This window comes from Larus michahellis, chromosome 6 (genome assembly GCF_964199755.1).
Source record: "Larus michahellis chromosome 6, bLarMic1.1, whole genome shotgun sequence".
NCBI classification, from domain to species: domain Eukaryota; kingdom Metazoa; phylum Chordata; class Aves; order Charadriiformes; family Laridae; genus Larus; species Larus michahellis.
The window spans coordinates 27,681,799-27,742,746 of record NC_133901.1 but is presented as its reverse complement, the minus strand read 5'-3'; the positions used below and the strand labels follow the sequence as shown (position 1 = coordinate 27,742,746).

Here is a 60,948-nt window from a genome sequence, read left to right as displayed (position 1 = left end):
GGTAAGAAAGATTCAAATCGGGCATGAGGGCAAACTTTCTATTAATATTAGCAAGCACTGGTATTGCCAGGTGAATGCTCTATCGCCTGTGGTCTTTACGGACAGGTGAGGCACGCACCTCTCAGAAATGACGTAACTAGAGGTGATTCTGTCTGAGGGCGGATGGACAGATCTGCTGAACGCGCCTGGTTCCTCCTCTGCCTCCCACTTCCATGTGGTTCTGCCAGCAACCCCCCTCCACAATTCACAGAAGCCCATTTGGACACGCCGTGTGTTTTCCAGCTTTCAAGGCAGCGCTGCCACTCATTTCGTGCGCTTCAGCGCAACAACAGCTGGGAACTCGTCTGGGAATGGTATTTAAGCGGCCTGGAAGACCCTGGTACAACCAGAGCCCTCCACCCGGGGCTAGGCCTCACTGCCCTCTCCAGGCCGGGCCAGGCCAGGCCTTCCCGGGGATGCCCTGGGCCGGCACAGGGGTAAGGCGCTAAGGCCTATCCCTGCCGTCGCTGGGGTGTGAGGGGGAACACAAGGCCCGGCTGCGGAGCACCATAATTTTCCCGCCTCTCCGCCCCTCCGAGCCGGGCGCCCCTCCGAGGTGCTCGCTCAAAACCCGCCGCCGCCGCTCCCGGAACCTTTCCGCGGGGAGGCGTGGTTTCCAGCCGGGCCAGCCGTACCGGACCGCGGTGCCCGGAAGCGGCGGCAGCCCCGCAGCCGGCGGCCGCGGCGGCTCCACCTGCCCTTGCCCGCGCAGCCCGGGGCTCCAGGCCCGGCGGCGGAGCCCCGGCCAGCGGCCGCGGTGCGTGCGGCTCCTCCGGGCCCCTGCCGGCCGTTAGGATGTGGCGGACGCGGGCGGCGGCGGCTTGGTGAGCGGGGCGGGCCGTGGCAGGGGTCAGGGCGGGCGCTGCGGGCCGCCGGCGGGCCTGGCCCCTCAGGGGCGCGGCGGCTGTGAGGAGCGAGCGGCCGCCGGAGCCGCCACCCTCCTCCCGCTTCTTCCCGCTTCGGGGCCTCTGCACCCGGGGGCACCCGGGGGAAGGGGGCTGCCGGTGGGGGAGGCCGGAGCCGCACAGCGGGGTGAGGGGGAACAGCGTGTGTGTGAATAGCGCAGGGGCGAGCCCGAGGCCTGCTGGAGTGGGACTGCTGCTGCCCAGCGGGAGAATTCCCCGTCCTTCAGCTCCCCCGGGAAATTCCCCATCCTTCAGCTCCCCCGGGGTCTGGGCTGTGATGTGGAAGGGGGCTTTGTCTCCCACATTCCCGCCCAAGGTGTTTGAGCCACTTTCGTCTCCAGACCTTGGCCCTCCCAGCCAAATGTTGCAATTCTCCTGGTTTTCACCATTCTTACACACAATTCCAGACAGAAGCAGTGAAACTGAATGGCCGGTAATCCCATGATGTTCCTTGGAAGATTTGGGAGCAGCAGTAGGAAAATAAGCATTGTCTAATGCTGAATGAGAAAGAAAATACCACAGTGCTTTTGTTGGGTTACATTTGAAAGACTGCTTTGCAGTCATAGTTATTAAAAGTCTGTATAACCTGTCTTCACAGGAAATTTGTACCAGCTGAGGTGAGGATTTTTTGAACTCTTAAAACAGAGCAATATGTGTAAAATGTTAGCTATGACTTCCAGGTGGAATGCTTGACTACTGATAGTAATAGGCTACTTTTTCTTGTTTTACAAGGTATCTATAAATCTCAGTGCAATGCAAGATTAGTCAGGTTGCAGGACTGTAATCAGGCAGATTCTAATGGCAGAGCTACTCATGTCTGGAAGGCTTTGCAGAGGCTTTAAATTTGTAACTTATTAAATACTTCATGTAATAGCATTGTTTTGGCACCCTCTTCATTCTAACTGCACTTTTAATTGAAGATCATAAGGTGATTTTTTTTTTTTGTCAGTATTCATCAGGAGATTTTAGCAGAAGGAGGAGAGAAGGAAGGAGGAATGGAAGTTTTGGTAGATGGAGTAGTGGGGATTTTTTAAGGAATAAGTTTTTATATGTGCAATTAAAGCAAGTAGGGTTTGAAATAATGCGATAGCACTCAAAAAGCAATTGTTGTTGATCAAGTTCTTGCCATAACAATTTGTGGTGAAACTCAGTTTTACCTTCAATTTAAACACACAGAATGAATGCTGTGAAACTGTATTTTAAAAGCATAGTGACAGAGAAGAAAATGACATAATATTACAAAATGTCTTTAACCTCTGTGAAGACTAATAATGAGAAGTGACTGCCATAGTATATGCTACTACTTGGTCTCTGCTGAAAATATTAAATATATGTGTAATGGTAGTGACTGCAAAACAAAAGAAATAATGGCCCAGTCATCAGCTTGATTCATACAGGCTTACCACACTCTGATTTAAAATACTGCCTTCAGAAGCAGTTAAATAAAATGTTTCTAGTGTGGAGGCACTTTCACTTTTTATTGTTATGTAGCCACTTTTGTATTGGTCCCATCTGTGGTTAGTTTCTGACCCTCTTGTAATTCCATGTCAGAGAGGAGAAACTTGTTGCTACTTTAGGGATTATTCCACTCCTGCTTGTTATCCTCTTTCTAGATACTAGGTTTGTTACTGCAAAGGCACAGCCTTCTAGATAGTGTAGTAGAGTAGCAAAAGAGTATCCCTTAAAATCTTAGTGACTTTTATGAATGAGGACTTTCATAAGAGTCAGTGGAGTTCTGTTTTTTTTAAGCTTTCCATTATGCTAAAGGAAATTTCTAAACATAGATCATTGGGACAACTGGTGTTTTAAGAGAGGAAAACGTCTCAATTCTCATAATTCTGATTTTCAACTTATCTTCCAAAAGCTCAATTTCTGGGTCAAAAGTGCTTTTATAACAAAGACTTCCACTTATTTGGACATTAAGAATATGCCTGTCTTAGATAATGTCATCTCTAGTACATGGAAAATCTCAAGGCAAAGAATTATATAGATTATAGAGCACGTTATTAGAAAATGCTATAAATTTTCCATTTCACATGATTCACTTAATCTCTTTAAGATCTGATAATTTTAAATTATTTAGGATTATGGGATGAATAATTTGCCTTCTCGATGGTGTGAAGCACTTCCTTCTTTTGTATTTGTCCCCTTTGTAAGTAAATGCACTTCATAACATTGAGAACTCTGAAAAAAGCATCAAGGGACAAGCATTAATTTCAAGAACTGTAACTTCACTCATATTTTGCATCCAGTAAATTTTAATATTAACCATTCTGATATGATGGTGAGACTAAAAGTTACAAAAGAAAATGCTTTTTCCACAGCAGTTGTCTCTTCCCTGAACTAGCAAAGCCACCTCAAAACGTTGAAGCACACAAATAGCGTAATAGAAATTATACAAGGAGCTTTATTCCAACCTATGTGTTTGTTTTAATGTAGGCAAGATTGATGAGGTTCCTGTGTTTTAACATGTGCTTTTCATGGCTGGGCTCTGTTTTCTGAGTCAAATCTTTTCCCTCTTGCATAAATCTGAATTACTTTATTGAAGTCTTCAACAACCATGGTGCAGCCATCTCCATAAGTAATCTTGGCTACAAGTGACCTAAGACAAAACAATAGTGCTGTAATTCTGGAACTGGAGAATATTAAAGAAACTGAAAGATGTCATTTAGTACGTGTTTCAACTGCAACGGAGAATCTGCTTTGACAAAAAAGGACAGGTGTATTTTGCAAAGGAATTTTGTCTGTGTGTTGTTTTTTTTGAGTTTGAAAATCCTCTACAATCTTAGTGTTATCTAGAAGTTCATTTTGAATAACAAGATAGGCTGAACTGTCAAGTTTTCTTTTATGTTGCAAGTTGATCATAGTCTTCTGTGGATTCTTATCTCTTGTTTGCCCAAACTGTTTTTTACCACAGACATGTTACTTGCCTTAATCCAGTGTGGAAGTTAAATTTAGTTCATAACAGACTTCATAAATGGTATTTAAGGTTTTATTTCTGTAATCACGAGAAATGCTATATCCATTAACTATGTTTAGAGCTTTTTGTTTTCCTGGTACCATACCAATGATGTAATGTAACCAGCTAAAATGTAATGTGAATTGCTTCTAAAGAGGTTATTGAGTTAATGGTGTGTTGAGGAAATCTGTTGCTTAGAGTTTTTATTTCTTTCTTTTAGTGTCATCTGCCGGAGTCTAGCAAATAGCAGCTATGGAATAAAAAGAAAATCACCACTTCAAAACTTGCATCTTGTTTCCCGAAGTATACATCATCCCTACTACCCAAGTTCAAAATTTCAAAGACCTCCGTTAAGGATATCCGTTCAGCTGTTCTCTTCTCTTAATCGTCTTCCCCTACGCAAAACAAAACTTTTAAATGTAAAATATGGATACCAGTTCCACAGGAACTTTTGGCTAGCTAGACTAGCATCAAGGCTTCTCAAACTTCGCTATCTTATATTAGGATCTGCTGTAGGTGGTGGTTATACGGTGAAGAAGGTATTTGTCTTTGGAAGCTCTTTTATGCTTTTTGTCTTTGTTACTATATTCTTCAGAACAATATCCACAAAAATACAAGATATCATTTTTTGGTTAGCTAATGACAATAAAGATGAATGAATATGGAAAACACGTTGTTTAGAGAACTAGTATAGACTTTAAAAGGTCCAAGTAGCATCATTCATATCTAGAAGATGGTGGGTTACTACGTTTAATATGTAGGAATTATTTTTCAATAGATTGCTCATATGCTTCTCTACATACATTTCTTCTATTTCTACTTTTTTTTTTCCTTTTTGTATTAGACATATGATCAGTGGAAGGACATGATGCCAGATCTCGATGAATATAAATGGATTGTTCCTGACTTCATTTGGGAGCTTGATGAACATATTGACTTCGGTATCACAAAAGCTAAAATATTACTTTTATCTAAAGACTAGCATATGTAAAACTTAAACATAAAGGTGCAGGTTCGCAATGCCTCTCTCCAGTAGTATCATTGTAATGTAATTTGAGTGAACTTCTGACGTTAGTTTGGTGTGTGTCTTACCAAGGTGTTTGTATCAGTGTGTTTGTAGGAAGAAATTAAGCATTGTTTAGCATTGATATTCCATAATTCATCCTTTCATTTGAGAATGTTTTTGTTCCTTTCATATGGCCATGTAATTCCATTATTCAAAGGAGACTTGCAACATGATCGTGACTTACACAGGTTTTTGGTAGTATTATGAGCTAAGTTCTTTCTTTCTATATGAATGACACTTACTACAAGTAGAATTATAAATAGATAAGTTACAGACATGTATGAGTAAAAGGCCAATTGAAAATGCAGAATAGTGAACCTACCTATCTACAAAATTATTTTGAACATACAGAAGAAAAGAAAATGAAAAATATAGACTCTGTTTTCTTGAACCTTCTGGTTACAGTAGGTTTCTTGCATATTTTCAGCTCAAGGATAGAAATCTGAAAAACAAGCACCGAGTTACTTCTTATATGTGCAGGGTACTAAGGTAGTGTTCTTTTTTTAAAAAAAAAAAGTTTATGAAGATTTTACGACATGTATGAGCATTTCTTAGATAAATGCAGAGACTGAATAACTGAGGCAGATGTTTTCTTGTTTTTATTGCTAGTGGATGCTACTTTTTTATAGCACTTCAAAGCCAGAAAGTTTGTGGGGTTTTTTTGAAGGATTACAGAATTGGCTGGCTTATGAAATTAAAAAATAAGCTTTTCTTAAAATGTGCAAGAGGTGAGCATAGTTACACTGTCATGTAATTTTAAAACATCCTCTACAAGGTGTGTGAGAGAATAATGTGGTGAAATGCAGGAATAGATGTTAGACTATTTTAAAGTACCTGAGGCAACCAACTTATCAGGAAGTTCAAAGTCTAAAAAGCAATTGATTTTTCAGATCTGATAATCTTTCCCAACACTAATGGGGGGAGGTGCATGTGGAAAGAAACTTTGGAATTCTTTATTTAAAAAAAAAAAGGGAAAAAACCATGTCTTGAAACAGTTGCTAGGTTTTACAGCCTAAGCCGTTTTTGTTTACAAAAATAATAGGGAAAAAACCTTACTCATTAGCTGTTTTACTGTTTTCCTAGAAAAACTTATCAAAGCCCTTCCTGATGCAGATGACCTTGCCAAACTTCTGCCTGACTTTGACAAGATTGGAGAGAGCTTCACTTCACTGAAAGGATTTTTTTCTCCTGGTGAGAACAATTTTTCAGCTTAGTTTTGGTTTTGCAAACATAAACTATTACAAGATGAGGTTACAGGTATGTCCTTACACACTAAAAAAAAGTGGATCCTGAAAGTGCATGCCTTTTCATTGAATATCTCGTCTGAAAGTGTTATGGACATAGGTAAGTGTAATGTATTTTTAAAAGCAAGAATTCTAGTAGCAACTACAGAGAACCAAAATGCAAAATTGAATAGAAAACTAGAATTCTTGTACAACTCTAAACAAACAGATTGAAAGCTACATTGCTTCAGTGAGTCATAAAAGCTGTATGCGTCCAGCTGGAATTTGGAGAAGGTGAGAGTGATGCTGGACAGTAACAGTGCCACAGCTGTTACAGGAGAAAAGAGCTGGATTATTAAGGATGATGGCTCTTAATGTTGCAAGCATGTGAAATAGAGACTTATGATTAAGGTATTCTTTTGGGTTGAAAGGTATTTTCCACCTGGACACAACTCCAAAAGAACTTGCATGAAGATTTAGCTTAGGTAGGAGCTGTGTTTCAAAGGAGTAGGCAGGAATTCTAAATCCTTCACAGAAAAAAAAAAAAAAAAAGGGGGGGGGATGACTTGTAGATTCAGTGTGTCCAGGCAGTAGTAGCTTTAATGTTTTTCAGGTTTTGGGAGATTTAAATAAGACATTTCTGATCAGTGGGTTTTTTAAAACTAAAAATGCTTGATTTGATGATCATATCTGACTTGCTAATGAACACAGCTCAAAACTTCACCCAGTCATTCTTGTAATAAAGTGCAAGGTTATTCCTATTATACAACTTAATAATCAAGATCAATAGTGACAAGTAGATTACAATCTCCTATGTGTTTTGGCTGTTTAAAATTGTGGTGGTGCTGACTGGTATCGTGAAATGTCACCTATTATTTGTTATCATACTCACATGGGCATAGTTGCCATTTATGATTGTGTGGTCCTCCAAATGAGACAAAGATGCCTCATCTTTGTTTTGAATTTTGTTTTGTATTTATAATTTTTATTTCCCCTCTTCTGCTGATTTTTCACAGGTTACAATTTGGTTAGTGAAGTCTTAGGAGCTTCTGATCTACTTCTGTTGTTAGGTGTGTAAAAGCCCTTTTTACTGCCCTTAACCTGCCTCTTTAAAGCAAACTCTTCAAACACTACTATACTAAGAGGAGTGAATATCAATGTAAACACCACTATTTACAGCAATTTAATATTGAATTGCAAATACTTTCCAACTATTTTAAAAATACTTAGATCCTCCCCTGTGAGAATGAATAGATGAATGGTTGTTATTTCTCTGCCACAGTCCTTAGCAGATGCTTTTTATTTCAGGCATTTTACAGAAGCTTATTTTGAAAACCTATGTTATTACAATAGGAAAGAATGTTTTTTTTTCTCGTTACAATAATACCAATGGAGTTTGTGTTATTCTTTCATGTTTATCAGAAATAATTAATTTTACAATGTTTTTAAAACTTTAATAGTCTAACTAAAGCCACCTACTCCCTTGCTATATAACTAATCTGAGCCACAAACTAGACATAAAATTTTCAGATAAGTTTTAAACTGAATTTCTTTTTCAGTTTCTTAAGGTGAATCTTTTTCTAATAGGAACTTCAAAGATTATTGAATTAATAATTCATAGGAGTTGAAACTTTAATTTTATAGTAGGTGTAGTTTGAGAATTTTTAAGTGCCTTTTGTGTGTGATAATGAGTTTCTGTAATTATGTCCTAGGTTCTCCAGGAGAAACAGCATTCAGAGCTACTGACCAAGGATATGACAATGACAAACAGTACAAGAAGGTAATTACTCTTCTTGCAAAACTAAAAATGTCTTGACACCAGGTAATTTTTTTTTTAGAACTAGCTTCAATAGCTAGTTGTAGGTGTTTATTTGAAGCAGCTTGAATAGAATTTATCATTGAAAATTACTTGAGTATGCATTGTTGTTTTTAATATAGAAACAGTACAATGATAACAAACATTTTGGTGTAAGGAAAATACAAAGCAGTCATAAAACATTTTAGGAATTGCATTCTTAAGAAAATTGGTTTGTAATAAGAATGTAATTTTAGGTATCTTGGGTGCCTTTGCAGTTTTTTAGGGACGTGTTCTCAGTGGCACTTGAGCTTATAACTTATTACTGAAGTTGATTTAGGCTGGTTATTTTCAAGTATTTTTGCTTGCAACCTCATTTCTGTTGATATTTTCACAGCTGTGATTCTTACTTAAGGATCTACCATAATAAAGACTTTCCGCCTTAGTAAAGAATTTCTGTTTCTTAAATAGTCTGTCTTTTTACTTTCTTTACATAGAAAAAGCATACATCACGCTTTTGTTACTATCGTCTGGAAAAAAAGTTACTGTATTTTGATAACTAAAATTTTTAGCATGTTTTCCTTGAAGTAAAGATGGTAAAGTTTGATTTTTTTTTTTTGTTTTCGTGAGTAGTAGATCGCATTTATATTAAATTCCTAAATTGTAATGTTGCTCATTCTTTAAAGGCTCTTCATTTTTCCTGTGTATATTTTTAAAAATTATTTTTAAAAATGTTAGGAAAATAATATATATCGGTGAATTTGTAAATTTTTATATATTTATTTTTACAACTGAAAGTTTCTGAACTATAATCAGGTCTTTTACATAAAATGCATTTCTGTATATGCAGGCATGTATACGTTTATTCTACATTAATTCTGCATGGCAATATATAGTGAAACCTGTACAAAGCTCACTTTTTATAACTGTTGTTTTCCCTTTAGAACAGTGATGGATTTCTAAATGAGAATTAAGTTAGCTTTTTGTTTCCCCTTTGTCAGCAAACTGTCTATATTTGTTGTTTTATTTTCTCTTAAGTGATTGCTTAGCACAGGTTTCACTGTTTAAAACATAAAAAATACTTTACTATTGATTTGTGAAGAAGTGGCCATCTTAGTTTATTGTCTCTGATAAATAAATTAACAGATTTTTTTTTTTCTGAATACCAGTAATATCACTAATACTTATTATTCTGTTTTTTTCAGATGCAGTGACAACTGCATTTTTATGTTGCCAACAGAACTTTGGCTGTGGTACAGAAAATAACAGCCCATATTAAATCAATATGATTTAGAAAATTTAGTCTGGTGTACTAATGTTTGTTACTCCAATTATATCTGATATGTTACACTTAGAAAGTGTTGGTTTGCTAATTAATATGATCAATTTTGGTTGTAATATTTCAAAAGACACATGAATACCTAACAAAGCATAATCACTTAGTTTATTGGCAAGCAAAATTCATATTTTCAAGACAATGGGTTAGATGGCCTTTTTTTCATTCAATGCTTTCCACTGCCAACCAATACTAGTTTAAGAATTGTGATTGTATGGATGCAGAAGGTGCTGTAGCATGGTATTAAATGTGTCTGATGAGCTGTTTTTCTATGTTTCATTGTGGAAAAGACGAGTAACTGGCAAAGATATGTACAAATTCCTCACTTGGAGGAAAATGCTGTAGAATTGTTACTGGGCATGCTCCTCCCATTTAGAGATGGGTCTCTAAAAACTTCCTGTGGAATGAGTAAGAAACCAGTTAGTTTGCAAGATAACTTTGAGAGAGTGAACGTTGTCCCAAACACCGAATCGGGCTGTACTGCTTCTTGCCAGCTAATGCATTCATCTTACATCTCTCATTTAATGCAAAAGGTACAATTTGTTGAAAAGAGAATGAAATGAAAATTACCTGAGTGTTCAGATAAGTAATTTAAATAAATGGAGTTTAAATATGTTTCTACTTGTATAAAATAAGACATTTTATTCTTGGAGAAAGAGGAGAGAAGATATTTATAAAAGCTGTGGTGTAGTAAAATATTTTATTGTATTATATTTGTGGGACTAGGTCATGCTTGCACTTAAACCTTCTTAGAAGATTATCTTGCGCTATTGTCTGTCTCCAAAAAACTTTCCTGAAGAGTTTCATTTTCATATTAAAGCAAGCAAATTCCAATTTTTAGTGGTTATAGCTGTGATGAAGTAGGTGTGAAAAATGTAACTCAAGTATTGATTTGGGGTTTAGAAGCCAGATAAACAAATAATTCAAAACTAACCACAGAGTCCTTTCTCTGCCTTTGGTAATTTGATAAAATCTCATGCCTTGAAGAACCTGACATACCGTTAAGGATTTGGCAGTGCATAGACTGCCTTGCTTAGCCAGCACAGGGTCACCTTCAGTCCATGTATGAAGCGGCACAGTAATTCTACAGCTCTTCACTGCAGCCACTGCGGGTTTCATTCTTTCTTGCAAGTTATGCAGTAAAGTTTCCATTATTTTGTCTCTTCTATTCATAGCACCATTATATTCCCAACTTAACTCCCAGTTTCATTTTATGGGGACTCTGGATTAAATTGTGGCATTTATTCAAATTCTTAGAAATTGATCTCTTTGCATTCCTTGTCATTTTCACCCCTCTACATCCCTTAGCATTTAATTATTTTTCCTGCAAGGACTTACTGCAGCTCAGCTTTTCCCATGAACAGTCACACTGAAATCAATGGGAAATAGTGGAAAGAGTCAAGACATGCAAAAAGGCAGGACTTCGGTTGTTCATGGAAATGGGATACAAATACTTTAGTCATGAGAAACTTTTAAATTAAAGAGAAAATCATACTCAAGTGAAGTACAGCATATTAATTTTTAATGTAAAATAATGTATTTTTAAAGCATATGCAGTAACAATGTCAGCACTTATTTTGCTTTTTTTTTATTTATTTTGAACCTAGATTCTCATGATGACTTTGCAGGATTTGTGCCACTGTGTTTGTCAACTAGTGTTACTCCCATTTACGTTGTTTCTTTGATAATGAAAATAATAATATAATGATTGTAAACAACCTGTTTTTTGAAATCCCATTAATTAAGGTTGATTTTTTTCTAGATCAAATTATTTAAAGTAAATACAGTTTTACGCTGGAATGACTGATGATTTTTGTGGGGGTAGAAGCAGTGGTAGTGTCCAATGACAGAGAGATGGAAACATTTTTGTTCATGTCCTGGTTCATACCAGCCTGGGTGTTTGTGTGTATAGTTCTGTGCTCTTTAAGATTCTTGATTATTTTTTTAATTTTTTTTTAATTCAAAATTGTAAAATAAGAAATAGAAAATAAAGAAAATAAGATTATAGACTGACATATACAAAGAAGAAAATGTTATTGAGAAGCCTTTTAAGTCACTGTAATTTTTACTTGAATATTTTATTAAATGGGGTAACTGTAGTTGAATTGGGCTTTTCATACTTTACTATGGAGTAAGGAGTCACATGGACCAGATGTCTTAGAAAGTAATTACACATTAAATAGTTAGATTTGGTGACTTCAAACATTTGTTACAGTTGCTGTTTAAATGCTAAAAGGCCTTCATGGCAGGTTTTGTTCATTGTTTTTTCTAGTGTTTTCATGACCCATAGCGTAACATTTAAAGGAACGGTGTCAGGTCATATTGAGAGTTTTGTTGTTTGCAAAATGGCAAAATATTATTATTGTGTAGCCCTGAGGCTGTCTCTCCTTGCTGCTCTATAGAAGTGAAATCTTTTGTTTTGACTGAGTTTTTGGCACAGCTCTAATGCGTTTGCTAGTCTGGCAATATAGAAACATATTAAATCTTAAAGCGGTTCAGTAAAACACAAATGTGAAGATTCTTCTGTTCTTGAGATGTTATATAAATCACTATTTAACAAATGGTTATGTTTGGTCATTTGATTGTCTCTCTTCTTTTATCCATTCTCTCCTGTGTTGTTTATCCTTATGTGTACATGCCTGTGTGTGTATTTCATGCAACAAATGTATAACCTGATGGTAGATGTCTTGAATTCTTACACTGACGTTCTATTTCAGAGTTTGATTCCTGAGAGTGCATTTTTGAAACCTTTCATTTCACTGAATGTTTTCTTAGAAGAAGATGTATTTTTTTTTTAAAGAGCTTTATTTAAATAGTTCATTAATACTTTTGTCTACATTCTCTGAAATAAATGTATATAAAGGTCCAGTAGATGCTGTCATAGTATCTCTAAAACCAGTTTTGAAAGACAGCTTACCATTACAAGAATATTTGGTGTGGAGGGAGAAAAGAAGAAAACAGCTTCATGGAAATGCTGAATAGGTAAAGGAATAAGCATGGAGTTGCAGGGATTTTGAAGTGATCAGGAAGGATTATGGCAGCATGAATTTAAGCTGCAGTGTGTTACAGAAGTGGAGAGGGGGCTTTTTCTTTCTTTATGCTCTAGAAACTGTTTTTCTTCTCCTAGCCTGAGAAAGTTAAGTAGCAGGCATAATCATCTTTCTATAAACTGTCTGCATTGCTGGGAATAAGAACAAAATGAGAACTTTTACAATACTGACACAGTTGAGCCTATTAGCTGTTGTGCCCAACTTGGTGTAGAGTATCCAAAACACTCTCTTTAAATATGTGCATGATTAAGTTGTAAAAAACTGATGATACTTAAGAACTTTTGGTATGAATAATTGAAATGAAATCGTGAAACTTTTAAGAGTATTTCAAAGCCAGGGTAGTCAAATTTTTTCAAGATTTAGATGCTTAGTTGAAGCTGAATATAATTATAAAACATAGCTAAATGTTTATTGTTTTGTTCTACCTGGATTTGCAAAATGCATGGTTTTGCTGGCTATATCCACTCCCAGCTAGCTAGCAAGTGATCTTGCTAATGAAATTTCACTTTTGTTTGAACTGACCCATTCATACCTGTTTTTCATCTATCTTTGTCGTGCCCTTTGGTTTAACTTTGTTCTCCTTACACCCCAAATTTTTCCTCTCCTTTCTATTATAAACTCACGGCAGGGCCTGCTTGGTGAACTCATTCTGTTACAACAACAAATCCAGCAGCACGAAGAGGAAGCACGCAGAGCCGCTGGCCAATATAACATGGGCTCTTCCCAGCAGAAGCGAAAGGTGATGGCTTAAGGGACAATATGTACTGTATCCACACTAATCAAATATTTCAGCCTTCTACATTTGAGTTAGGAAAAAAATGTAACTAAATCATGGGCCAAAATAATTATTACAGCCAACTTCACTACAGATGTATAGTCCTGTTTCAGTTTAAGCAAGTTGCATTTAAAGCATGGTGTTAAAAGCAGAACAGGTACTTTGTGTCACTTAGAAATTGTATGTTCTCTGCCTCTATAAAAACTGTTATTTAAAGTTGATACCTTAAAAATGCATTTAAGGAAAGTATGTGCATAAACATTGAGTGTTTTTACTGTTGCTTGCTTGCAGTAGCTTTTATCTTGTAAGAGTTTAGCTATTTACAAGCAATATGTCACTGGGAGCATTTTTTCCTACTTTATACTGTTACCAATCTGAAAATGACAGCAGCTCCTTAGAAACAATTTTGCGCAGACAATTAAATACTGCTGTTAATAGCAGTCTCTACTGTGTGTTCATCAAAGTTATTCCTTTGTCTGTTTTCCCTCTTAAAGTACAGCTTATACTGATACGCTGTGGTTATTGAACATCTGCACATCACTTTACTTAAGTTAAGCTCTGATCATTTTATTCATTGTTATATGGCTGAGATGAATCGGAAAAGCAACAATGCTTCCTAAATTGGGATATTTTAGTTGTCTAATCTGTTACAACCTGTAATTCTTAACCACATTGCTTTGTTGGCTGCTTCTCTATCCCCAAAAAAATCTTTCTTAGTAAACAGGAACCCTCGATTGAAAGTGGCCCTACAGTTTTCTTTTCTCATAACTCGTTATGGTGGCAAGGGGGAAAGGAGGAGGAATCTTGATGTATAAACCATGCTGAACTGGATTAAACAAATATTGATGTCCCTATGTAGAGACATTTTTAATAGTTGATTATTTTTTGTGAGTAGAAATCCTAGATTAGTTATGTATGATGGTTAGTACTTCAGATTATTATGATAGTTTTAGCTTTTATTGGCAACTTAAAAATTTTTAGCAATATTATGAATTACATGCCCAAAATGTAGTATGTACTAACGTTCAAAGCACTCCTGAACCAAATGCTGAAGCATATACGTTATTCTAAAGCTATTTATTTTTGTTATAACTTACCTAATTTTCCTTGTTAGAATTAATCATCTCATGCTAGATAATTCTTTGCTTCAGATCTTGCAAGGTGTGGCTGTGTGCAATAGTTTTGCTTACTGTGTTTAACATAAGTACACTGTACATCAAAGACAGTGCTCGCGTGGTTGGAAGGAATCTGTCTCTAAGTGTGCACTTCAGTGATGCGTTGGAGCCCCAGAAGTACTTTCAGGAACAGCTGAAGAGCAGAGTGGGAAAATGTTAACCGCTTTGAAAATCTACTGCACGTGGAAACACCATTTTCCTTTATTTTCTTGCTGCTTCTGACTCTCTGCATCATTCTTTTTGCCCTTCTATTTTTATTTTCACCTTGCGTCTCTGTGGTGTTTAAAGTGTGTGTATATGTAAATGTTTATTTACATATACCACCTCATGGCTGCACGCATCAAGTTGTCTTTGCGCTAAACTAACCCTGTTTCTCGTGCGCTTTTGGTTTCACTGAACTAATTAACAGAAATGAAAGGAAGTCAATTTACAGCACTCTTTGCTGTTTATGAATAAGAAAATAATTGGATATAGATGGAAGTGTCAGTTTGGATTGCTTTCTGTAAAGTGGAGGCACAATCATGTATACTCCAGGTTTAATAGCTAAATACTATCAATCACTATGAATAACTGGATTTCTTTCTTGTTTAATCTGTAACAACTGGTGTGAAATTATAGTAACTAAATTGATTTGTGTCTAAATGACAGCTGTCCTCTGCATGTTAGATAACATGTTCTTTCTGATATGAAGCTAACTGGAGTTGTAAATGTCACATGAGCTTTATTTAAATATTGAAATTTTTATCTATATAATTCTTTCAGTAATTGTTTTGATTATGATTTTTTCTAAATTTAATATTTATCAGTCAACCTTTAGATTTTATGTTCTCTCTAAATACTTCACATGAATCTGTATTGCACCATTTATGCTTTTGTCTTTGTGTTATTAAAAAGGGATTGATTTGAACAACTCTATTACATGTTAATGAACCTATTTTAAGAATATTGCACTAAGAATGGCTCTAATTGCCTGATCTTTTTACATTTGTGCCTTGAAAATCAAAATGTTTTGTATTATAATAGCCTAATTTTTCCAGTTTTAATGTAATTTAAATGACTTTAAAATAACCCTTCAAGACTGTCCTAACTACAATTTATACAGTTGTGCATGCATTAGGATTATAATTCTGAAAAACAAATATGAAATAAAGATCCCCTTGAAGATTCAGAAATAGTGAATACCCACCTGAAAGTAGTTTCTGTAGCAAGCAGGTATTTTAGTGGTTGTATCCCATTAAGATTGTGATAATTCAGGAAACGGACATACGAGATCCTGAGAGCATGATCGCTAAAATTACATTTAGCGCAGTCACCAGAAAACACTGACACCATATTGAGTTTGCTTTTCCCTAAGCCCATTTTCCTAGTATTAAGTCTTGAAGGGTTAATTTCTGCATTTGCATGTACTGGAATTCAGACACTTTTTTGATGTGAGCCTCCTGTTGCAGATGGAACTTCCCATCAGCATTAAATCTCAAATGCTAATTGAAGAATTTTACTTGCTGTAAAATGCATGTAAAGTCAATTTTCTTCTGTGGAATGAAGCTTTCAGTTTGTGATTTGGTTACTTGCAGTGGATAAACTAAACAATGCGTTAGTAGCCATGGTTATTTTTCTTTGCAGGTTTCTGACAAAGAGAAGATTGATCAACTTCAAGAAGAACTTTTACGCACTCAGGTAACTTTTCTGAGTTACTCATGTCTTAAGTAGAGATTTATGGGCAGCAGGCTCAGATTTACTAGACAAAAGCACACCTGAAATATAACATATCTGCTGAAAATGCAGTGTTTTGCTCAATCTTTTGAGTTTATCAATACAGAGCTGACTGTGTTGGCACAGACCAAAGGTCAGTCTAGTCTACTCTTTCTCTGACAGTCACTGACAGAATGCAAGAGGGGAGTGTAAGAATAGGGCAAATATGTAATCATACTTTCCCAAAATATCTTCCTTGTCTTCAATGCTATGTATTCCTGAAATGTAAAGTTATCCCAAGAGTGTTACTTAAATACAATGGTGGTATTCCAATTTTTAACCTGTCACGCTAACTTTACTCCTAACATTCTACAGTTCTCTTTTATAACCTCAGTGCTACTAAATATATCTGTGATATCTTGTATGTTTAAATGGCACGTGTGTTGCAGAAAGGAAATGAGTTTACTTATGAAGGAGTTACATTTACAATGCTAGAGTTGTATATAAGCCACGCGGTGTTAATCAAAATCTGTTCTGTGAAGCAATAAGCAGTTCTTTTATGATTGGACTATTTGGTATGAAAATTGCTATAGGCAGATTAAAAGCTTTTTCTCTGCCCTCTCTTTGGGATTTAAAAGAACATGTAATCCCTTTAAGAAGATGAAGAGGATGGTGCTGTTCAGAGGGATGTCTTTTAAAAAAAATCAAAAAGTGAAAATTTGAACAATAATGACAGCTATTGGTAGGATTTTCTTAATATGCCTTTCTAAAAAACATTGCTTCACAAAATCCAAGCCACTTTCAATTTCTGAATGTCTTCCATCTGGTCCAGTTGTTGTAATTTAATATAGTCTGAGAGAAGATGTGCTTTTGCAAGTGAAATCCTGTTTTCAGTATTTCTTGTTACTTCTTTTAAAGAGAAATCTGCTTCATTAGCTGGCAGAAGAGGAAAAGATATAAAGCAATCAGCTTTAGGATCACTGATTTTCAGACTGGCCTTTTAAAGAGTGCATGGCCTAACTTCAGAGGACCTAGGAGTTCAATAATAGACATTTGGAAAGTCCATTTTTTTTAATATGAATTTCTGTATGTAGTGAATACATACATTTTACTTTGTTCCCCTTACATAAAACTTATACTACAACCTGACAACGTTAAAATAGTAATAAGTCTTATCAAGGATGCAAGTATATATGAGCATACATTATTTAAGAACAAAGTCACAAAAATAAAATCATTTTTGTGTTCTATGAAATGTAGTTGTGCATTCTGTAGCTAATTTAAGAATTTGCTGCATCAGCTCAACCGAGGAGCATTTACAGCCCTTCTAGGGTTAGCTTTCATAAATACAGTGGGCAGATGCTTTACAAAGAAATATTTCATCCCTTAGGCAGTCCTTACAGAGCAGGAACCATCATTCCTCAGCTATATGACTTATGGTTCTTGTTTAGACAGCAATGCTTTTTCTTCCTAGATGTGTTGCCTTACCACCAACTTGTAAGGATTTCATATATTATACCTTAATGGGACTTTTCAGTGCAGATGTGGTATAAGGTGGGACTCCTTCCTGTTTCATTAATTGACTTGAACTTCACCAGATTTCATTCCAACAAAGTTTTAATCTCACTAATTAGCAAGGCAGAACTAGTTATTTTTAAGCTAGTCTTTTTTCAGGATTGATGCATATTAGTCCTATCAGTCATTACTTTGGTTTGCTTGGTTACTTACTTAAGTTAATATACGATTAATCTCTTGTTGTATGGGTAGGCTTCTAAATTGATTGGGTCTTTGGCTTAGCCACATTGTTTTGATACAGGGTTTTGTAACCTCTTTGTTTGCTAGTTTTGAAAGCATTTATTACTTAACTTTTTTTATAACAGCTTGAGGTTTGATTTTTTTTTTTCTTTTTACTTAAAAGTACACTCGGGCCAAATACATTTTCACATCATAGAAAACAGTTTCCAGAGTAGGTATCAAAACTGTATTAATCTCTCATCTTTGGGAGACTATCGTAATCTTCTAAACAGGACTGAGCTGGTACAGTTTTTGTTGAACTGAGGTTGTATATTGAAGAAAGGGTCTAAACTAGGCTTGCAAATTCACGTTTAAGCCCTGGGATCTTTTTGATTAAACAGCCAGTTCCCACTGACATTAATTTCTGTCTGACTGCATGTGTATAGCTCCTTTGAAAATGATGCGTGTTTAAGATGCTTAGAGATTGATTTACGTATGTCCAAATTTGAACATTGTGGTTTTAATAAAACTTTTGAAGCAAAGGTGTTGCGTTGCTGAAAAAAATTCTAACAGTCTTCTCTTTATGGTCTTGTATTTTTAATAAACGGTAGCTATCGCAAAGGTTTCTATATTTTTGAAACACTTGCCTGAGTGTATTTTTCATGTGTAAAACTTTGCTCATGTGAGTGTACTATTTCTATAATTAAAAGAATATGTTTGTACCACTGTGTTGTAGCTCAAATACCAAAGAATGCTTGAGCGATTAGAGAAGGAGAACAAAGAATTAAGAAAACTGGTACTGCAAAGAGACGACAAGGGAATTCATCAGAGGAAGTTAAAGGTACTTAGGCGTTACAATCAGCATAGAAATATAATTATGCCATATTTTCCATGAAGCTATTGTAAATTGTATTTGTTTAATTCATATATGAACTTTTAACATTTGCTATAAGATATCTATGCTAATTTTTTGACATGTTAAGGCTTTTATACATCCTTTTTTTTTTTTTTTAAAACTATATAACTTTTGGAAATGGCTTCAGGTGAAGAGCACAAAGGGGTTACCAGGTCTAACTAAATAACTTGCCTAAGTCAGTGAGAAATGTGGATTGGGATTTTTGATGTAGCTTCACCCTATTTGCTAAGAAATATGCTTCCAGCTGCTCTTGCGCACATAGTCTGATATCTTTGTGCTTTGTCGTGGGTCTTACTGAGATTGGTAGGAATATAGTTACGGGGTCAGGAAACAACTTTTCGTAGCCCTGTATATAAATCCAGGGAGACTGAACTAAGCATGCTTTTGCTTTTGTCTGCCAATATCCCGAGCGTTCTAAAAAAGGATGTTTTCTGCCTCTCTGTGTCACTTGCTGACCAATATGTATCTTCCTCCTTCCTCTGGGAACTGGAAGATGAGGAGTTCTTATTCATACAGAATGAGGTTGATAGCTCTATGCCCTTGTTAATGCTTACTGTTCACCAAGCTGAAAATGTAAGTCTAGATGTTTAACAGAAGAAATTCAGTTCAGCTCGGAAACTGTGAAGTCTGAGCGCTGTTATTCTCTTACTCTGTACATAAGAGCTCTCATTTTGCTCCTTCAGCAAGACGCATCTGCAGCTGTCACAGAAGGCAAGGGATGATACTGTACTTCATAAAACAGAGATCTGTGCTGCAGTATAGACATTTTAGGTTTCAAACCATCAGGAAAGAATGAACACATTTTTACAGATGAGTTTACAGAATATACAGATGAAGTAGTCTGAAACCCAGTCTTTGTTCTGTTAATTGCCTGATTTCTCTTTTTTTTTTTTTTTTTTTTGGTAGAAATCCTTGATTGATATGTATTCTGAAGTACTTGACATCCTCTCTGATTATGATGCCAGTTATAACACTCAAGATCACCTACCTCGAGTAAGTAGATAAAAGATTCAAGGTTTTTTACTGAAACACCAGTCTTTATAATTGAATAGAACACTAGCTAGTGCTAGGCTATTGTCTTGTAACTCCAGGGGTTTTGTTTAAGACATGTTCTCCATTTTATATGCAAGAAGAGAATTTTGAGAATAACCAATGTAACGATGTTTAGTCTGTCTTGGCGCATAGCTAAAACCTTATCTAGATCCAGATATTTGCTGTGCTCAGCCTTTCATTTTCAATGGTTTCAGTGAGGGCATCCCAGCCTTCTCAGGGCTGTAAAATGAGTGTTGTTTCCCAGCGTGTACCAGCGGGGCTGAGAAGGTAAGGTGCCCTGGCTACCTCCCCACAGGAGTGCTACTGTGGAGAGGGAGCCTGCGAAGGGCTTCGGCTGTCCTGACTACTGGTGGAGGGGAGAGCCGGGAATGCTTCCTGCTCTCACAACCCCCTGTAGCACTGGTGGCTTCTGTAGGAAGCCACCAATATGGGGAAATGACAGCAACTATGTCAGAACTCAGCCTTCTCCAGGCAGAAGCAGCATCTACCAGATGAGTAGTCTTTGGTATTTTGCCTGCTGAAAGGATTTTATACAAGGAGAGGAGAGCTGCCTGCCAGGAGAATGCCAAGCCCTTCCTCTCTTGGTTAGGTGGCCGGGCAGATGAGGCCTGTAGGGTGCTTTGTGCACTATGCCGTCTTAAGCACAAGTCAATTTTTTTGCGTGACTAAAAGTTATCATTTATTCAAGGATTCCATGTTTAAACCAATGCATTTCTCGTCAAACATAATACAGCCCATGTTGATACAGATCAACATCTTTTTAGTCAGCTCTTGTCTAAGCTTCCGAAATGTCTGGCTGAAAGCCAATGGCTGTTTAAACTTCCGTTTAAGGTGGTGGTGGTTGGAGATCAAAGTGCAGGAAAAACCAGTGTGTTAGAAATGATTGCCCAAGCCCGCATATTCCCTCGAGGGTCTGGGGAGATGATGACACGTTCCCCTGTTAAGGTAAGAAACATCATAATCTCTGAATCAGCATTTGCTATATTGTTCTCCCTCTGGTTATGCCATTAATAGAAGTATATTTGAACATTAATTTATAAAATGGCCTCTAAGCAAGTGAGTTGTTGCAGTCAATGACAAAATTTCTGCATATATACTGTCAGAATAGTAGTAGTTCCTATTATAAGTAGTAATGCACTAAATAAGCATTGCATATAGTTGTATGTTTGCAGTGCAAAGTAAGTATGTGCTATGTAATTCTCACAATTCTTTGTGTTAGATTTAACATACTTTTTCATATAAGGCTTTTACCGTTTAGGTAACCCTTAGTGAAGGTCCCCACCATGTGGCTTTATTCAAAGACAGCTCTCGGGAGTTTGATCTGACCAAGGAAGAGGATGTAAGTATAAAGAAGTGATTGGAAGTTAAGGTGACTTTTATTAATTCTCTGAAAAATTTTCTTTCTTTGTGAGCTGTTAGCCCCAGTTTAATTGGAGTGAAATATATTTAGTGGGGCAAGGCGTTATATTAGCTATTAAATTATCGCTTTAGTTTTGGCTGGCGCTAAAGTGGATAAAATGTAGGAGAAGCTCTTGTGCCAAGACATTTTTTTTGGAGTATGCAGAGGTCCACAGGTAATCTGTCATTTAGTGCCCCATGTACCAGCTAGAATAATTCAACATGCATTTGAGGTAGGTAGTATTTATAAACACAGATCTTAATCCCTGAGTAAACTTTTTTACTTATATTGGTGACTTTTCTTCTACCACGATTATATTTGATATTTTGCTTTCCTCAAAACAGCTTGCAGCTTTGAGAAACGAAATAGAAATCAGAATGAGAAATAGTGTGAAGGAAGGGTGCACTGTTAGCACTGAGGTAAGATTTGTCAAATGTTTAGTGGCAAATGTCTGTACACATATATCTTTTGAAGTATTCTTCAAATAGGAGACTGTGGTGAATCCAGTTTGTGTGTGCTTAATATTTTGCACAGTACAAAGTGTATTTGGGCTGTTAAAATCAGTTTTATACCACAAATACATGCATATAAAATTGGACTTCCTATTTAAAATTACAGGCTGTTGGTGGTTTAACGTGTGCGTGTGTAAATATGTGTTTATATAATTTTATATATGTGTGTTTATAAATGTAATTACATACAAAGTAGGTGTGCGTATAAACCTTTTAATTTCAATTTTACTTCACAGACCATCTCCTTAAGTGTGAAAGGTCCTGGATTGCAGAGAATGGTATTGGTTGATTTACCTGGAGTCATTAGTGTACGTATGCAATAAGAAAAAAAATTTAAAAAATAATCTTTAAGACCTGTAAGTGAGGTAGTGTTATTGGTGAGATCATTAGCTGTTGTTTTTATTTTTTACATCTTTCTGTTTTCTTTTTTCCTTTAAATATATATCTTCATATACATATTAAAGACTGTGACATCAGGGATGGCTCCAGATACAAAGGAAACTATCTTTAGCATCAGCAAGGCCTACATGCAGAATCCTAATGCCATCATCCTTTGTATTCAAGGTAATAAGAGTTTAGATGGTTATCCAACGGGCAGGATTTTTTTATTCTTTATTTGTGATTCTTATGTTACTGTGGGAACTACCCTGATTGTGGGTTGTGGTTTGGTTTTTTTCATTTGTGGTAATTTGCATAGTGTACAAAACTGCATGCTGTGGAATATCTATTTAACAATTAATGCGCTTTTGCTATCTGTGGCAAAAAGCAACTTTTTGATCAGTGTTTTTATCATTAAAAAAATGTTGTTGATAATAAAACTCAAGATTTGTTCAGAAGTGTTTTTGGAGGCAGGAGACAATAATAGAGTTTAATATTTTGAGCAAGCTGGTATTTGTTCAAAACTTACACAACGACGACAAACTATTTTTTTATGATACTGGGAACAAAGCGAATTTTCACTCTGTACCCAAAAATTGAGTATAAGTGTAAATTTACTCGTTTTAAGTGTACCATGAAACTTACTTGATGCCTACTATATCTTCAGTGCTGCATGTTAGATTATATAGTCCCTAAAATATAACTTTGGTTTTGTTTATTTTAGATGGATCAGTGGACGCAGAACGCAGTATTGTCACAGACTTAGTCAGCCAAATGGATCCCCAAGGAAAAAGAACAATTTTTGTGTTGACTAAAGTTGATCTTGCTGAGAAAAATGTGGCTAGCCCAAACAGGGTGAGTTGAAACTATTTTTCTCATATTGTGATCCTAAATTCACACATGGAAAAATATTTGAGATATTGACAGAAATATTGGACCTCACCTATCTGTTCTAGATGGTTTTGAGCACTTATTTCTGTATTCAGTGTGATTTTTATTTTTTGAGTGGTGGTTGTTTTAATCCCAGGATTTGCTTTTAGTGGTGAGCTACGTGACTTCAGTCACAGCTTGGCTACAGCTTGCTCTAATACTGGTTCCTTTCATGCAGGTGCCTGAGCAAGTTCTACTTCCTGAGGAGGCTTTAGGATATTCTGGGATAGGCTTTTTCACTTTATTTTGTATTTTGTTATGTTATGCCTTTTTTTTTTTTTAATGCCTTTTTTTTTTTTCCTTTTACATATCAGTAGAACTCAGTCCCATGACAGACTGCTTCTTATAGTAGTCTACGCATAGATGAAGCTAGATCTGGCTTTAAAACTGTGATGAAGGAAAGAATGTCTCTGTGCAAAGTTAACCACATCTTTTTAATCCTTTATTCTTGTAGATCCAGCAAATAATTGAAGGCAAACTCTTTCCAATGAAAGCTTTGGGTTATTTTGCAGTTGTTACTGGAAAAGGTAAAGAGAGCTCTGGCTCTGCTTATCTTCTCCTTGATAGCAGAGAAAACTGTCTAAATGGAACTGTTGCAGCACTCTTTTCTTTCTCCAGGAAACAGCAGTGAAAGCATTGAATCTATTAAAGAATATGAAGAGGAATTTTTTCAAAATTCAAAGCTGTTAAAGTATGTTGCTATTTATTCCTTTTACTAAAATGAGCCTGTGTTGGTAAATGCTAGCAACAGTTTTTCGTGTTGAACTTAAAAAGGGTCGCAGTGTGGAAACACTATTTGAGGTTTAATCTGTTTAAATAAAGTGTCTTGAGGTGATTAAGTTAGCCTGGTTTCCTAATGCTTGCTGTAACTCAGTGGAGAGACAGGCATCTTCAGGCAGCGATTGATTCTGCTGCAGTTCTGAGCCTCTCTTCAGAGGTTTCTGTGTCTCTCCATCGGCTTTAGAAAGAACTAAATTCCCAGCCTATGTCTAACCACTTGATACAGCTGGGATGAGTGGTTCAAGCCCAAGTAAGAGTTGTAGTGCCTCTAAATATCAGTCATCTTGGTGTGACAAAAATGTTGTATTCAAAAAGTCAGCGTGTGTGTTCTGCTGGAAGTTCATTGAGCAGAGTTTTGCTTTCACAGGCTTGTATGTCTCAGGACAGTAAGCTACATGGTCTTTGGTGCTGCAGTACCTGCACTGCAACCTCTAGAACACAAATTTATTTGTGGTGGGTTTTTTTGGGCTTGGGGTTGTGTTTTCCCCCTTGCTTTGGTGATTATCTGTATTGAAATTTTGGAGGAGGAGACCAGAATTTGGGTTAGGTGCGCATTGATATGTTACTCTCTGCTATAAAAAGCAAAGCTTTATTATTGTGAGGAGAAAATGGGGGCCAGAAAGCATGGGTATGCATAGAAGGATTTCCTCTAGCTGTCTTTCTGTACAGGACATGTATGCTGAAGGCACACCAGGTAACAACAAAGAACTTAAGTCTTGCTGTGTCAGATTGCTTTTGGAAGATGGTGAGAGAGTCTGTAGAGCAGCAAGCAGATGCTTTTAAAGGTAAACATCTTTTCAAAAACCAGGTGAAATGGCAACTTGCTGTTAAACCGTTAGTTCTTCCACAAACCTACAATACTGTTTTGCCAGCATACTTGGGTAATTGTGGTTTATATGATCATCATTTCTCATCTATTGGTAATTGCCCCAGTTAATTTGTACAAAAGCACATAAAAAAATAACTCATGGTATGAAGGACCCACTTGCTCTAAAAACCAAAGGAGTAAATACGTACAGAGGAAAAAATTCAGGCTTTTTTATGTGCAAAACACAATTCTTCCAATGGATTCAGATGTTGTTTAAAATAGCTTCCTATATAAAGGTACCATCTGATCAGCCAGGGCAGGACTGACTTCTACAGAGCTGGATGTTGAATGGCTCTCTTTCCACTACATTTTTCAATGCATGAATTTGCAGATATAATATCTAAGCATAGACAGCAAAAAAACTTTGCTCATTTGCAGAGGCCTTAAAGTTCTTGGACAGTTTGTCATAAGCAAGATTTGTGGCAATTTGAGGAGCTGCTAAACTTTTAAGATAGTCATGAAATGCATATAGACAATTAAAAAAAATGAAGCCTTGTTTCTGATTTTTGCAGCCACACGTTTCAATCTTGAGACTGAATGGAAGAACAATTACCCCCGGCTGCGAGAGCTTGACAGGGTAAATTACACTACTGCTTTAATCTGTGTGGTACAAAGTGTTGAAGATTATGGATTAAAATTTATGACATTTAATCTAATTTATAAAGTTTTCTGAAAGTTAACATAAAGTACTGACACTTTAAAATATGATGAGAGTGTAAATTATTCCAGGGGAAGGAAATACTGAGCTCTCTATTTTATGAAATAGTGTACTTCAGAACTGTGATACTTCAATGCTTAGTAAATCCTTCACTCTTCTAGTATACAGTTAACTGACCTAACTTGCTCACAGGAATAGGTCAGTGTTTCTTTGCAATCATGACAGAACTGGCAAAGAGAAGTTACATTCCCCGGTCTTTCAGACAGACAAAGTAACAAATCAATTATGATCCCATTCTCTAATTCTTTTATAGAGATCCTTTATATTCATATGCCATGCCTGGCCAGAGGCATGCAAGAGATGGGTGGGAAGATGTATGGTAAACCAGGGTAGCTTATGACAAGCACATACATTGCCCAGAACATGACCAGAAGGTATCATTTTAGGCTTAAAGGCCGTAAGAAAAGAGATTTTGGTTTTTTACTCTTTGTATGGAAACATGATCAAACTATACTTAAAATCTTATTTCATATTTTTCCTTTTGCATAGAATGAACTATTTGAAAAAGCAAAGAATGAGATTCTTGATGAAGTCATAAGTTTGACTCAGGTCACACCAAAGCACTGGTATGGTATTTTTCTTTTTTCCTTCTTTTTTTTTTCTTTAATTAACTAGCGGAAGTTTACCTTTAAAATATCAAGAGTTTTAGTAAACAAAATTCTCAAACATGAGTAAGAAACTGTTTTTCTTAGGACAAGGTATTGTTATGTCCTTTGTCCCTATGGAAGTAGTCTGTTTATCTTATGAATCAGCAAATACTTGTATAATCAATCAATTTGTGGTTTGTTCCATTTTTAATACGGTATAATAAACAATAGATATTCCTCAAAAATTAAAAGGAACAGTCATAATAAAGACATTTTTAGATGTTCATTTGAAGTATGAATCAGTAATTCCTCTTAACTTGATGTCTGGGGATCATCATTGTGCATATATATGACTTTGGAAAAAAGAAGCGTTTTCTATCTCTAAAGTGTAGATTTGGAAGTTTAAAGATTATGTAATTCCTGTCTGGAAAAAGATCTAATTGAAAACTTCATCCTACATGTAGTTCTCCTTGGTAGCTTCAACCAAGTAGCACCATACTACACCACCCTAATTCTTTGTAAGGCAGACGTAGGTGTGAGACAGAGCTTAGCCTAAGTATTTTAACAGTGTAGTGTCACTGCATAGTAAAGCCAGTGTAGATGCTGGCTAAGAGGAGAGTAGCCAATGGAAAGGATTATTCTGACAGCCTGCGACACAACTGAGAACCACAAAAAAAGATTTCTTCAATGTCTTTGCGTTCAGTGACCTGAATTGAACTGTTACTTGGTCGTAGATTAAAAAACAAGATAAGATGTCTGACTCTTAATGACGTTGGAATAGTTCTGAGCATGTGGATATGTTCAGAGAAAGTGTTGTGGGCAGTGTATTAGTCTGAAGTTATGTTTTAGTCCAACTGTAACGCAGGTTTGTCATTTTGGTGTTTGCTGCTGTTCGCAGTGTAATAGATGCTGAAGTACCCTGGCCCATGCCTACTCTGCTTCATTTTATGTCGTGGATTGGGTGGGTGCATAACATGAATGTTTCTGTGCATTTCTTTTGAAAGTTAAAATGTAGTGATGATTCTAGTTTTGTAGCACTTAATGAGCTATAAAGTAGAACTGGAAAGCTAAGCCATGAAAAAATGGTTCCGTTAGTCACATGCAGCCTAAAAACAGCAGTGCATTTGATGAATGCAGATGTTTCTGTCCTGTTTAAATTTCCATTTCTTCCAATTAAGTTTGATTGGATTAAGCAAACCAAAAGTGTGTTTTTATTGACACGTCAGTAAAGAAGGAATGAGATTGCATTTGCTCTTAATCAGAGACTACCCTTTTCCTACAGTGCATTTGTAAGCGGTAAAATGTGTAACAGACAGTTTCCAGCACACCCTGTAAGTGAAATTTATTTGCTACATCCCCAGTTCTTTTAATGGTGATCAAGAATGCTCAATAATTGGTCTTTGAACACTATCCAAATCATCCTGTTTTGAACGTGGTTTTTTTTTTTAAGGAAAACATTTTTTACTGGTGGCAATATTAATTTTTATTTATAGTGAATTCTTTCAACATTTTTTAAATGCTTGAGTTCCTTTTAATTTTGTATAAATGCTTCTACTACCCTAAATATGCCAAAGATCTGTTCCAACAGTAGAAAAACCAGTGGCTTTGACCCCCATTTTTACTGATACGCTAGAAGCACAGGTTCAAAATGTTTCAATCTCAAAGACGCTTTAAACACAAAAGAGACATTTTCAATTATGCCATTGTTGAAATGGGAGGAGGAGTGGTATTAATGGGAAGTTCTTCAGTCTTTGTCCACAGGTGGCCTAGTTAGAGTAGGGGCATTATCAGGGTTGAGGTTTATGTCCTGAACTTGAGCCCTTTTGGAAGAAAAAGGCTTGAGTGAATGTGGTAGTCTTGTACCATCAAAAAAAATGCAGTTTTTACTCTTTGACTCTTAGCTCGCACCATTCTACCACATGTGGCATTCATATGACCTGATGGTAAGCTGATTTAGCATGCTGAGCGAGCATAAAATTAACCTGCAAGAAACCCACAACCTGTACTGGAGACTGTGGCAGGAGCCGAAGGAGCCTGACTGCCTCTGTGGGTACCAGCTGCATGTTACGCTGGCTCAGCTGGGTTGTTTCACTGCAGCTGCAAAGTTTCCTGAGTAAGTTTATTATAATTTAAGAAGGTTAAAGTTAGGTTGTTTCCATTGTTACTTCTTGAAATGCATCGTAAATAGGAAAGCGGTGCTTAGTTTTATAGTGATGTGAGGCGTGTTTATATATGAATGTCAATATACATTTTGGTACGAGGTTGGACTTCTCAACTTGCTTCATTGTTTATCAAATCTGGGAACAATCAATGAAAATCACAGATGGAAAACTACAGCATGTTCCAACAAACAAATCAATACTACAGAAACAAAACCCATGTGCTTTTTTGGGAGTGTGGACTCTTTGGTCAAATCACTTCAATGCTTTACAGTCTTCCCCCCTTGTCATTCTTCCACCTGCCATGCATATGCGCACACAGCTCTGCCTGGCTATATTACTATAACTAAAGGCTGCAAGGAGCTGTTGTGCAATGCAGTGGCAGCCGTAAGAGTGAGAGGCTAACTTCTGAAGTTATCTTTGCTGCTGAAAACTTTATGTATGTGTCCTTGGTTCCAAGCGGATTTTGGTTGAAGTTGTGTCCTTATGTTAAGAAATATTTCCTGTGTTCTGTAGTCTTGTTTTCTCAGTGTCTCTAACAAATCGAACACATACTTGTTAGACACTTTTGTATTGGAAGACATCATGTGTGTTACAACTTTCTGTTTTAGGGAGGAGATTCTTCAGAAGACTTTATGGGAGAGAGTGTCTACTCATGTGATTGAGAATATCTACCTTCCGGCAGCGCAGACTATGAACTCAGGGACATTTAACACCACTGTGGACATCAAACTGAAGCAGTGGACTGACAAGCAACTGCCTAATAAAGCCGTAGAGGTGAGAACTTAGTTATTTTCAAAAAATTCTAAAAAAAAAAAGAAAAAATCCCTGCAAAGCCTGTTGAAATGAAAGCATAGCTCCAGAGAAGTAAGGTGCTGGTTTGGTAGGCTGACTGCAGTTCTTCTAACCAGCTTACATGTCAGAATAGGCTAGCAAGATTTTGATGTTGAGAAGCGTATACAGCAGAGACATTTTATTTTGCTCTCTGGTGAATTTTCCCTATTAAAGACAAAAAAAATCCTTCCTTCTAAAAAGTTAAACCAAACTCTTCAAGCTAGGTATATTCATATTTAATAGATTTATGCAAGTTTAACAGAATTTCACTTGCTACAAGATAGTGAAGCAAAGTTTAATGTTGACTTTATTACTAATGGATAAGGCAGCAAAGGAAAGGACAATTACTTACTCTTATGTTTTATTCATTGTTTTCAGAAAGTATGCAGATTTTCATACTTGTAAGAATTGCCATAAATGTTCCTTTGCCAGCTGGTGCATGGTATAATGCTCCGTTTCAGTAGGCATTGTTTGCTAACTTTCTAGGTGGCATGGGAGACTTTGCAAGAAGAATTTTCCCGTTTCATGACAGAACAAAAAGGAAAAGAGCATGATGATATCTTTGATAAACTGAAACAAGCTGTCAAAGAAGAAAGTATTAAACGACATAAATGGAATGAGAGAGCGGAGGATAGCCTGGTACAATGTAGTGGGTTTTTTTGCGTTGTTGACTAAGTGCTGTTGAAATCTTTTTACTAAAGTTGCATATGCAGTATTTTTGCATTCTTTTAACATAATCATAAAACGATAGGGAGATGTCTCCATTTCTCCTTTTCTATATAATGTTTTAAGTCAGTGTTTCATAATTGATTTTATTATTACCTTTTGTTAATTATTGCCCTAAATAACATCTAATAAATTGATTTGGTGGTTCAGGAAAAAGTTCTCCGTAATTGGCAGGCTGCCCGAAGACAGCCTTGTGAGAATTCTTTAGCATCAGCTCGCTTGTTCTGTTAAGTATAGCCACATGAAATAACAGCATTTCGTTACTATCTTTATAGATTCTGTAATCCAGAGGGATTTCATATTGTTTACTGTATTTTTTTACACTATTTATGCTAGGCTATAGAGTCAAATTGAAGGCATAGAAAATATTTTTTGATAGTGCTTTGAAAAGGTGCCTCTTGAATAAATCCTGTGTGCCTAACACATGCTGGTTTTGTAGACATCAAAAAATGAATGTCAGAAACCTGGTTTTTACTAAATCCTGAATTTCTTGTATGCTCAAACTATGTTCTGTATTGCAGCGAGTGATCCAACACAATGCCTTAGAAGATCGGTCAATATCTGATAAACAGCAGTGGGATGCAGCCATTCATTTTATGGAAGAGACGCTCCAAAGTCGTCTCAAAGACAGTGAGTTGTGTGATGGATTCCGCTCTTGTGTGCTTTTTAATCTGGGCGAATTTTCGTATGTAGTTCACTTTGCTGCAGTGCAAGCTTTTTGTATCAGCACAACTGAGATAGTGGTGACATATTAAAATGGTATCAATACTGATAGAAATGTTTAGCAAAATACAGCCTCAAAAGCTAGTGCTCTTGCTCTTACAGTGAGGCAACTGAAAGATAACTAATAGAAGTCTGTAGAGTCAAAAAATGGTACAAACACACATGTAGAAGAATAGGATAAATTCAGGGAAAGCAGTTGGTCCCTTTATGGTTATCAAGCATAAATAATTTTGATGCAGGTTGCAACAAGGTAAGATTTTTTTTTTTTTAAATGCCTGACTTGGAACCTGGAGGGCTGTCCCAGTGGAGGGATGTTATGGATTTTTATATACTTCCTTGAAGTATCTACCAGTTGGCAATCACTTTTAAATTCTAGTGAGACATCAACTGTTGCTTTAAGTAAAAGACATCTGACTTGACTCAGTATGGCATATCGTATGTTCTTAGGCATAAAATGTCCATTCTTGATCTTGTACCTAATATTAGAACTATGAATTTGGCTGGGTTACATATATTTTGAGTGATACTTAATATCCCATTTCTGGTTTTAGCTGAATCTGTTATTGAAGATATGGTGGGTCCAGACTGGAAAAAAAGATGGTTATACTGGATAGGCCGCACCAAAGAACAGGTAAAAGGGGGGAAAAAAATAACGAATTTGTAGTTCACTACCTTTAGAAAACTTGGATTATTACTCAGTAAATCTTCAAAAATACCAACCCTCTTCACACTATTTAGATGATTGCAAAAAAAATTACTTTTAAGTACTTCAGTTACTTACACTATTCATTGTTTTAACCATTACGCCACAGAGAATTCCATATACTTTTTTCATATTGCAGACACGTATTGGCTTGTAAACTGTTTTCCATTCTTCAGCTGAACTACATCTTCACTACTGTGCCATTGATCTGAATATTGAAGTTCTTCCAGTCAAAAGAAATTGATGAAAATTGGGTGGAAACTGGGCTATACGTTCCAAGAATGCCTTTTAAGCAGAAGTCACATGTAGTTTTCTATCATGCTCCATTTGGATTTAATTAGTATGTGATAGCATTATAGTCACAGTTGTATTTTCTGATTGACCGTTTTCATCATAACCTCACTTCTCATTTGCTCATAGCTTTTGGAAATTTCTTTTGAATTTAAATAGCACCTTTCATTCAATGCCCAGAGATGATGGGCTTTTTATGTTACTTTTTCTAGATATTTCTCAAAGTGAATCATACTTTAAAGGAGTAAGTAGAGTTTAAAAGAATATACAGTAGAAAATAATTGTTTCAGAGGAAGGAGTTTTACAGTCAACTGTATGCAGCCAGGTATGGGAGAAAGGCAGTGACTTCAACCTATATTACTTGAACTTAATGAACAGCAACTTAAAGGTATGAATCCATGGAGAGTTCTTGCAAGTTGCTAGGCAAAAATTACAATTCTCATCAGCATCACAGATCATACATGAATGTGAACCCCACTAGCAGATGTTCATGGAGGGGAAAGGAGGCTAACATCTGTTGATTTTTTTTTTCTATCCTTCTTTTCCTCTTCTGCATTTCTGTGCATAATGAAAAGAGAAAAATATGAAAAATTCACAGTGAATTATCCATTTAAAGATACTATATTTGAGATGTCTTTGCACAAGTATCCTTTTGAGTCATTTAAATGTAAAAGCTGATAGCTTCAAAGGTATTTTCTGTTCTGGCTTATGAAGCAGGTAGACTGTTTATTGAGGGAGGTGCTGATGATCTGTGAGTGTATGAAGATTAAGTCTAACTAATCATTCTTATCCTAGAATATTCGTAATGAAACAAAAAATGAACTTGAGAAATTAATCAAATGCAATGAAGAACATGCAGCTTATCTGGCAAATGATGAAGTGACAACTGTCAGAAAGAATCTTGAAGCAAGAGGAATAACAGTGGACCCATGTCTGGTAAGATGCAGAATTGTAACAAAACATATGGAAGCACCCTGTGAACATTTGAATGTTCTTTCTAGATAGCATACAAAAGATTCCTGTCTAAATACTGACTTTGTAATCCAGATGTTTCCAAACGAATTACTAAATGGCTGCTTGCACGCAATTCACACACTTCTGTTGGCTGTCAGACAAATGCAGTACAACGCTTTGGAATCCATCAGTTTAGGCTGAAATCAGAATCTGCTGAGCAGATTTCCTTGCCTGTATTATGACAAGGCTTCTTTAAAATTATTGTTCAGATGTTATATAGTGGAATTGGGGTTTTTGTGAGCAAGATACGATAGAGACAAACTAGAAACTAACACACATACTATGTGCATTCCTAAGCTTTTGGTGTGGTTATATGTGCAGTTTGAAGTTCATAGGAACATTGAAGAGAGGGGAAAATTTGTAAAAATACTTGGAAAAAGGCAGGATTTTTTAGAGTGCCCGGAGGGAATCTATTGTACATTTAAAATGTTCTGGAAAATGATTTATCTCATTGCAGTGTAAGGCTCTTAACCATAATTAGACCTTTTATCTAATTAAATGTAAGATTTTAAATAAATGAGAATTCCAACATTAATAAGTCATAGATGTAGATTTCCTTTAGTAGTTATTAATTTTCTGCAGTAACTTTAGCTACCTTTTCAACATTAATACATGTACTTATTCAAGGGAGAAGAGTTATTTAAAAACCTGCTGCCCCTTTCCTACAAAGCATTCAACATCACTTTCTGTAAAGGTCAGAGTAGTGATCCGCATCCTCTGCATGAGGAGACTGAGTGCAAATTGAGTTTCCTTTCTAGCCAGGCAACTGATTTTCTTAATTTTATTTTATGGTTTTGTTGAAGAGACATATCTATATCTATCTATCTATATATAAAATATATATATAATATATTATACATATTTTTATATAAATTATTATATTATTTATATATTGTATTATTATAATTAAATAAATTATAATTAAAATATATTACATATAGTATATTTATATAATATATATAATATTTTATATTATATATACAATTATATTTTATATTTTTATATATAATATATAAAAATTTTGAAGAACTGGAACATAAATAAGCCTCATCAAAAAAAGTTACAAGTGTTTGTTTACATAAGACCCATTAAATATTTCTCTATGCTTTAGTCTGGTTTAATTGATGAATTAATGGGTACCATTCAAAAACATACTCTCAGTGTTAATGTGAAGATTGCATAATGCCAAGAGCAGAACAACTTTTTGTAGTTTATATTTTAAATGTATTTTGGCTGCAGACAATATTTTTAAGCATTCAGTTATGTTACAAGCATGGAAGAGTAGATTTTTAGATTGACAATTGTCTGTAATGTTTGCCAAATGTAACTAACACACTAATCATATCCCAGTTGCAGGCAAATTGCTGAGAAATATTGAAACATGTATTACGTGACAACGATAGTGGAATTTGGAGTTACATTTTAAAATTAAATGTGATCATTAAACCATGCACGATAGTGTATGTATTTATTTAGTCAAATTTAAGTACTGTTTTCCTAGATTAAAGACACGTGGCACCAAATTTATAGAAGATATTTCCTGAAGACTGCCTTGAACCACTGCAATCTATGTCGAAGAGGCTTCTACTATTATCAGAGGCATTTTGTGGACTCAGAGGTAAATTGAACAGATACACATTAGTGTTTTGCCTTAGTATTTCCCTCTCAGTTGAAAAAAAAAGAAAATTCTACAAATACTTTAAACTAGCCTAACCTTTCTGTTATATCCTTTACCTTGAAATAGCTGGTGATCTGAGACGAGTTTTACATGAGGCTTGTAACTGATAAAATGCCATCCTGGTGGCAACTATATAAAATGACCACTAGACGTCAGTCATGACCTAAACATCTGTTACTTATCAATGTGTGTTGAAAATATACTGTTAAAAGCAGTATTGTACAGCTGTTGATACCTCATTGGTATTCATTTCTCCCACTTTCCCATTGATACTTATTTACCTCACGGATACGAAAAATTCAGCAAACATTAAGTAAGGATTTTTTATGGGATAAATATGATAAACAAGTGTTTAGAGCTAATGCTTGGAACCACATGTGATCAACAGGAAAAAACAAAAACAACTATGGAGCTTACAGACAGATCTTTTAAATGGCAGTTTTCTTGCCATTATATTTTAAATCAAAAAAGAAATTACTGGAAAGGTGGAGCTTCTCACTTGCTGTGGAGTTTTGTTTTTCATGAGAAACAATGATCCCCATGGAGCCAGAAATCTTTACTACTGGAGAAATACCTTTGCCTGTAAGACATAAGAGAGAATGAGATCATAGAGTGAAGAGCTGCCTCTCCATCACACTTAACCTCCTAGTCCTTTTATTGTCTTTTTAAGGTGTCCTAATGTGAAGTTAGTGCTCCCTCCTGCCATCCTTGCAGGTTTAGAAGCCGGCTCTTATGTTGTTAACAAGTATAGCCCTTGGCCCACCACTGTTTTCAGAAGCATTTGTCAGACAGGGAGTTACAACGTGGAGTTCAGCTGTTGTCTTTCAGTGTGTTTGCTATGAACAAGTGTGATGTTTCAGTCAGCATTAGGTTGTACTCACCAGCCAGCATGCAGTGTGTGCAAATTGTTTTTCTGTGATATCCCTTGATTTGTCTCTTTCTGTTGAAAATAGTAGATCTGAAGGAGATGCGATGTATTAAGCAAGGCTAACACGGTTCTTGCGAAGTATTGTTGGTGTTTCCTTGTTACTTACAGCAGTTATTCTGTGGGATTTTGGGGCAAGATCAGGATATGTATACATGAGTTTACAGTTGCCATTAAAGGTGTCAAGAGATTCTTCTAAGTGTAGGATGTTCACTGGACATCAGAGGTCTGACACTGTAACTTCCCTCCTTTCAGCTCGAATGTAATGATATTGTCCTCTTCTGGCGGATACAGCGAATGCTGGCAATTACAGCAAATACACTGAGGCAGCAGCTTACTAACACTGAAGGTAAGGCTCATAGTGAATTGAGGTGTTTGAAACAAAAAAATCATTTAGAAATTTTCTAGTGTTCCTCTAGCTATGTGTTCCTCTCATGCTTAGCATGGCTGTCTGATCTTTGTGTCCAGGTTAGGTAATTAGAAGGTGCAGAATAAATAGAATTTGACATTCTATTTACATTAAAGGATTTAGTGTAAATAGAATGTCAAATAATCAAGACACTCTCCAGTTGAAAATATTTTCAGTTTACGTGGTGTCAATTGTCAGTATCTTTTTCCAAGCAGAAGGAATTTCAATAAACAGTGACTATATTCTTTTTCCTCAGGTAAATCTGGCTTGTAGATTTTAATTTAAAAATGTTTGATATAAAAAATAATTCTAGTGGATTTTTTTAAAGCCATGCATACTTAGACAAGCTTATATAACAGTAGCTTCCTTGTAAAACATTATTTATGTAGCAATCGGCTAGTGCCATGGTACAGCTACTAATAACACCTTCGATCTGTAAAACAGTTTTCAACCTGCTTTTTGAAGAAGGTGCAAGTAAAAGGTTTGACTTGTCACACAATGCAAGTTACATTCCATGGAGAAGAAATTGCCCCTAAATGTAGAAAGCTAGGTCCTGCCTCTTCAAACCACCTACCTAATTGACAACTGCTGGGCTGGAAATTAGGAAGTTCCATTAAGAGTTACTCCCTCTAAGTATGAAGGGCAAGGATGTGAGTGTCAAGGTGGACATACTACTGCTTTAAAGAGCTTTAGATTCCTCTTAGCCATATATATCCATCAACATCCCTCTGTGTGTCATCAGTCTTTCAATACCACACTTTGCTATCATCATTAATTTCTTATTCCATCTTTCACCTTTAATTGACTTGGCCTTGATTCATCTGATGAGGCTGATATTCATAGCAAAAGTGTAACTGTTGAGAAGGAGGCAGCAAGAATGCTTACAGTAAAAGATCTGTTGGACACTCGGTCTCAGAGAAGAAACTGAATTTAATAGACAACAAAGCAGTCTACAAACATTTTTATCCTGTCCTAAAAAAGTCCTAAAAGTCTCTTTTTATATATAATATAAATAATATTGGATGGTTTAATTCCATAAAACCATTATTGGATGGTTTAATTCCAAGAGCATATATCCTTTGAGAAAGTTCTTTAAATGTCAAAGAGTTTCCTGTTTTAATGGCCCAGACAAGGTACTTATGTGCTCAGAAGTTTGCCTTCTCTCCAACCAGATTAGTTAGTCTGGTAACATTTACTGTGTCTCCCACAGACGTTCCCAAAATTACAGATGCAAAAGTGTTACCACTCACTTTTTTTTTTTTTAATTCGTTTGTTGGTTTGGTTTTTTTACAGTAAGACGCTTGGAGAAGAATGTAAAAGAAGTGCTTGAAGATTTTGCTGAGGACAATGAAAAAAAGGTGAAGCTCCTAACTGGCAAGAGGGTCCAGCTGGCAGAGGATCTCAGTAAGTACCTACTCCATAGTCATTTGGAACGAGTTTGAAATGAAGCAAATTCTGACCACTGTCCTTGCAACATTTAATGTGATATAGTTGTTGATGTGCTAACACTTAATTAATATCACAAATGGAATTTTTCTTAAATATGGTCAGGTCTGACTGATTCAAAGGTGAACATGAGTAGGTGAACATAAATCTAAGGATTTATTTTTGATAGTGCCGATTTGGAGACATCGAAAGCATTATCTTATTATTGGAAGTATTGTTATTCAAATCCCAATCAGTTACCATATTTGTTGTCCTTTAGAAAGTGTTGCTATGATATGTTGGAATTGTGAGTAAGAGTTTTAGTGAATCTAGGGCAAATTATCTGGGTTTTTTTTCCAACTGGTCTCTGAAACAACAGGTTTGAGTAAATAATTTTTATGATAGGTTCATAATTCTCTCCAAGAATCCTGTGTTGCTTTTGAAACCCTATATCAACCTACATGTAGCTGTTCTTTTTGAGTGGGTGGAATGTGTTTTACAAAATAAGGCTTTCTCCTTTCTCTCTATATATGTTGAGGTAAAACTAGTGGTAGCCTGCATAGTGGGACACAGATATCTAATGAGCAAGTTTTCTCCTTTTACTATTAGTGAGCAGTGTTGCTTGCTTTCTTGCTTTGATGCTGGATGTTATTTTTTTTTTTTCCTAAGCAAATACTGGTATAGAGTGAAACTTGGTGGGTTTGATTTATCCTTAAATATTCTGTGTTTCAAAACAAACTAAAAGAGCACTAGCAAATACATAGTGTTTAAGTTAATCTGTCTTTATTTTGCACTGAAGTTGACTTGGAATTTTCGCATTGTCAATTTTACTTCTCACCAGTGTCAGGAATAACCTCCCATTATTTCAAAGCAGTAACAGCTGGGATTGTTATTTTGTAAACTAAGACTAGACTTTTAAGAGCAGCCTGTCTGTGTGTTTATAATCCTGGGTATCTCTGTATTAGTATACATGCTTCAAGTTTGTAGTATGCATTTCATAAATTACTAAATAGCGAAAACACCATCACTGCACTGTATTTCTTTAGATTCAGGAGGTCACAGATCCCACATGCATTATTCTAAGGAAATAATTGTTATTCGGTACAAAACTATGTACGATGACATGTTCTGTTTTATTGTACCTATGGGAAGACTTTAAAACTACCACTGCTTAGCTCTGTAGTCAAATCAGCAATGTCCTCTCTACTTTCTGCCTGCTTTTATTGCTAAGAGGTTATAATTTTTTATGGGCAAATGACAGGAAAAGGGGATTTCTTTGCCTTTCCTTCAGTGGATAGAGCCCTTTTCTGTGGTGCAGGTTTCTCTTTATACTCCTGAAACAGACTTTGATAGCATAGAGCATTGAACTCTCAGATGGTTATACAAGTGATTTCCTTCTTACAGCATTTAGTAATGAAAAGGAGGAAAAAAAAAAAAATCCTGACTCCCACAACACACATTCATAAATTATTTGTATTTTAATTAGGAATGGAATGGAAGTGATCTCCTGAATCATGAAGTCCAGTCTCTCTGTGTTCCGGGCAGCTGTGTTTATGTAACCCAGCTCATTCATGTATCTTGAGCTCCATCTTTAAATCCGTTAACTTGTTGGGGCTCACTATTCATACTGAAAACATCTTCCAGGACGTCATTCTGCTGATGTTTACAAACGGTCTTTTAATTTCCAGTCTAAATTTGTAAATATGAGGCTGGGATTCACTTCTCGATTAGAATGTGTACTTGCAAATCTAAATTATTTATATACCTGTGGTTGGGATGCTTCCTCTTGATGCTGATGATACAGCGGCACTGTCTCACTTCTGTTACATCTGTCTGTTAATGCTGAAGCACTGGAAGTGTTTTGTTGTTTGTTCAGGATACTGGTTAATGTCAAACTGTTTCTAACATGGGTGACCCAGCCTTATAATGAGAGCTCATATCAGACTCAAAACTTACTTGAGCAGGTTTTGTTATCTGTGTTCTACAGCCTTGAATGGTATTTTAACCCTACATATGAATGTTCCTTGATGACCTTCAGGCCCCGAGTCTTGCTGATTAGCACGTTTTATTCTAGATATTTTAAAGAGTGTAAACAGATCTTTTGAACAGTTTCTAACAAATGACATATTTTATAATGTACTGAAGGTTACCTTTTCTTCAAAAAAAAAAAAAGTTTAAATGTAATGTAAATGTACTCCTTATCATAAGTATCACCATGATACTTGTACCAGTGAAGAATTACTAAGTTTATGGAAATAAAGAAACCCCAGGACTAGAGACCATCTAGAAGGAAAGGATTGTAAGATACAAAAAGGAGCAGAGCTGAAGATGAAGAGTTGAATTGGAAAAAGTGAATTTAAAAATGTCCTAAAATGCAGTCAATCCATAAGAATACCTCTACTGAAAGAGGCCTGTGGCCGGTGTATCCCAGTGTCCTGTCCCTGGCAATGAGCAGGTGTGGGTACTTAAGGAACAACCTAAGAACAGTTTGAGCATGCAGTAGTACTTGCCTGCTATGCACTCTCAGCATCTAACAATCTGTGGTTCCAAGATTTCTTAATCCTGAGGTAATATCTTTGTGATTAATAGCCATTCATGGGGTTTTTTTCCTCCTGTGAATTTCTCTAATTGCTTTTTGAACTCATGTAAACTTTGGCATCTGCAACATCCTGTGGCAATTAGTTCCAGAGTTTAACTACACATTGTGTGAAAAAGTACTTCCTTTTGTTTGTTTTTGAACCACCTGCCAGTTTCATTTGGTTCTCCTCAGTTCTTACATTGTGAAAAACATTCAGTAATCTTTCTCTATTCATTTTTTTTGCCACTCATGACTTCATAGATGTTTATGCTACTCGCGCTTGCTCCTCTTTTTCCTGACTTGGAAATTTCTCATCTGTGTAAAGTTGCTCCTTGCATGGACGCTGTTTCATAGCTTCAGTTAGCCTTGCCACTCTCTTCACCTTCTTTAATTCTACTAAAACCTTTTTGAAACGAAAGAGCAGAACTGCACACAATATTCATAATGTATCTGCACTGTGGATTTATACAGTTGCATTATGATGCTTTGTGGTTTTTAATCTGGTCTTTTTACAGTAGTTCCTTGTAGTCCATTACTTTTTTTGCCTGCCACTGAGCAGTGAGCTGATGGCTGCACTGGACTATCTGCTAGGACTCCAATTATTTTATGAGAAGTAACAGGCATTTCAGAGCCCATCAGCCTAGTCATTCTCCATGCCATGATGTTAAACTGTGGGTACAGTTGAGATATATGTTTATTGTTTTCCCGAGGTTGCAGAAAGGAGAGGAAATTGCTGTCTGTCTCTTAGATGTCTAACTGGGTACTTCAGGCTTATTCAGCAATTGACAGGAATCTGTTTTAATGCAGTTGTTTACCACCTCCCTCACAACTCCGATGCATTATTTATGTCAAAGTTCTTCATCAAAGTTGTCTGACAGTTGAAGAATTTACCCAGGTCTTTCACCCTATCTTGGATAGCCTCATCAACGACAGGAACAATTACATTTACTTTCCAGTTGGCACATGCTGATTATGCTCATTGATGAAGGACAAAATATTTTTATTTAAACCTAACGTTCTTACAGTACAACTTAGTATTTTACTATATGCTTAGTTCGATCAGTATCTTAAATATGCCATGTGCTAGGTTCTGTAAGAAGTAAACAGGGGTGGCGGGAGCTAAGAGTACAGTGGTAAACATTAGTGATTTTAAAGGAGAATTTCCACTCATAAAAATGCCTCTTGTCAGGACTGTCCTGTTTGTCTTGCAGGCTTTAAGGCACTGCTTGTGGCTGCAGGGAAAATTCAGTATCTAATGGTGGCAAGTCAGTCCCTTCAAATGCCTGTGGCTGCGTTATGCACAAGTGTGTGCAGCTGTACACAAAGCTTTTCCACTTTCTCTCTTTTAAAATATTAATTACCTTTCATTTCTACAATACCTTAAAAGATGGATCAGTTTGTATATATATCCTTTAATTCCATCAGTAATCTTTTATAGTATTTACTAGTTCATACTGTTTTCTCCTGTATTCGTGTTTAACTTTTCAGAAGTGACTGACATTGAACATTCATTCAGGCTGCCTCTGAACTTACTGAAAATTATTACATTTTAAATGTATTTTAAAATGGGGAGGGTGTCTGCAAAATTTGTTAAAACAGTAACACTACTGGCATTTGCTGAATTTCAAGAACTTTTTGATGGCAACGCTAAAGTGGGTTGATTACTTATAAAAGACAATTCTTTGAAGTCACACCTTCCTTAGGATTCTATCTTTTTAATTATGTTTTTCAGTATTGGGTAATACTTTTTTTTTTTTCGGGGGGGGGGGAGGTGCGGAAGGAACACATAGGTGAAAGAATTTGATTTAAAGATAAATAATATCTCTTCTGCTGTTTTATTTTTAGCACAACTGACAGAGTAGTAATTTCAGCAGAAATACTCTATAGTTTTCTGCAAAATTGATAGCATGTGGATAAATCTTAACTTTCTGTAGGATGCTTTTTAACACAACAATTATTTTTTTAATGTTGGGCTCCCACTGAAAGGCTTCCCAGAAGTACCTAATTGTTTCCAGAATTCCACCCTGCTGGACTTGCTCTTTTTATATGAAGGGCCAAAGAAAACTTCCTCAATAGTGTGAACTTTGTACAGTAATGAAGTTGCCGTACAACTTTCCAACACAAGATGGCAATGAATGCCCTTTATAGGAGTGGGGAGGATGCGCATGCAGCAGAGGTGGCGCTGAGCCTCCCATCAGCGGTTACTTTTTCTTTGGTTTTGATGCATGAGCATGGCTTAGGCAGTAGGCATTGGTTTCTTGGATGTTAGGTTTTTTTCCTCTGGGAGGAAGATGCACTTTGTCTAGACTTGTTCCTCTTGTTATCCACTCTGGGTTTTTTTTGTGTGTTTCTATGACATAATTTATGAAGATCGTAAGGGATGGTCATTTTTTCTCACATTTCTCACTAGCGACCGCATGGAAAGTATTAGTTTAGTAAGCTATGATACTAAAAAACTGCTCCGAACTGAATGCTTTAATAATTTCAGAAAGAAAATGGGATCTTCCAGTGTTTTATCCTAATTCTAAACTATATATATTCATATTGCAGTAGCATTTAAAACATGCTAGGTGGCACACGCGCACATTGAATATTTAAGGGGAATCCTGGCTTCAGGCAGTCAGCAGGAGCTTTGCCATTAACTTCACTAGAGATGAAATTTCACAGACCCCAAAGAAATACACATTCTCTGTCTTCACTTATTTCTCCTCCTTTATTCCTTTTAAACAGCTAAACTATGAATGTTGCAAAGGCATTTAAGTGCACAGGGTAAACACATGTAAGGATAGTACATGGAAAGCATCCATGTATGGAATGCATAGGTCAGCATGCTATTCATCCATTATTGTGTTTCCTCACAAGCTAAAGGAAAAGAAAGCCGAGAACTTCACCAAATTATAAGTAAAACCATGTGCATTTATACAGGGAGAGTCATTGACAGGAGGTGGGAAGGGACTTGCAGGAATGCCTGTGGAAACTTGATCCTGAAATTGCTAGGTATGAATGTGAAGGCGTGAGCCTCCAAGTTAGTTTGTCAGTAATACTGACACCTGTACAGGTGTCGTGGGCTAGCTGAGACTTCATTCTGCGCAAAAGCTCTTTGAAACTTTTGAGGAGTGAGCCCTCACATGAAGAAAAGATAGCTTAGGGCCATTTGTTTAAATTCTGTCATACATTTGTAAGGTATGAAATATAACAGTTTGCAGAACTTAATTATTTTCTTGTAAAGACTAAAACATAAAAAAACTAAATAAACCGTTGTTATAGTAAAATACTTTCAAGTTTTATATCTAAAGTCATTGCTTTAAAGTCACTGCATTAAATTCTTAAATTACTTTCTCTTGTGTTGAATCCATTAGTGTTGAATGTAAAACTTTTGCAAACTTTGAGCATTAATGATTTAATATCATATATGCACATAATAAATTTGCTGGTTTAATGGAGCTAATGTTAGCTAAGGTGGGTACTTCCATATGCAAGTTGCTGACTCAGGATCTGGAATTCCCGTGATGTATTTGGCTAAGCTGAGTGGGCTCTGTCGTGTCTGTTGTATGTAACAAACCGATTTAAATCCAAGCGAGTCTCCTTTTTTGCTATGCGTTTATGCAAAGTTGGGGATAAAGTCTGTGAGCAGTACTTTGCAGATAATTACTTGCTCTGTGGTTAATTTTTTTCTTTCATTGCTGTTAGAATGAAAATGTGTGAAACTAATCCTATATTGTGTTCATTACTGTAGCCTAATTAAATTTCTGTCCCTTGAGGTGACTGTCAACTCTACTTTGATTTGACCTCTGTCCTACATGACATTGTTGATTACATGTGCTCCTTAAAACCATGCTTTGACTTGGCTTTCTAAAGCCTTTGCTTCCATTTTCTCTTCTGTTATGAGCTTCAACTTTTTTAAAAGGTCACAACAGTGTTTCATAGGGGGCAAAGCTCAGCTGCAGGGGGAAAGATCTTTTCTCAAATAAGCAGATCTTTGGTAATTTTCCCCTAGAAACCAGAGGCAGACAAAACAACTCAAAAGGCAGTGGTTAGTAGTCCTTAAATCGATCCTTAAGGTGCTTGTTCAGAACTAACATGGGTTTTGGTGTTTACAAGACATAGGACAAAAAGGTGTAATTCTGAAGATATTTGAATTTAGAACCCAGATGTCACCCCTGCTGCTCAAAGACAGACATGGGAAAGAGGAAAGCATCCTAGGAAATCCAAATGGAGGAGTAATTTTATTAGAATCTGCAGAATTACAGTTATTTTGTGCTCTCGTTTCTTTCACGATACCTAAATATTGGAGTTTTAGAAGCTATGTAAGTAAAAATGTGGTTACTTCATAGTTGTGAGACATTTCACAGAAGTGGTGGCGGTCTTGCTTTGTTCCTTTCAGCTGATCATAGCTGTGAAGAGTGCTCAGTTACAGTCTAATCCTGAGTTAGCAGAAGGCTACACAGGGAGATGTTTTGGGGTCATTTCCCTTGCGGAATCACCTAACAGATCTCCAACTTCTGATAAGCCTGTGCAGGGTAGCTGCTCTCTTCACTGTCCCCTGCCAGCAGCTTCCCCCAGGACATTAATATAGCCTGCATCTTATCAGAGGCTGGTTGTCATTTAGAGCGCCTTCATTTCTGCCCAAATCTCAATCAGTCAAATAAAGTGCTCGTGTGGGCCATATGTACCTTAACGAGTTCAGGCTTGTGCTGGTGTCACCATTGTGCTGGTGGCAGTATGACTCCTGTGCTCCCTTCGAGCTCTGTAGATGTCCTGGTGCTCCGTGGTGCTTGGTGTCAGGGGGCAACATGTTTGGAATCAGTCAGTGCGGTTGTGTGTTCAATTTCCCCCACCTTTGAACACGAGCAAGTCAACAACAGTGCATCCCATTATTTTTAGTAGATTTGCTAATTTTCTGGTACTCTGATAGAATGCAATTTAACTGTTTTTACATGATTATCATGTTTTTAATTCCGTGTGGATAAGTTATGAAATTACCCAAGCAAGCGTACTTTGATGTGAAAGACGCTGGTTGAATGTTTAAGGGGTTTTGTGGTGTTTTTTTTTCTCCTCTCTTGAGTTTTGGGCCATCTGCACAAAACTAATGAATTAAAACCAAAAGAATGTGTAGGACAGTCTGTGTCAAAGTGCAGATAAGGTAGTTCCTGCTTTGTGTCATGGCAGAAAGTGCTTTATAAAAAGCTGCATCTTCTCAGAGAAGGAAGTAATCCTCACGGGAGAACATACATCACTTGTAAACCTCCTGTGACGGAGTGATGGTTTACTTAAGTTAAGAATCCCAGATGACCAAAGTCTGTCTGCTGTGATTGCTTGAAGTTATTGATGAAGAGTTAGGCACTGATGTCCAGGTTCTAAAACTTACAGAGTTCAGCACATTTGTCACTGACTAAGCGAAGCCTATCACTTAAAGTTGACATGGAAAAATAATGATAAACTGCTACATGAGTAATGACATATTTAATGCCTGTTAATCTTACCCTAGACCCATGTCTCTTGTGCTTGAGGGTCATTCTGGTGTTGTCTGATAAATTTAATTTTTTCCCAAAATTTCCTTAATGTTGCAAGGATGAAAACATCTAATTGGATGCTATTTTCTTTTTAGTACTGGTTGCTTATGAGGGTACCTATTAATCAAAATTTAAATAAATACTTCTCATGGAGAGATTACTATTTGTATAAATGCACACTTTTAAACTAACCAGTGTATGTATTTGTTTTGAACTGGTATGGAATTGTGGAGTGTAACACTTGTGTTTCCGAAAGCTGGAGAAGTCAGTGTCGTGTATGTTGCACATTACTAATGTTGTAATGGATTCCACTTTTCTTCCAATTTGGAAGTCTATCTAAAAACGGAAGGAAATATTTCAGCTAGGAATGATAACAAACTAAGAAAAAATAATAGAATAACCTGTTTTTCTTCAGGGCATGATGACTTAAGTTTCTGACTATCAAAAATGAAGCTTGTAAATTTTTAGATCATAATAATAGTCTCATCACCATTTCATTTTCTGACATCGTATTTTAGAGAGACTTTCCCATAAATAGTCCTGATAGTAAATTATTTTATTATATGTTATTTTATTATCTAGCTAACTAATGAGTATGCTTCATTTTGGGTGGAGAAACAACACGTATCAGTTATTTCTTATGTTAAAGCCTCTTCACAATTTTATAGCCTTAAGGTTACAGTAGCCTTTACATGAGTAATTTGCCTTTATAGCTGTACATGTCTTTTCTGCCTAAGAAAAAGTTGGGGTTTTTTTACATCACTGGATGAATCATTGAGTAATATTTCTGGTTTGCCTTTGTACTTTTCACTATTTCTGCCAAAAATAATGAGCATCATGATGTTCTGATTCATTCTAGTTTAACTGTTTTGATTTAGAAATTAAATCTTTCTGTGTCCATAAGTTTGATTCAGGATGTGAGTCCATTTTACAAGGTTGCCTTGTCATTCTGCTACTAAACTCCTTCTAACTGTCCAGTAAGCAGCACAGCGAAGTTCTGTTGAAAGATTGAGTTACTAAATAGAACAGTTTTAATTAAAAATCTAAGGTAGGGACAGAGGGCTGAAAGGTGACCAAGTCCTACCTTGCTATTGCAGACATCGTAACTCTCATAAACTTGCAGCTTAATACAGATTAATAATCATTTGTACTTTAAACTAGCCTTAATGGTAGTATAGAAATTTACATGAGTTTGTATCATGATTTGGCAATATTTACTTTTCTGTAAACAAGCAGGACTGATGTGTTACAGCCCATAGAAAAGTATCTTGTATAAAGTCATCATAGGCTACATAATTGTCAATTTTGCTTCAGCCCCATACGTCAGTTCTCGTATGCTGTGTCGGAGAAAGAAAGATTTGGTGCTTGCCAGCCTGAGGAGCCCCAGGGACCCCTCCAAGAAATACAGACAGCTTCTGTTCTGTTTGGCTGAGGAGGGGAAAATGTGTTGCCGAAGCCATTTCATTAAGCTGCAGAGGTCTCGCTTGTGAATCTGGGGCAGCTATAGGTCAAGACATTGATTGATTAGTAATTTACAGTTTCATCAGTGCAACGCACAATTCCTGTTTCTGCCACTAAAAAGCATTATTAGTAATGCTAAAATAATGTTCCAATGCTCAATACCTTGTAAGAATAGCTGAAGTGTTTTCAGACAAGCTCTCTTCTACTGCTGATTATCTTTAGTCTGAAATAAAGGTGATACTGTTTTGTACAGGCAGCTGATAGCTTTGCAAGATATGATATGCAGAGATAAATAATTAATATGATATTGATACTTGCAACAAAAGTTACTTCAATGATGTCAGCTGTGATTATTTTTTTTTTTCTGTCTAAAATGACTTTTTGACACTAAGATTTTATTATGTTTCTACAGCAGGCTAAGTATACAATCTGGAGATGATTTTTACTTTCCCTTTTTTAGAGGAAGATTCACCTACAACAGGGAAAAGAAAAAATGTACCCTTTATATATGTCTTTGTAGGAAACAGGGTCCTTGATGTTTTCTCCTATTAATGCCATGCAAAAGGAGATTTTTAACCGGATCGCCAGCAGGCAGTTGTTGATGAACTTGATATGTTGACTGACCCTTGGAGATTTTAATAGCTATATTAAAATAACATATTTAGCACCTTGTCTTGTTCTAGGGTTTAAAATATATTTTTCTGAAAGGACACTGAAACATTATCTTCATCTATTTCATAATGAAAGTGCACCTCACCTGATGCACTTGGGTAGTTCGGGCACGTCCCTGTCCTTCTCACTGTCTTTCTGGAACTGACAACTGAAGTACAGGATTTCTAGATGTTGCTCAGATTAAAATACCTTTTCTCTGAAGATGGCAAAGGGATTTAAGGCAAGTAGAAAGTTGTCAGTAAGTCTGGTGAATATAACGGTGGATGTCTAGCTTTATATGTCTGAGAGGGGAAGCCCGATTTATAAATTTATTTACAACATTTTTGTATCATAAGTATCCCATTCCAGTGAGCGTACTTTGAAGTCAGAATTTGTAGAAAGAACTCAATTAAACTGGCTGCAAATTCAAGTCTCATTATAAATTGCAAGACGTAAGAAATATTTTGTAACAATAAAGAAAAGCTACTACGATGTAGCATCAGTTAGCATCTTCATTCAGTCTAACTACTAGTAAGTAAAGAGTATGCTCGCTATTTTCTGCAAGCTTGCATTTTAAAGGCTCTCTATTTTTAATGATTCATGGATTTACTACATGAACTATTATAAATTCCATTTAAACTTTTCAGGGTTCTGCAGTGCTTTTATTACACTAATGAGCTAATTGTTTAAGAATCATTCACATGATTCATCCTCCTGCTCAGCCCTTTTTAAAAAAACTTTTAGCTGCTGAAACTCTCTTGACAAACCAATATTTATAGCAGTTTGACAGCAGGATGAGGAACAGCGTTTGTCTTTGTAACAGCTTAAAGAAAAGGCCTTTCCAGCACCCAGCCATGCAGTTACAGTCTTGACCTCTTTCTTATGCTGGGAACATCCATACAGCAGACAAGCAGCACCTCCCCTGTGTTTTCTTGACCCTTTCACTGTCCATTCACTTCCCATCTGTTTTGCAGCCTTAAAGGAACAGAGGGGGCCCTCTACTTATAAATCTGTCTTTGCAGCTGATAATTGATGTTCTGTCTCTTTAAGGGCAGCCTGGGTGGTTTTGCCTTTTTTTTTTTTTATCTTAAAACTTTAGCTTTTCTCTTGGCCTCATCTCGAGGAAAATATGCTATGTGAACAAGAGGAAACTGGCAAAATATGCGATGGGTAGTTTCAAAGGATTTTCTAAAATTCAGCGGGACATGACCCTGCAATGATCAGTAAATTATAGTAGCTGTTAGGCTGTGGCTGTGCGCGACATGAGAAAGCATGTTGATGCAGGTCTTGTAACTGTGGGTGCAAAGTCTGCTTTCTGGGGCATTATTTGGAGTGGCCGTGAGCGTGCTGCCTCATACTATTTCAATGAGAAATCAAGTTTTTGCATGGCCCTTAGAAAATTCAGGAATACGGTACAAAAGGCTGAACTTTGAAGAGGTGATTTTATTTTCACACACACATACATGCTTCTCCACCTGACTGTTCATAGGGGGTTGTATACAGCTACAGGGTTTGTGTCTTAGGTAGCCCTAAGATAAAGTTCAACTCTCAATAGGAAACCGTGGATCGACACTTCTAATTTTTAATGGTGTGCTTCTGGGCATTCTGATGAAATCTGACTACGGACTGGGCTTTCCTTTTTACTATAGGAAAGATGATGCATTCAGAGCAGTAAATTCAACATTTCTGCCTCTGTGGTTAATTAACCATAACATAGAAGTAGCACAGCAAGCAGTGAGAATGTTTATAGGCAAGGAAGGGATTAAGAAAGGAAGGAAGATTAAAAAAAAAAAGAGGGGACTAAAGTCTGAACGCAATCCAGAGCAAAAGGAGTAACAACCATGAGCTTTCAAATATCAAAGTCATATAAACATCAGTTGGAGGTAGAAATCACTTTAATGTAGAACAGGAGGACTTATAATGAGGTATTAACATATTTTTATCATCGTTGTTTCATGCTGTAAGTTTCATCAAAGTATAAAATAAAGACGGTTCTGTGTCCAGAAAGATTTTTACAATTTTTCTTGATGCTGCAACTGAAAATTGATGTCATATGGACAAAGTTGTAAACAGCGGAAGGGAAAGCTTTTTGATTTGCCTAAATGCTCATGCAATTTTCTCCCTATTGTGGCACAGACAGACACGAACACCTTTAAAATTCTGTGCTAAAACCATTGGTTTTTTTACAGGTCAGTATGTATGATTTGAATGTCTCAAAATTAAGTTATCTTCAGAAGCATAAGCAAGACAGGTTTTTTGGGCAGAGGCCACATCTTTTATTAAACCAATTAATACAGTTGGAAAATATCTAGAAAAACTTTTTCTTGCTACTTAGAGCATGGTTGAAATACATCAGCAATGTACTTTCCTTTTGTAATTTGCTTTTAATGTTATTTTGAGGATATTTGGCCTTACTTCAGGAGATTAATTTGATAACTTACTTTAGCTGTTTCGTTTTAGGAGTGATTCCCCAGCTTCTGTATTGTTAATTAGTAGGTAAGCTTGACTGTCGAAGGGAGCACTCAGTAAGCAAGCTCCCCTTATAAGACTCAGTATTTCAGGGGTTTCCCTTCTGACCAGCTTATGATATTAGGAAAAGCAAACTTTATCTGTGCCTGTGTTCACGGTGTATCCAAATCCTAATTACAGATCAATTAGTCTGGTTTTGAGCCTTTTAGATTTAGGATCACAGGATTAATGAAAAGATGATGAGAGGGTAGCGGTATCATTTCATATGCAGAAAAGGAGAGACTGAGCATGAATGAGGATCTTGAGACATCCGAATAAAGAATTTCCTCATTCTGTCAGGGAAGTTTTATGGGATATGGAGGGAGGATTATGGGAATATTCATTACCAGATCAAGAGGCATAATGAGTTGATGTATGAACTTGCTTATCTTTTAGGTAAACACGGGGTAAATGGGAAGTAGAATAGCCATTCATTGCCCCTAGGCCTGTGAATTTTACTGTTCTAAAGATGGAAACGAGGGTTCAGTTACAGTTATTCTTCATTGATTTCATTTGATTTTTGATCACAGTTTAACAGGTGCGGGAAGAATTATGTATTTGTAACTTCAGGTCTGCATTAAAACTACCAAAGACTACGTTTTCTTTCTAGAATCCAGCAATAATATATATTTAAACTTCTGCAGTACTGTATAATAAGAATGTAGTACTTTTAACAGCCTTCTGTGATACTGGAGATACTGTGATACTGTAACAGTGCTGGGGTAGTTCAACCTGTTACAAAAATAATTTGCTAGTAAACTGAATGCTTTTAGTCTGTGGCTTGCTTGTACATGGAAAAAACACGGTATCACAAAACCTAGAAAGAGCAACAGGTTACCTTTGTCCATCCCTTAATTTACTTATATACTAAGTATTCTTATCTGAAATGCAAGTTACGTTCTGGGTTTGGCATGTTGATAAAAGTTCCTCAAAAGAAAATATACTGTAATTTACAAGCGTAGGTCACTAATATTTTGATCCAGGTGTCAATCAAAACCCTGCAAATGTGGGTACGCAGCTTGGGCATTTCACAGGGGAGAGAACTTCCCCAAATGAAGATGGGTAATCATAACAATTAATTGTTGTTCCAAATGCAGTGTCACACGGTGCTGATGAAACTATGGGCGGTTATCCCAGAACCGCAGACCCTGCACTTGCACTCATTAGAAGACTTCTGCCCGAGCATTTATATTTACTGGTTTATTAAGATTAGTGTTGTGTAAATGCATAACTCTGCCATTAGCCTATTTAAAAAGTAAACCAATTTAGCTGACTGCGGCCCTGTGCTACGGAAGGGACTTGTGGGGAAAATGGTACAGGTTGGCTGGGGTCTGCTGCTGCAAAAGGCTTTACTACTGCTAAGAATACAGGGCATAGCATGAATAATTGCAGCTATTTGGCAGTCATTGTAACTGTTCTTTTTTAAGAATAGCCAGCATGTTTTTTCAAAGTATTAAATTACCTCAAGACCTCATAATTATTACAGTTAAGCAATCATTTCAATTCAGTCCAAGTATAAAAACTAATAAAGTGCTCATAATATGGAGGCAATTTTAGTATGTCTGTTCTCTGAGCAAACACAGCTGATTCAGTATATTCTGATGGAATACATATTTGCTATCCTGTTATTTTAATATGCCCTAATCAGAAAATTAAAGTAGATTTTGTTGGCACAAACCTTTTTTTAAGAGTGAAATAATAGTTATAGATTTTTGCTGATGCTATTAATTTTCAGGACTGGAATATTTCATTAGCAAGAGGTTGAGAAGGGAAAATATTTGCATTTAATACTGCTAAATCTGCCTGCTTTCACTGAGTCTAATGGCTTGATCAATATAAAGAACATACTTGGGGAAAGCATGTAGCAATTAAAAAAAAAAATTTCACATCAAAAATAAAGCTATTGAAAGCACAATGGGAAGACATCTTCTGGGTCATGAGATCTAATCTCCAGTTATCACTGGCAACTGCTGCTCATTTTGGAGAGTCAGGTCCAGGATTAATAATTTCCAAAAATATGTCAGCTCTGTCCAAGATAATAGGACATTATTTCAAAGGTTAATTTTGTAAACATACACAGAGCATCAGTATTGAAAGCTGAGCTAAGTAGTTGCCTAAATAAATGCCATAGAATTAATGTTTTCATTACACAAGAGGTTTATATACTGACATGCAAACAATACATACTCTTTTAGAAAAAAGATAGTAATGAAAACACTTTGAATGTGCTTAGTAAGGAGAAGTGATCATGGGACTGCTTTTTTTTTTTTTTCTTTTTCATTGGCAGCTTTCAAAGATTCTCTCTGCTGAACTGAATCAAGGATTTCTTTTTTCATTAATTTAATTTTTTTCCCTGGTAAAAAAACTTCCAAGATACAGCCTTTTTTCCCTCACACTCACTGTAATCTTAATTTAATATCAAAGTACTTTAAAAAAAAAAAAAAAATTAGCTGAAAATCAAGGAAGTTCTTTGGCGTTTTCTTTAGGACCCAGAGTGTGAGTCAGCCTCAGTGTCCATGGGTGGTTGTAGATAAGCACCACTGGGGAAGAGGACACTGAAGTGTTGAAAGTCTAAGTGGCCTGACCTTCGGCACCTAAGAATTGCATGATAAAGATAGGAGTTTGAGATTTCGTCATCCTCATGCAGGCTACTTTCCATATTTTATATCAAATGCTGACTAAAATTCTTTACTTCTGTTACAGGACTACAGGGTTTTGCGGAGTTATTATTATTATAATTACTCTAAAATGGATTTCATAACTGACTGTGGGCTTGTCACTTTGTTGCTGGATGAAACTTTGAGTTCCCTTAGCTGCCTTAGAGCATTCTTCTTGGAGGTCTTTTTTTTTTTTCCCCGCTTATGCTTATTGCTTATGTATCCCATTTAAGGCTGACTGGTTTATTTTTCTTTATGTTTTGCTATTATTTCAGCTCAGCAAAGCCAGTTTATAACATGTGGTATTGCTACAGAGAAGAAAACATTAATATTAAAAAAAAAAGCTCAAACCTTGTATTTCATACAAAGGTACAATGGCTTTAATCCAGTAGTATTTTTAGCATGAAAATAAAATTGTGTGTGTTTATGCTCATCTAACTGATTTTTGTCTCTCCTGCTGCTCTCCCCTTGTTCCTTCGTATTTCTGAAGTGTGTTTTTCATGTCCGTAATCACACACAGAAGGAGCCTCAAATGAGGATGTGGTGAGAGAGAAGCAGGAAATCTCGCAGGCTTTGGATTCCAGCTATGTTCTAAATCTTGCTTCATAAGCGATTTAATAAATCAAATAGGTTATATGATGACAAGTGTTGTATGGAATTGAGAAAAGAGTGGAAAAGTGCCTAAACCCCTCTGTTTTTCCCAATGTTGCCTTTTCATTCTTAGTAACTATTTGTAGTTGTGTTCAAGTCATGTTGTTGTAGAGAAATAAACTCCCATCTTTAGTATTTATATAAAATAAGATTCTGCCCACATCCATCTGATTATTACTGAAATGCAAGGGAATAAAGTGCAAATTTTAAACATTCTTAACCTTGTGCTTGCCCTTCTGAATAGGTGTCTTGAATAGTGATGTTTCGTTCCCTGAAATTCTCCCTGCTTGAAAGGGCACGAGCTTTCAACTCTCTTTAGAATGATTAGTGGTGTTTGTGACACTTGCTGTGGAGAATAAAAATATTTGGTTAAAAGAGAAAGGGATTTGTGGGCATTATTTAGAAGATAACAACTCCCCATATGTAACAGGTGTACAGTAGTTCTGCTGTGCATGATCTAATGGAAACTTCAGTTTTTTGAAATACAACATTTCTACTATAGGATTGCTTTGGTAAATTTTTGAATTATTAAATTAGTATGTTTGTGGAAGTTCTTCTGATGTAGAAAAATGTTCTAAATCTTAATTTTAAGAAACTAAATGCATAGGGTAATATCGATGGCAGCATTAGTTTTTGTTCATGTTTGCAGGTTTGGGTTGTTTTGTTGGTTTTTGTTGGTTTTTTTTTTTTTTCTTTCTGGGCATGTCCTCAATTTAGTAGTAGATATTTGAACGGTGATCTTTAATTCTTCCAGAAAAAGTTCGGGAAATCCAGGAAAAACTTGAAGCCTTCATAGAAGCCCTCCATCAAGAAAAGTAGATTGTTCAAGCAGGTAATCATGTTTAAATCATAAAAAGGTTGCTACAATTTTCTTATTGTCTAATATAAAATGATTATCCATCGCTTTTAGCTGCACGTGTTTTCATACAGACTTTGTGAAAATTCCTTTTTATTTTATTCCAGTGCCTGGCGGCTGCTGCTGCTTTTTGCTTCTAAGCCGACCTATACTCTCGGTTTTTTTGCTACAAGCAGATATGAAACTTAGTAGAACTATAATTACTGACTAGTTATTCAGATGTTGTGAAACACTGTGGGCTATTTGATTACTCTCAGTTCATTATTTTTAATAGTTTGTTATAAATCTCTGTGTTAAGAGAAAGAAGGCATAAGTAGCTGGAATCGAAATTAAGGGAACACTTTTGTTGTTTATAAAAGCATTTTGATTCATTTTTTTCCTTAAAGGCACTGTGTATTGTTAGCAACAATATTTGCATGTGGGTAATTTCTAACTTTCTTCTTCTGTATTAATTCTTAAAAAAATAAGCCTAAGTGCTGTCATATATCTGCACACATCTTGAAACAATGTCCTTTCTGTTTCAGCAGCAACTTTACACAAGAATGCAGCCTTTTCCAGGATACCTTGCACAAAGAAGACTGAATGGAAATGGCTTTTGTGTCCCATTCTCTTTCCTATCTTTTGGGGAGCATCCTTAGACGATGAAGGGGAAAGAAAATAATGTCTCATGGGATTGAGAAGTTCAGTTAAAATCCACCTGCTCTTTTAATTTTTGAAGCTACATGCACATGACAGAAGAATCTGACTTGTGTGTCAGTGAGATAGCTTGGGAGTTTGCTGAAGTTGTACATTTAAGTTTGGTTTTTTTCCTGAAAGGAAAAAAAGCTTTTATTTTTGGCATCTGTCTTGTATGGTAGAGCTGGATGAGATTCATAAAATGATTTTATCTGTTGTCATTTTCTTGCCTGCAAATGATCCTCGGAGTTTGACATAAAGTTTTAGTATTTGTATGTACATTAAAATGCCCTTCTAAGTAATGCCATTTGTATTTGTTATGCTCTGTGTTGAAGCATTCTCTGATCACTCTGGTACAGATTTAAGAGCACGATATTGAGATCTTGAGAGGAAGTTGTGGATTTTGTTAAACTCCTAAACTCTTGAGAGACGTCATCTGAGGAATTCTTGTAGTGCTTTCAAGTGAAAGTACAGACTGCTATTCACTGACACCTTAAAAGGTTTGGCTCAGGAAATAATGTCAACAGCTGCTCCTTTTACCCATTCCTTCCTAATATATGTTGTTACTCTTGAATCAGCCGATTACATTTCATTTCTGAGATTGCACAGACTCTGATTTCCTTCAGAGCTCCTGAAGCTCCTCCCTTCACCACAGGTACAAAGTCACTTGATCAAGTACATGTGAAATGTAGAAAGATACTCTGTACAATTCCAACTTGTCCAACCTCAACTAAAAAAGGAAAAAAAAATTAATCTAATTTTTCTAATATCTTCTTTTAAGACCAAAATTGCTTTTATAAGAACGTTATGCACAAGGTCCCACTTGATTTCTACCATTCAGTATAGTAAAAATAGTAAGTAGTCTTTCTTTTACTGCCTTTCAGTTTTGCCATAGAAATGTCTCTTCTGACAAATTTAAGCATGATTTAGGCTCTGTATCGTAGGTGCCTGGTGATTAATCACCACCATATTTTTCTGCCCACACTTTGCCACAAATGATCTTCTAAATAATTCTGTGGAAGAAGAACCAGTTTGTTTTGCAGTTGTCTGATTACGTATGTTGAAAAATTGACCTAGGTTTATTTTTCCCTTTTGAAAAGGCTATTGATTTTGATGTGTGGCAAATAAAAGAGAGGAATCTGGACATTTTACAACAGATACTGCTTCTGTTTGCTCTCAGAGGAAACAATACACAGTTTGGTAAGATGTTCCCCAAATGTTCAGACATAAATTATTTAGTCAAGTGGACAAAAAGTTAACGTAGAGCTATTCATAAAATGGTGTTGAAAGATTAAATATTTCAAGGTGATCAAACTGAATGTTTTGGGATTTTCTGTTTAAAATTACTTCCTGAAAATGAGTGTTTGAGAATGGAAGAATGAAAAAATGACTTGTGTCATCATCATTCTCTGAAGATAACTTCAGAAATGTACGTTTGCACAATTCTGAAGGCAGAGTCCTTAAGTTGTATAGCAATTGAAATAAGTCTGTACTTGTGTTAAATCCTTCTTTGTAAAAAAAAAAAAAAAAAAAAAAAAACCAAACAAAAACAAAAAACCCCACAACTTTTGCATTTACCTACAGATCACTGTTTGAAACTTCTGTGTAATGTAAATGTTGCAAAATATCGCATCCAGTGGCCAAGTGTTCATCTCTCTTAGTGTGATGTTCCTATAGTTTTAGTTTCAACTTCTCTGTGCTGCTCATCTAAGACTTAGCATGATGTATTCCATGAAAACTAGGTATTTATTGAATAAAAATGTAACTGAAGGAATAATAAAATGTGGGCTTTGAGCACAGTGCTATTGCACCGAATTCAGAAGTCACTTTGGCCTTCTCATTTATTAAATTATGAAAAAGTATACTGTTAATGATATTAACATGTCTGATTCAAAGTGCTGTGTCAGCACCGAGTTACTGGTAACTGTGTGAAGTGTTATCTTCTACTATATAAATTAATAATTACCTTACCATTTATTTAATACATTTAGACAAAGATATTTTATGAAAAACCATTACGTTGAAAGCTTATCTCTCTGGAGATTTAGATAATCAACTAATATTCAGAGTATAAATGAAGACTGGTTATGGAGTGTTAGTTTCAGGTGCATTTAAAACAAACAAACTTACTGAGACAATGGGTTTGAGAATTATAGAGCAGTCAGCTTAGCAACCCATCAATTCAGGAATACGTCTTTTTCTTTTTTCTTTCTTTTTCTTTTAGATGAAGAAAAATTTTACAAAATCAATTGGAAAAATAATATTCACTGTAAAACTGTGGTATTGAAGGTGCTGTGTATTTGCTCCGTAAAGCTTAAATTGCAGACATGGGCATGTTAGACTCGGTGAAGGATTATAACTTCACATTAACTTGATTTCATGATTAAACTAACCAAAAATGGTCTTGACAAATAAGCAACAGGTAATTTCATGCTGGTTTTTTATGGGATTTTATGTTAAGTTTAGAAGAAAGAAGAGTTATGGCAAGTAGTGCTTATCTCACTAGTAAGTTAGCATCAGTTAACAAAAGTAAAAATGGGCTTAAGTGCTTCAAAATTGCACCTTGTAAGGATTGTCTTACTAGATAGCTGTAGTTATGTTAAACAGCATAAGAAGGATGTGCTGACTATTACGATTTTTAGCTAGTAAACACAATTATTTGAACTGTCTCTAAAACCCATGTGATGCTGAAAAGTATGTTATTCCAAACTGTTTTGCACAAGTTCAGGATATTTTTCTGTTACATATACTCCCTTCAGATTCTGCATAAAGCAATTTATTGTGAGAAGCGAAGACTAATTTCTGGGGCTTTTTGAGATTAGAGAGGGGATCAGCAAATGCAAATATAATTATTTCATAAATGGATATTGCATTTCTAAAGCATGTTCTTTACTGTCATGTAGATATGGTACGGTATTTCTGTTTTTCATGAAATTAGACATTTATGAGCCAAGGTTTAGATACTAACGTCCAAGGGTTTTTCTGTCGCTTCTTCATGAAAAAGGTACAAATGGTGCTTTTTCACATGTCGAGAATTATTCCTTCTGAGTGGTACCTAGTAACCTCATCCTAAGTTATCAGGTCATGACAGAGGTTAAAAACTTGTAAATGTGTAAAAGTGTCAAAAGCAAGTGTAGTTAAGTTAGAAGGTGAAAATGTCAAATAAAGTTCCTAGTTATTACAAACGTGCAAGTATGCTCTATTTCACCATCAAGAATATATTAGTCAATTTTTTTGACTGAGTATATTTGAACCTAAGCTGAATTATCATGTATTTACAAAGCTCACGTTTAGAGAATTTCATTTTTGTATGTCTCAAATGTAACAAAGTAACTCTTAACAATAGGATTAAAAAAGATGCAAGAGATTGATCACCTCAGTTGAGAAATGTTGAAATATGGGAGCTCCAAGTCTGACCTGGAGCCCCTTGAGTCAGTTAGAGCTGTTTGTTCTTGGTGGGATTTGGTCCTAGAGATATCTGTGGGATCTTTTGATGTCAGTGAAGGTGTTGCCATATGAACTCGGTCTGTGATAATACCTCTGTGTTTTTGCAGAGTTGCAATGTGAGTTTTCTTTGACTATTTGGAATGTGTTTCTAGGTCTTGAGGTGCTTTAGGAAATGTTCCAGTCATGCTTCCTCACACGGATGGGATGTACAGTGGTGAAGATTACTGAGATATTGGGGTACCTCACAAGAATTTACCATGTATGGCTATTTGAAAAAACAGCAGCTAATAAATGAGCTTCTTGTATTTCCCTTTCACTTCCTCAGGAAGCGTTTGACTAGAGAACTCCATTGACTGAGAAGCAGAAACCTGCCCATTTCCAAAGTCTGGAGACAAAGTAGAGGGTTGACTACAATTCTGATTACAAACTACCACGCCAGTCTGAACTACTGTATTTCCAGTTACTGCTGTCTTGTGTAATTGGCTTAAAGGGGAAAAAAAAAAACCCCAAACAAACTACTTCCATCTTGACACGAAGATTTCAAGCAAGCTTGTATCTGCCATCACCTCAGTGCTGTAGCACATCAGAATGTGAAATTACCCAAACTGTTGTTCTGTAAGAAATGCTAAAAATCACAGGCATGGTTTTAGTTTTGACTGTAGAAGTGACTCAGTAAATAGTTCTGAAAGTGCTTCTAGGATGGCTGGTGAAACAACTCCAGAGCCAACCTCAGAAACTGTTCAGAAACTTTTCTGAAATTGACTCTCAATAAGTTTCTTGTATTGATGCTGTCAGTCAGTGGGGAAATGTTTCCAGAAGTGATTCTAGAAGTGGTTGTGGCAAGAAGGCTGAGTTGAGTCTAGCAGCTGTTTGTAGTGTTTCTCGAATTCACTCTGGAGGGAGTTCTAGGCATGGTTCTGGAGATGAATCTGGAAAGGAGCCTGCCATTGGCTGTGAGGCTGATTCTGGAATTGGCTCTAGGTGCTGTTCTGCAGCCAATTCCAGAGGTATTTCTATCTGTTTCTGCTGAAAAGCTGTTTACTGTGCATAGCTACAAATGGTTGTATGTTTCCATTGCAGAACACTGATAGAAGGCTGTTTATTTGCTGCTGTTGGAAGCCTTGTAGGGTCTAAGAGGGTTTCCAGAGCAGTGCATCCTAACCTGTGTAGTGATTTCACATTCTGACTTAAAATGGATTTCGGACCTATCCTTGGCAGTGACAAGCAAGATCAGCTTTTTTTTTTTCCCAAGTTTTTCACCCAAAGGACAACAGTGAACTTCTTGAAGTTTAATGAGAGTGGTGCATATTAACACCTTGGATTATACCATTCTTAATATAGGGGAAGATGTGAAGTTTTAGTTTAAAAGGGTATTTTATAATAAGTTTTATAACAGAAAAAGATTCAGTGTTGTATCCTCTTTAACATTTTAGAGACTTCTTTTCAGGAAAAGAGCTGGGCATCACTGGACAAGACTGACAGCTGCCACATTCTTAGAACTGCAGAGGACAAGCCCGTTCTGTTCGTGCTCTATTACTATCAGCCTTACCATTTGGAAATGACATTAACTCTACCCTTGGCTGAATCTGCACATTCATTTTTCATAAAGGAGCATCTCTTCCAGACTGCTGGAATACAGCAGACTGCACGATGAAAGCCTCTTTAAATCTAGAATTATTTCACTACAGAAATCATAACCAAAGATCATTTTCACTTCTGTTTCAAGCAACTGTTCTCTCTTTGCTAGCCTCATGAAATAAGTGTTAAGGTAACAGTATGCCCCCTATATTTAAGAATATCTGAAGCAGTATTTTGCATCATCTCCACAAGCCAATTGCCTATGGCTTTTGATGTTTTGAGAAGGAACATTCATTGCAACCTTCCTTACAATGAGTCTGTTCTGGTTCATGTGAAAATCAACATCCTTTTTTGTGTTGCTGCCTGACAGGATGCTACAATACTATTAGCATTTGCAAAGGGTTTGCTCCGTCTAATAGTGCAACCCCCGGATCACAGGCTGCTCAGTTTGTGATTCTCTATTATGTGAAAGACACAAAGAAGCTGAAGGCTGGCAAAGGCCTGTCAAATCTTGTAATGTAGCGAGCGACCCCAGAGCTTCATTCTGCTTTATATCATCCCTTGTTCCCCATCCCACCCCTTTCCTTGAATGGGCTCTGAGGTAGGTAAATGAATTCAGCGGTATGGTAGGCGGATGATTCCTTTCTGACCTCATTCCTGTACCATTTGTTTCCAGGCTTGTTGGAGGGAAAGGGACATATCTGAACCTTTTGTTTCAAATAATTTTCTTGCAGGTTGGGGAGTTAATGCAGACCTTGTCTGAACTCACCCGAGCGGAAAGTGTTCTGGGTACAAGTCGTGACACGCTTGGTCCCTTGGAATTGCTAGATTAAAGGCGAAAGCAGTGAATTGGAATTCTTTCACATTTGGCATTGCTTAAACACCTGGACACCTTCTTTTTGTTGTTGTTGTTTTGTTTCCTCAGTGTGCATGTGTTTATATTCTCTCATGCCTTGAAACATCTGTCTTAGGAGCAGACAAGAAGCAAAGATCGACCTTTGAACAGCCCAGTGTTAAGTGTTTTAGTTGGGAAGAAATTGAAGTGAAAGCAGAGTACAGCATACACTAAGCAACAACCTTTCATACCAGAGTTGCCAGAGCTGTGCATCCTTGAAGATACTCTTGTAGAAGGAAAACTGGAGGAATGTGACCAGTAGCAAAATGGGAGGTGGAGATACCACCATAGCTATCCTGCACAGTCGTAAGTTTGCCCTCTGTGCTGCCAATGCCATGGTGTTTGGAGGATCATTCTTACCTCCTGAGTCATAGATTGCTAAGGTATCAAACGTAATACCAAAATATTACTCCCTCCAAATCTTAACTGCACGTAGCAGTAAGTTTGCAGTATCTGCAGTGTAAAATTGTAAGTAAACCACAACAGGAATATTATTTCACTTTCAGTATTCATGGAGTGTTCTGCTGAAGAGGAGTGTTCTGGGTAACTTGAACTGCCACAGCAGCGTACATCTGGGAGGAAAATGGGATGTGCACAATAATCTCCATTTACTTCGCCCAGCAGAAATCTAGTGAGAAGCCAGTTTATCGTTTGGGCTCATCACTTTGTCTTGCCTGTATGCTTTACAGAAGGCTTCCACA

The 60,948-nt window shown here is 36.4% G+C and overlaps 1 protein-coding gene across 8 annotated transcripts; it reads left to right on the top strand.

The window, feature by feature from the left end:
* The first annotated feature begins 643 nt into the window (after positions 1-643).
* Positions 644-56,153, top strand: OPA1 (OPA1 mitochondrial dynamin like GTPase). 8 transcript variants are annotated; one of them, XM_074591217.1, is made up of 31 exons: positions 653-863; positions 4,124-4,442; positions 4,748-4,844; positions 6,053-6,160; positions 7,209-7,262; positions 7,905-7,972; positions 13,002-13,112; positions 15,947-16,000; positions 18,486-18,590; positions 19,572-19,658; positions 20,550-20,663; positions 20,977-21,057; positions 21,462-21,536; positions 21,866-21,937; positions 22,094-22,193; positions 22,732-22,862; positions 23,392-23,464; positions 23,556-23,628; positions 24,387-24,502; positions 25,098-25,162; positions 25,793-25,869; positions 28,661-28,826; positions 29,370-29,522; positions 30,131-30,239; positions 30,884-30,963; positions 32,122-32,262; positions 33,842-33,958; positions 35,199-35,292; positions 36,646-36,756; positions 53,551-53,628; positions 54,180-56,153. In XM_074591217.1, exons 1-30 carry the CDS (start codon positions 835-837, stop codon positions 53,613-53,615), a joined length of 3,045 nt encoding a protein of 1,014 aa, XP_074447318.1. In that variant the 5' UTR covers positions 653-834; the 3' UTR covers positions 53,616-53,628; positions 54,180-56,153. The 8 variants fall into 8 exon arrangements, with proteins under 8 accessions (XP_074447323.1, XP_074447324.1, XP_074447325.1 ...); XM_074591219.1 differs by having other exon boundaries at positions 54,177-56,153; XM_074591222.1 differs by lacking the exon at positions 13,002-13,112 and having other exon boundaries at positions 644-863.
* Positions 56,154-60,948: the final 4,795 nt, after the last annotated feature.

What these genes read in the sequence shown, in the direction of transcription:
- OPA1 (XM_074591217.1), top strand. Translation starts at nt 835, where the DNA reads ATGTGGCGGACGCGGGCGGCGGCGGCTTG. An exon ending in TTCATCAGAGGAAGTTAAAG is followed by an intron (nt 18,591 to 19,571) that starts GTACTTAGGCGT and finishes TTTTTTTGGTAG; the next exon opens with AAATCCTTGATTGATATGTA. An exon ending in CTCAAGATCACCTACCTCGA is followed by an intron (nt 19,659 to 20,549) that starts GTAAGTAGATAA and finishes CTTCCGTTTAAG; the next exon opens with GTGGTGGTGGTTGGAGATCA.